Source organism: Panulirus ornatus, chromosome 72, assembly GCF_036320965.1.
Source record: "Panulirus ornatus isolate Po-2019 chromosome 72, ASM3632096v1, whole genome shotgun sequence".
Classification (NCBI taxonomy): Eukaryota; Metazoa; Arthropoda; class Malacostraca; order Decapoda; family Palinuridae; genus Panulirus; species Panulirus ornatus.
The window spans coordinates 6,779,319-6,851,407 of NC_092295.1; the positions used below are offsets into that span (position 1 = coordinate 6,779,319).

At 41.4% G+C, this 72,089-nt stretch overlaps 2 protein-coding genes and 1 long non-coding RNA gene across 7 annotated transcripts in view; 1 reads left to right on the plus strand and 2 right to left on the minus strand.

The window, feature by feature from the left end:
- The window catches only part of LOC139748049 (sodium- and chloride-dependent betaine transporter-like), a 12,877-nt gene extending 10,095 nt beyond the window's left edge, over nucleotides 1-2,782 (minus strand). The window contains exons 1-2 of the mRNA XM_071660623.1: nucleotides 2,674-2,782; nucleotides 1,965-2,142 (exon numbers count right to left, since the gene is read on the minus strand). Of these exons, the coding sequence (XP_071516724.1) occupies nucleotides 1,965-2,130 (166 nt within the window). The 5' untranslated portion in view covers nucleotides 2,131-2,142; nucleotides 2,674-2,782. The remainder of the gene's footprint in view (nucleotides 1-1,964; nucleotides 2,143-2,673) is intronic.
- Nucleotides 2,783-4,863: 2,081 nt separating this feature from the next.
- Nucleotides 4,864-8,243, plus strand: LOC139748070 (uncharacterized). The gene is made up of 2 exons (XR_011712530.1): nucleotides 4,864-5,002; nucleotides 6,901-8,243. It is a non-coding gene; the product is annotated as an uncharacterized lncRNA (long non-coding RNA).
- A 5,391-nt stretch (nucleotides 8,244-13,634) lies between these two features.
- On the minus strand, nucleotides 13,635-59,489 carry LOC139748115 (sodium- and chloride-dependent glycine transporter 2-like). Of its 5 annotated transcripts, XM_071660780.1 has the most exons (14): nucleotides 59,377-59,453; nucleotides 40,776-41,021; nucleotides 34,361-34,431; nucleotides 21,435-21,618; nucleotides 21,086-21,220; nucleotides 20,602-20,745; nucleotides 19,932-20,139; nucleotides 18,623-18,816; nucleotides 17,418-17,601; nucleotides 16,705-16,942; nucleotides 16,122-16,350; nucleotides 15,855-15,967; nucleotides 15,258-15,566; nucleotides 13,635-14,989 (listed from the first exon to the last, which is right to left on the minus strand). In XM_071660780.1, exons 4-14 carry the CDS (start codon nucleotides 21,601-21,603, stop codon nucleotides 14,933-14,935), a joined length of 1,980 nt encoding a protein of 659 aa, XP_071516881.1. In that variant the 5' UTR covers nucleotides 21,604-21,618; nucleotides 34,361-34,431; nucleotides 40,776-41,021; nucleotides 59,377-59,453; the 3' UTR covers nucleotides 13,635-14,932. The 5 variants fall into 5 exon arrangements, with proteins under 5 accessions (XP_071516881.1, XP_071516878.1, XP_071516879.1 ...); XM_071660777.1 differs by lacking the exon at nucleotides 40,776-41,021 and having other exon boundaries at nucleotides 59,377-59,489; XM_071660778.1 differs by lacking the exons at nucleotides 40,776-41,021; nucleotides 59,377-59,453 and adding an exon at nucleotides 56,302-56,402.
- Nucleotides 59,490-72,089: the final 12,600 nt, after the last annotated feature.

The window sequence follows — 72,089 nt, forward strand, 5'->3', positions numbered from 1 at the left end:
GATATTGTGTCAAATTCATAAAATGTAATAGACTGTTTTCTGGAAATAAGTATAGAATTTCCAATATATATATATATATATATATATATATATATATATATATATATATATATATATATATATATATATATATATTGGAAATTCTTTACTTGTTTCCAGAAAACAGTCTATTACATTTTATGAATTTGACACAATATCTTACACTAAGAAAAGCGCATATATATATTCCTATGAGTCCACGGGGAAAATGAAACACGAAAAGTTCCCAAGTGCACTTTCGTGTAATAATCACATCATCCCCTGATGATGTGATTATTACACGAAAGTGCACTTGGGAGCTTTTCGTGTTTCATTTTCCCCGTGGACTCACAGGAATATCTTGATCACGCGCAAAATTGTGATCCTTTCCAATATATATATATATATATATATATATATATATATATATATATATATATATATATATATATATATATATATATATATATATCTTTCTTTTCTTTTAAACTATTCGCCATTTCCCGCGTTAGCGAGGTAGCGTTAAGAACAGAGGACTGGGCCTTTTTTGGAATATCCTCACTTGGCCCCCTCTGTTCCTTCTTTTGGAAAATTAAAAAAAAAAAGACGAGAGGGGAGGATTTCCAGCCCCCCGCTCCCTCCCCTTTTAGTCGCCTTCTACGACACGCAGGGAATACGTGGGAAGTATTCTTAATCCCCTATCCCCAGGGATAATATATATATATATATATATATATATATATATATATATATATATATATATATATATATATATATATATATATATATATATACATATATATATATATATATATATATATATATATATATATATATATATATATATATATATATATATATATATATATATATATATATATATATATATATTCAAGAAGGAGGGCGGGGAATGGAGTGAATTGGAGCGATGTGGTGTACCGGGGTTGACGTGCTGTCAGTGGATTGAATCAAGGCATGTGAAGCGTCTGGGGTAAACCATGGAAAGCTGTGTAGGTGTGTATATTTGCGTGTGTGGACGTATGTATATACATGTGTATGGGGGGGGGTTGGGCCATTTCTTTCGTCTGTTTCCTTGCGCTACCTCGCAAACGCGGGAGACAGCGACAAAGTATAATAATAATAATAATAATAATATATATATATATATATATATATATATATATATATATATATTATATATATATATATATATATATATATATATATATATATATATATATATATATATGCCAGCTGCAGTAAAAGGATTAGAAAACGTTGCCATTAGGAGAGATGATAATGCGAAAGGCTTTTGATTCCGCTCTGATTAATTCCATGATGCAACCAGGTTTATTTTTCTGTACACTGCAGTTAGCCCAGACACCGGCCAATGATCGGAAATTATAGTAAATTCTTGAGATTAGATAATGAAGAAGAGACAGCTACACACTTCGTTTACAAAGATAAGAGATTCAGGCGTGGGTGTGATCAGATGCTTTTCAACAGAAGGTTGCACCACAGATCGAGAACTTTTTAATATCATAACTTTTATTGCAAGATCACTGATTGCAACACACTTTTCATATACGTTTACCAGGAGGAAACCACCTGCACATCTCAATTATATCATCTTATTTCGTTCATATTTAGAAAAGAAGGCATAAAGAGAAGCAATACCTTCATGTTGGACTGTAAGTCTTCACATCCGTGTTCTTTCATTAACTTAGACTTCCTTTTGGCATCAGAGAACCACTCTCTCTCTCTCTCTCTCTCTCTCTCTCTCTCTCTCTCTCTCTCTCTCTCTCTCTCTCTCTCTCTCTCTCTCCCTCTCTCTCTCTCTCTCTCTCTTTTGTAGCAGTAATCAGGAAACATTTACATACAAAATATCACTAACCTCCATCGTTCTTCTAGGGAAAAATTCCTCTAAACAAACATGCACTCCTCACCTCCACCATTCTTGTAGCAGAGGTATGGGAACCTCCACAGGTTGCCGTAGCCAACAGCGTAACCGAGACAATATAACATGAATTGGAACTGATTTCCCCACGTCTCCCTGCTAGGACCATCAGCTTGCTCAGGCTCAGGATTCGACACAGTCTCTTTTCTTGCCATGATTTTCCTTACTGTTGGAAAGAGAATGAATACACTGATCAAACACTTAGTACGAACATTGGTCAAAGGCCATCTTGCAGCCAATAATGAAGCTCTCAACACCATTCGTAACAGAAGCTCGCGCATTTAGCACCGTTCATTGGAGTTTTCAATGTTAAGAGGATGTCACGGTATCTGATTATGACGGAAACGGAACAATAAAGCCAAAAAACTATTTGCTCTTATTATCATCATGAAACGACGATTAGAATCTCTTCCGTACCTCTCCTTTACATATATTCATTCTCCTTATCTCTTCCATTTTCTCACATAACTGTGGTATAGGCACAGTATATGCCTATACTCTACACTCAGAAAACACCTAAGCTTTTTGGATACAGATTTCTGGCCTCCCACGTTTGCCTTACGATCATTTCACATTACTTTATTTCTTACATCTACAACACCCAAGTCCTCTTTCGATACCGTGATACAACCAACGTTGATATTTCTCTTTACAAAGCTTCCACGTTTACAAAATCCAAAAGATCTTCACACTTACCTGTTCTCAGATGCTGTGACGCTGTTGAAGATATATCAGCTTGGTCTGTACACAGCACGATAAGGCTATTACTTCAGACGCAATGATTCTGCGGAGTCACCTGTGGGGCTATGTTGCCGGGAGCAGTAGCCTAGGTTATCGAACCTGGTTCAAATGATCATTTCCGTGATCAGATATACTTGACAGGTATTTCTTGTACATCTTCACACACACCTTGTGATCCACTGTGAGTTAGTAGTTAGAATGGGCCAAGTTCTCACTCTTTTCCAAAGCTGAAAAGCAGGATATCATACGTTTGTGATCAGTTATCGTGCCTCAGGAATGAAGTTTATATTCAAGATCACGAACTGTTATTCTGTTCTCGCTACTACTTGCCTTCCAGTTTGTATGTTCTGTTGTTTACGTTCCCATAACATATTGCCATCGACTTTATCTTATACATCCTACTTCACTGACTGTGATGAAAATAAGCTCAGCGTTAAAGCCAATTATCTTCCTCCAGTTCCTCTCACTATTTTCCTCGCTGTCCTCATTGCACTTCAAATACCCTCCAAGAAACTTCTCCAAATTCTTGAACTCCTAGAAACTCATCGTTTCAGTCAGCAATTAAAATATTCATAGCTTTGTGTCTAGCCACCTGGACTTCTACATCAAAAAAGTATCAAAAAATTCCACAGAAAAAGTTCTTATTATCTCCATAATCCAGGAAGGTGGATGTGCTGGAAATGAGATGTTTGAGGACAATATGTGGTGTGAGGTGGTTTGATCGAGTAAGTAATAATAGGGTAAGAGAGATGTGTGGAAATAAAAAGAGTGTGGTTGAGAGAGCAGATGAGGGTGTTTTGAAATGGTTTGGTCACATGGAGAGAATGAGTGAGGAAAAATTGACCAAGAGGATAATGTGTCAGGGGTGGAGGGAACGAGAAGAAGTGGGAGACCAAATTGGAGGTGGAAAGATGGAGTGAAAAAGATTTTGAGTGATCTGGGCCTGAACATGCAGGAGGGTGAAAGGCGTGCAAGGCATAGAGTGAATTGGATCGATGTTATATACCGGGGTCGACGTACTGTCAATGGATTGAACCAGGGCATGTGAAGCGTCTGGGGTAAACCATGGAAAGTTCTGTGGGGCCTGGATGTGGAAATGGAGCTGTGGTTTCGGTGCATTATTACATGACAGCTAGAGACTGAGTGTGAATGAATGTGGCCTTTGTTGTCTTTTCCTAACGCTACCTCGCACACATGAGGGGGGAGGTGGTTATTATTCCATGTGTGGCGAGGTGGCGTTGGGAATGAATAAAGGCAGACAGTATGAATTATGTACATGTGTATATATGTATATGTCTGTGTGTGTGTATATATGTATACATTGAGATGTATAGGTATGTATACTTGCGTGTGTGGACGTGTATGTATATACATGTGTATGTGGGTGGGTTGGGCCACTCTTTCGTCTGTTTCCTTGCGCTACCTCGCTAACGCGGGAGACAGCGACAAAGCAAAATGAATAAATATATATATATATATATATATATATATATATATATATATATATATATATATATATATATATGAAAAGTGAAAACCTGATGATTTCTTTCCTCACATTATCGTTTGTTCAGTGCACGGTGGATGCAGCAACGGTTCGCTCTGCCACCTACGTAGAAGCATACGGAATAATCAATTTTTCATCGGATTTCTGAGAATTAAATGATGATGCATTTATCCAGTTAAGAAAACGTGAATATTATATTGATATACGGTTCACGTAATGTGAGGCAGACAACTGAGGAGCCAATGTATAACTATCGTAACCCTCGTATGTGGTGAGGTTTGCTCTCATATTTCATCGGTTATCTTAGTTCACCGTAATTAGATAACTAGGTTATGATAATGTAGTAACAATGACGAACATTATGAACAAAAAAGTTTTCTGTGTTTCTTGATCCTGTGGTTCCAGTATGATGGAACGAGGCAGTTTGAAGTACGCTATGCTATTTAATGACCCTCTCTTACTCTCTGGGTTCCTGAACAAGTGATATAAGTTCATATTTTACATTAGATAGTCATATTTCTCCTTTTTTTAAAGTTAATTTTGTACGTTCGAGAAAGTTTTGATTCACTTGGCTCATTAGTTTTGAACATATGGTACGTAAAGTGTGCATTCTGATGAAAGTTTGGCAACATTGTCGGGTTTTCCTCCAGCTCGACCGGGATTTTCTCGGGTCAGTTCGACGCAGCATTTGCACAGGTCGCACCTCTGTCGTGCTGGCTGTCTGGGGTACCTGTTGCTCTCTGAGTTTCGCGTGTTCGTGGCAGCCAATGGATATCTTGGTTAAGTATATTTGTATTAGGTAGTCAATAATTATTAGTGGTTTATTGTTCTAGGATGATAGACGGTGACATTTTTCTTCCGTAATCTATCTTTTACATATTGTTTCATGATAGTTTGTGTGTATACCATGTCGCGCTCTGTAGTAGAAAACTTACCCCGACCAACCTCACGTCATCGATTTCGCTGTAACAAAGGAATTTCCGATGTCTGCGATTAAATCTATCATAGATGTGTGAAGCAACATCTGTATGCTATTGCATGACAATGTTGCGATAGATATGGTGAAAATTCTGCGATGCTGAAAATGTATACTGATTTGAGGAAACTGTAATTTAGTGGAATTTAAAAGCAACGGAATAGATATATTGGAACATACGTATTCGAGATGAGGTATGACTACTAGTTTATTTTTTCATTAGATATCATCAGTGTCTGATCAGTTAACCACTTGCAATCTTAATTCAGGTTCGGTATTTTGGCCGTTTCAACGGTTCTTCCCCAACATTCCGAGTGACAGTCGCGTAAATACAACCGAATTTTTCACAAGTGACATTAGTTAATAACTTCTTTTAATCAGGTGAAGTTGATTGGTATGTGGTTAGCACACATGCCACGTTCATGTTCACTAACAACACCTACCGTACATCTTTGAGACGGAATAACCCAGTCAATCGATAAAAACGGGATATCTTCGTTTCCTGACACTGTTGTATTTAGCGGAGCGTTGGGTGACCACTGAGTAAAACGGCCGCGCTGATGTGAATCTTGTTACGTATATTGATAGTTCTGAAGGACCTGAGGCTGTGGTGCAGGTTTCTACAACGATTATGGTTGCAAATAAAGTACAGACCATCTAACATGATTGATTAATGTTGCATCAGTCGTTCATGCACCTTATAGGTATATAGTCGTTAATCACGTGAATGTCTTGGACTTTTATATAAATAAAACAAAAGCGTAGATTTTGATTTTTTTTATTTTTGCCTAAAACAAGGCAAGATACTGTAGTCGGACATTGTCACTAGTGTTAGCTAGCGATGAATCCTAAGTGTAAGCCCTCCTCACCCCAGCTCCACTTAAGCGCTGTACCTTTTATGAACACATCTTCATATCGTCCACTACGCCGGCCCGATAAAAAAATAAAACGGATTTGGCTTTTGTCAGTTGTGCTGCCACCCGTTACCCAAGAGTTGTTACATTGAGAAGTATGACTGCTGGTCACTGTCAAAGCTCTGGCAAAGTTGTCAGGTTTGCTGTTGCCATACCAAAGTGATTAGGTTGTCCCCATAACGATGTGTGGTCAGGGTTTGAAATTAAATTCGGGTATGTTTCGGTAACTTAGTTCTCCAAAACCGTATTTTGCCACCGCGTACCACCCTAAATCACAAGGGACTCTGAAATACTTCATTAGTCACTGTTGAAAAATTTTGCATGGTGACTGGTAAGGATTAGGACGATGTTTCTTAAGTTCTTTAACAAAGGTAAACAGGTGTCTTAAGATTTGTCTTCACTTTTAGATTTGAATGATTATGAAGCGAGAGAACTGAGGTTTGATGTCAGCTAATTGAATCTGAAGTATGCTCCAAAATGTGGGTTTCGGTTGAAATTTGATTTCCATCAAAATTTATCGTGATGAAAGAACTGTTGATTTGGCGTCTCCATAAAAATGGTTTACAGTCGGTTTCAATAAGAGTAACATTTAATGTAAACTAGTTAATAGAAACTCCTGACCCTATAGGAGGAGAACTTGTTCGCATCAGCTTGTTTAAAGAATATTGAGTAAATGAGGCAGGACCAGATAAAGTCTGCTGATGACCCCCACATCTGAAGACTACATACCACAATCCAGTCAGGGTATGTAATAAACATTTTGGCTAATCTTGGACCCAAATTACAGAATCTGGCATCACAGCAGTTAGATGGACCCGGAGCGATAACTGGACGTTTTCGGTATCTGCCAGGGTGTCGCTCAGATGGACGATAATGCCCCCATCAAGCAAATCCACTACAGCAAAAGCCCCACAGATGAACTACTGGAAGTCTGCAAGCTTCTCTGGTACATCGTAACCCAGTAACAGCATCTGTCTCCTTGCCTGCGTCATCATGCCTGACAGTCTTTGCAGTCTACATTCGAGTCGACTCCATCATTCGTCCAGATTTCTTTCCCACCGCCTCGTCTGGACGACGTCGTTGGTGCTGAAAGTGTAGTCTATCACCAAACTCTTACCTTATCAAGGGTTACCATCAGGTGGAGTCTATAGAAAGGACGAGGAACTCGGCCCTTTATAACGCCTGATGACCAGGATTGTCAGGCCATTCGGTAGATGAAACGTACTAGCAACGTTCCATCGCTTTGTCTATGGTGACATAGCAGGTACGCATCGTGCTCTGGCCTATCTGAGTTGGTCGTAGTATCTTCTATGTGGAACATCTAGTATGATTGATGGACCCCTCTAGACTTCTGGCAGAAGTGGAACTGGCCATCAATCTGGTAAGAGTTAGGGTACACCACCGTGGCCTTCCTTGTCCCCTGGTGAGCTGGAATGAAGTCGTGCCATGTAGCACCGCTCTAATCTTTAGTTCTGATCGCAAGTCTCCTCTGCGATTTAAGGGCATGACGGGCTGTTAGATTTTTGCCCTAATATTTTCAGTTGCTGCTCCGTTAGCGGACTTGGCCAGCCTAAAAATGTCCGTGGACATGAATCCCGTTGTCAGTTGAGCTAATCAAATCCTCCATTGCCTCAGCACTACCGACACCAGGCTCATTTTGCTTCCACATGGACACCAGCGATATTGAGACTGTAACCCTACAAGTTGGATCAGCTGATACTCGTGTTGTTGTCTAAGAGCTTGAGAAGCATCAAAAAATTATTCCACCATTAGACAGGAATATTTAACGTAATTAGTAGCATCAAAATGTTTGAGTAGCTCTATATATTCTATGATTAGTGATTGACTCCAACAAGTTTAAGATAAACTACAGATTGAGGTGGTCATTACTAACACTAAAGATCAATTAACAAATTACAGCATAAAAAAGGACTATTTTGTCTGATCTATGAAGTGATAATGTTCTCATAAAATGAACGAGTAGATGTTGGAGGTGGCTGGTGTGAACGGACGAGGCAGTCTGAACTACTCTGCCGCTAGTCACTGACCCTCTTTGCTCGTTTGGTCTGAGTGAATTTACTATTGTCACATTAAATGTTCCTGTTTATTTCAAATAAAAACTTTGAGTTATTTCGTGTTTTTGAGACCCTGGTATATAAACTGAATATGAGTGACATCTGGCAACTATGATACCGAACTCGCCTCCCGTCTGCCAAGCTTGACCCGCTCATTCTCCACTGACACTTGCACGAGATGTGTCCGTTCCTACTCACCGTCTGTGTGGTAACTACGTCACTTGAGTTGGTGTGGCAACCAGATGTCATCTGTCGGTAAGCACTGGTAGTAGTTAGCTCATCACTGTGTATTGTATTTTATGATTCTTGCATGAGACTGCGTGAAATTATTCCACGCTTTCCCTGATAATTGCTCATGTTACTTAACCAAATGTGAGAAGAATAAGAGACCAATGTTTTCGTGGTTTTTTTTTTGGTGTCCAATCATACTTGTGGGCATGTCATCAGTTAACACCCATACACTAATGTCCCTTTGCATTTATTTGAATGGAGCGTCTCGTTGAATCTCGTTTTTCATGTTTTAACAGGAATGGGTTAAAATCAAACTGGTTTTGAAATAGATTGAATTTTATCTATACTAAAAATCGTTCAAAATGCTGACTTGGGTATCTTACGTTTTGCCACCTTGGTAACTGGCGCCTACAATCATAACGGTAATCGGTCATATCAGATATTAAAGACGGCAGAATATTAGTAATGCTATTATGAAAGTACCAGGTAATGTCAGGAAGTCGTTGGCACAATAGATTTTATCGACTGCGAAATTGTTTGCATTTACCTTCATTTGTATAGGTCAAATGAAGAGCATAGGTTCTTTGGTTAGGTTAGATACATAACTCAGTTTTATGACCAATGATTGTAAGCGGTTAATCACATCTTGGTCATCGGTTAGTTAAATGTTCGTTGTAAATTTTAGATGTATTAAGAGTCGCTCTGATCACTGGTCGTTCTCTCTCGACTAAACTTCTCTGTGCTAAACCAGCCATTGTTAACATGTAATGGGAATCGGCCGACCTTCCGTCTGGTGTTAGATGGAACAAAAAGTTCGAGCTTCACGTTAAATGACATGCATAGACTTAACTGATTACTTCCTCGTTTAATTATGACTGGCATAAGATGTCGTATATGAATAATCGTCAGTATTTTGTAAGCCGCCATTAAATATTTTTCTCTATTTTATTGGTAAGGTATATCTATTAGTGGGTAGCTGCTATAAACGTTCTTGAAACGAGTAAAATGGAACAGTTGTTGCCCATCTTGCGGCATTGTATTTAATCGTTCTGCAAGGGACAATAGACTGATATGAAAACGATTGATTCTTCATTGTATAACAGAACATAGTTTGCAGAATCGATAGATTTTACAGTATATCCGATTGAGAGGCAATAGCGCGTGAAGCAATTTGCCCACATGTTTGGCTGGACTCTTGATGGCTGAAAGATATTTGAGTGAAGTTTAAGCCTTATCAAATTTATCCTACGTAATCCAAATTCATGAGAACGTAATACTTGCAGGCAGCCAGATCTGTTCATAACGAAAAGTTGGATAAGTAGTGGGTTCAAGCTAACTATACAAGGCAAGGAAACTGTAGTAAGTTGGCCGTATTTCCTGTCGATAGAATTCGTGTGCACACGATTGAACGAAACTCTGCTCGTCTTGCCATGTTTCGGGGGTTTGTCGAAGAGAAATGTTTAAGTGGTTATGTAACATTACCAATATTTTGTATTTTGAATGATCCGTATTCGATAGTTTATTCCGAGTATGAAAATGCAGAGAACCACAGCAAAGAAACTTTGGTAGCCAACTGAAGACCCAATAAACGAAAAATCATACCGCTGCAGTTCAATTTATATTTTCCTTCAATTTATATATTCCCTCTATAAATGTGTTAATTTAAGCATCGGCAAAAGTATTCCGATATTGAGATGTTTCGCGTTATTAGTAACAATGGAAACTTTATATTTGCGAATTGTTATGCATCCTATGGTGATCGCAAACCACTAAAGTTTCCAGATATGAACCAAAGCCAAGGTCTAATGGTCATTACTGATTTAACTTATCGTTCATGAGACCCTGGTATGAAAGCTGTATATTTCAGCGACGCTTGGCAGCTATGTTATCCAGATTACCTCTTGTCTGCCCATTCATCCTCGACCTTACATGTTAAGGCTCCAATCACGGACAAACGTCCACATCAAGGCCTGACTCTAAATGGAAAGGAGAATTATGAAACAAACGAGCTATGTCCGTTCGTTCGTACCATGTGTGTGGTGACTGTTTTGCATTTGCGTGTGGCGGGCGGCCAGTGGTCATCTTCAGGCGAAGTTTCTTTGCATTAAGTTCTTAATCATTGTGTACTGTAGTGTAGGATGATAACACTGACTTAACGGAGCACTTTTTCATGAATCATGAGTTCATTCACTTTTCATGACTGATTTATCAATTGCGTCATCAAATACAAGGCTAAATATTTCGTGGTTTTGATATATCCAATCGTAGTTTTAGCATTTCATGGGTTGTTACCACACGTAGACTGACAACCCTTTACATTTTAGTGGAACATAATGTAAAATCCTAAATTTTCTGATTTCAATCGAACTAGTGTGATGAATGAGGTGATAACCGATACAATTCAATTTTGCTTTACATTAGTTACTATGATGGTGTACATCCAGATTCTTATCCTTCGGAAACAATTTCATTTATTCCAAGCTGAAGGTGTTTCACGTTTTCATTCGAAACTCGTCATATATAAAAGAACTGACTTTCCTTCATAATCGACACACTTCTGTGTACCAATGTTAGAAACTTGTCATATTTGATAGGGTAGATTTCATCGATAAACCTTTTGATATTGTCCGTAATACTTCATCTATCCATTAATATAGTCTGGATCGAGATCATGGAACCTCTATGTTCGGTCAAATAATTTCTCTTGTTTTGGAAACTATTAATCATGTATGTCATCGGCGAGTAAGACAACGCTCGTTATAGACTAGCTAGACATATTGAAAAGCTTTCTGTACACTGGTCCTCCTAATTCACTCTAGCCATCAACTTTACCTCGTCCAGTAATGCGAGAAGAAGCCATTGTGCCATTACCGTCCCTATCATTGTGGTGCGGATCCGAGAGATTAGTGTGCTGAATGACACTGAAGCTTCCATACACTAAAACGTATCCATGACCTTATCAACCTCGTCATACTTATTGAAACTACATAAGCGTTTATATTCTAAAAGTATTATAGTCCGTTCGTTGCTGTAAGAAAGGTGACACCGAAATATCAATAATTAACAATAGTTTCCCGGGAGTAGTTTCGTTTTCTTTCATACATCAAGATTTTCTTATGCCCTAACTACTGTAAATTTATGATTACTTATGAATAGAGACTACAATAGTCTTGTAATTAGCCTCATATATATTTGATCTAAAATCAATATATCAGCAAATTAAACCTTTTCCCGATGTATAGATATATAGCACAACGTTTGTAAAGCAGACATCTAACTAACCCCTTTAATTGTAGTATCGTACACCCTCCTTGTAAACTCCCAGTCCTGCATTCTTCCAACATGCCCAAATTACCTCAAAGTATAACTTTTCACCAACTCTATTACCCTACAATGCGTTCCCTTTGCATTCCTGCTATACTACATCTCTCATACTCCCTTTCATTTCTTTCTTCATCTAGTCACACCAAATGCTCTTCTCAAATAGCTCTTTTCCACAGTCTGGATTCTCGACTCTGCGACTCATCCCATGTTTCTGCTGCATTGTTCAGGGTTGGGAGGAGTATGCTGTTCCTTAATCCTCTCCTCACTGCCATACTTCCACGACTACCCTTCATTATTCTGTTAAGGGCCCCAGTGACTCCTCTACCCTGTACTGGTCTCTCCCTTACCTCTCCTTCCATATCACCACACTTACCCAAGATGGCTCCTAAAAACTTAGATTCTCTCTTTCTCCAGTCTTTCTACTCCATATCCAAAGCACAGTTTAGTACATATTTTTTCACTATATGGTTTTATAACATACTTTTACCATTTTCTTTCAAGCACAATTACTTTTACTTGTATTTACTTTTAATCAATTACTCCAACACACAACCCTCTGAAACTCCACTCTCGGCAAACACAGTATCATCCGCAGACTGGCTTGCCACTAGACATTATATCTCACAGCCACACTCCATATCTTCTCACTCCACCTGTATACATACATCAAAAAGCCATGGTGACACACAGCCCTGCCCCACACTTGTATGTATACCGAAACTTTTACTCAACTTACCATCCACTCTTACACAAGCATTTGCTCATCTACAGAAGGCTTTCACACCATCCAACAGTTGTCCCCCTACCCCATATATATCTTTAACATCCAATAAAACATTCCACTAGACTCTTGTCATACGCATTCTCCAGATCCACAAAACTGTGATCCCCACATTCCGTACCTTTCCTAATACCCTCTTGATCCTGTTATTGTGATTTGTCACTTCCATCACTATTAATATTCTTGCATACACTTTTCCTGGTACATGCAACAGACGTGTTCCCCTAAAATTGCTATAAACACTTCGCATCTTTTGAATAATGGAACAATAATACCTTCCACCCAATTCTCAGGCACAACCTTTGTTTCCATGCTAAATTCCGTATCATACATCTACTCCCATCACAATTTTTCCTCCATACTTCAGTATTTCAGCCAAAATCCCATCCACTCCAGGTGTCTTACCTAGCTTCAGCTTCATTATTGCCCTTCTTACCTCCCTTTATGCTATAGGCCCTTGCACATGTATCCTCTTCCTTCCGTACTCCATACCCATGCATGTAACAACTACTGCCTCCCATTCTCCCACATTCACCATTTCTTCAAGACATTCATTCCATCTTCCATTCATTTCTTTCTTTGATTCAGCAACTCCACTTCCTTACTTCTCACATTAACATCCATCTATTTCTTTTTTCACCTTCACAATGTTTCTTCCAAAATTTTCATCTGCCCTTCCGTTATTTTCCTGTATCGGCTTAACATCCCGCTTACATATTTCATATTCTTCCCTCCTCCTTTCCTGAATTTTCATGTATAACTGTGGATTGTTTCGTTCTGAAAAAAAGTGTTTTGCAAGGAATATACTCCTATCAGCACAGACGTCCACGAGATCCATTCCGTTCTCATATACTCCAGCCATTCCCCATTTACCAACTCTCTCGCCAATTTCACATTCCACTTCACTTTCATATCGCCCAATACAACCATGTTTCTCATTCTCAAGACTTAATCAAACGATTCAGATTTCTCCAGAAACGCATCATTTTATCCTTCGCACAGTCTTCATATTGATAGGGGCATATACACATACCCACATACCCATGCATACTTCACGATTCCAATCTTTCCCTTCACACACACAATGTTCTGGATAAAAAGGCAACAGAATACATAAGATAAAAACTCTATATTTCATTGCTTACATCTTGACAAAGGTAACAACTTTCAATACATTATTGCAACCTCACGGACAGGTTAAAGCCAAAGGGTAATTGTGAAAATTATCAAATCATCATATACGACATTCGATGGCTGTAGAGCATATATATCTCGAGTAAAAAATATAAAATACGTCCTTCACTTCAGACACACATTGTTCTGGATAAAAAGGAAATGGAATACATAAGATAACTATATTTATTTGCTTACATCTTGACAAAGGTAATAACTTTCAAACCTCACGGACAGGTTAAAGCCAAAGGGTAATTAAGAAAATTATAAAATTATCATATACGACATTCGATGGCTGTAGAGCATATACATCGAGTAAAAAATATAAAATACGTCCTTCCAGTAGAAATAGAAATCCCCCCCCCCCCCATTCCTTTTCATCAACATTTTCTTTAAAAGAAATATTAAAATTCTAAAGTTTTCGACTGAAAATTCTGAGTGCACGAGTATCAAGAAAAAAAAAAAAACGCGTAAATTCCTAAGTAGCTTTACAGATATGACGTTCCGATAAGATGGTGGAAAACAGATCAGAGATCCCGTTATAACTATAGATTGTGTGACCTATGGAAGCTGCCTAGATAGTTTCTCAAAACATGTATGAAATCCAGCAACTTCATTAATCAGTCAAGAAATCTTACCAAAACAACTTGAAGGATAAGACTCAATGTTGTGAAATACAACAAAGCGTTTAAATCTTCTGTAGTCTTTGTGTCCAGCAAGAAGTAATAAAATAGATTAATAACCTTACCTAATTAAATATGTAATAAATCTATTGTAAAATGCAATCACATGTCCTCGAGACATGAGAATACATATATATCTATAGCTATATATATATTTATATATATATATATATATATATATATATATATATATATATATATATATATACTTCCATCAACATTCGCTTTATATATATATATATATATATATATATATATATATATATATATATATATTACACACACACACACCACTATCAACATTCGCTTAAAACCATACAACTAGATTGGACGATCTAGTTTTTCAGCGTTACCCTCATAGTTACAGACTAGAGGAGAGCGTGGACATACTGGCATTATATATACGACTCACCCGGTGATATTGATATTGCATGAAAATTATATACAACAGTTAGGTCTATATCGATAGCACCAGATGTATTTCTTCGCGTCAGTTTGGTGCTTACATTTTGTCGTCTCTATCACACAGTGCTGCTTCCTGAGTAGCTTTCCCTAAATGTGATTGGCGTAGGGAGGCGGGTTCTCACCTTCTGGTAGCTTTGGATAAACCTGAAAAGCAAAAGATCCACTTTGAATTGTATGACCCAGTATAAATTGTATGACCTTTCAACACGGTCTATACACACGATATGAAACAGGTGGTCTTCGTGTACACATTGATAGCTACTTCCTTCGTTTCTATCAAATTACACATCACAAAAATCAATTGTAGCCTCAGTTTTGAATGATTTACGAGTAATAAAAAAGTGGGATATACAACCATGCAACATAACGTGAGACCGAGAAGGAAAAAAATCAAATGTAATCAAATGTTAACCTTTGCAGTGGGTTCCTGAAAACCTTCATTGTCGTAGGTATATCTGAAGACGCCAACACTCTGGCCCTTAGAGGCAGCACCCCTCGTTTCCCTTAACTTCCTAACGTGCAGCGGACAGAAGTCTGGGGTCACTAAGATCAGCTCCTTGCCCTTGTGTTCCCCTTTCACAAGCACGAAGATGGCGCCAAGTGGGATGAGAATGATCGAGCAGACGCAGATAAACCAGCCTAGGGTCTGGATGTTGTCCGGGTATGTGTAGTCGCCAAACGAGGCAGGTGTGAAGTAATAGATTGACATGACTAAGATTACCTGCGGAGGAGAAGAATGATGCCATTAATAGTGAACAATCGGAATCATTACTTAAAATGGCAATAGATTCCTAGTCTCATAGATGATATCAAATATGTTTTGAATTGCATATAGAATTAGGAATATAATGGTTCAAGAGAAATCGTTTTCGGTATATGATTAGGATATGATGTGCACAATAAGGCAAAATGATGAAAGAATTACAAGTGATTAAATCAATCAGCTACGACACTTAATGCATCTGCTACTATGTATACGGACAATGAAGTGGGGTTTTTGTATACTTACAGCCAGTGAAACAGGAGTGATTACAAGCCAGGTTGCAGCCCAATAGCCAAAGAGTGGCATTGGTATGTAGATGCCAATCTCCTTTCGAATGTTTCTCATGAAGTTCTTGAAACCTATGGAAAGCAAAGGCATATAAGACGCAAGTAGAATTTTTTTCACTCAGATACATTATTCTTCAAGCTAAAAAGAAATGGGCAAATAAAATCAGCAGACACAAAGGACATTAACAGATTTGTGAATCAAACACCAAAAACTTTTCCAACTTACCATAAATATATTGGATCAGTATGATTTCCGTAATGGCCAAGATTATGACTGAGATGCCGGCAGAGTAGAAGTTAAAGAGTTCAAACATGTATATGCCTCCCTCCAGGCACATGCTAATGCCACACAGGAACAATACAAAACACAAAGCGGTCACCACTATAGGTTTCTTCGCTCTCAAGTACTCGAATTGATCAAACAAGGCTGTGGTGAGTGTCTCGACCATCGTGAACTGTAACAGGAAAGAATGAGAATTTTTAGAAACTATTATTCTATAATAATCAGTTAATCTGCTGATAGACTATTCATTTATTACTTCCACATATATTTCTATGAGAGAGTCCTGGTGTTATCCAGGCCATTTATAAGGGCTCCTTAAGCCTAAGGCTGCACTACTTCTACCAGCAGGGAAATGTTGATTCCTTCGGAGTGAAAAGTTTAGAGACGACACTGTACTTCCAGCGAGACAGCCTCGCCAAAGTGACTTTTTAATCACGACGTAACCTCGAGCAAGAGGAGTCTGGCAATACCTCACTAATGATAATCATAAGTGAATATGTAGCAAAACATTAATTCCACCACCAACCTGTGAATCTAGCCCAAGAGTGATCAACATGAGGAAGAAGAGAATGGACCATAGGGGAGGGACGGGCATGCGTGTCACAGCGGCTGGGTACACCACGAATGCCAGACCAGAACCTGAGGAGACCACATCCTGAACCTCCACCCCAAGTTCAGAGGCCAGGAAGCCCAGGATACTGAAGATCACGAACCCAGCGAACACCGAAGTCGAGCAGTTCGAGAAGGCGATGATGATGGCGTCTCTGTTAAAAGAAAGCAAATGTAATCTCTGGCCAGATGAATCATTTAAAAACAGATTCAAACAGTATCTTTAATACTCTCAAGACATTTTAACAGGGTTGAAGCTTTAGTTTTTCGAACGTATAAATATCAGAAAACCCCTCTCAAGATAGATCACCATTTCATAACTTTATGACAATTATTCGTGAACTGCATGTTCAGTGTACATAAATTAGACCGTCACAACACAATGTCCTGCGCTATCTGTGTGGTTCACCGAAACTCCAGTTTCAAGAATAAGAGGTTCGTCGAACCACACAATGAGAACAGTACAGCCTCCATTACAGCATCTATCTTACAGTGCACTTTCCCCTAAATGCTCTCAGTTTTCCTTACCTTTACCGTTTTCTTATAAACATACTTATTTGGTAGACAACTAGGCAAAGACGATATAAAATCCCCAAGTCTATTGTACTAAAACAGTTGTATCAGTCTTACCTCATACAGTTGTTGTTAAACTTGTTGTACGACGCTAGTGTGATCAGACCACCAAACGACGAGCCCAGAGAGTAGAATATCTGTGTGGCAGCGTCGTTCCAGACTTCAGTCTCCGTAAGACGTGTAATGTTTGGCTCCAGGAAATAAAATCTGATGCCTTTATAAGACCCTTCCAGAGTAACGCCTACGGGAAACAAGAAGATATTTAAAGGCTTTGGCTTACTAGTCATGGAAACTTTTTTCTTTTTCAAAAAAGCCTGTTTTCCAGGAGAGTTACGTAGATAACTCTTGTGAACGCCGAAAATTAATATCACCTTGTGAGGTTCTCAGATAGATCACAAAACCGAGCTCCGGTGGATTACGAGATAATGTATGAAATATCTTTATTCACCCCCCCCCCCCAAACTGAGGTTCAATTACTTCAAATACTCGATACAATTACACAGTATGTAATTATGAATTCATATGGAAGTTCAGCGATAACAAATTTGGAGATAAGCATCTATATGAACCTATCAGAAACATTGAGTTAATGCAAGATATATAATACCAGACTGATTAGCTATGCTTTTTACATATTCTGTCAAGTCCTGCTGTACTCAAGAGGCACAACGTATGAAGACACGACAACAAGGGTAGAGTGCAAAGTTGAGATGAAATATGATTGATGGAGAAACCATAGTCACAGGGGATACGGTGTAAACTATAGCCACACTTGGGAGCCTCACAGAAACTCAAACCTACCACATTATTGACAAATACTACACTCTCCAACCTCTTTACCGTTGCTTCTTCAAACATTTGTCTCTTTCTCCAGTGCTAATCTTATGCAGCCAGTATTCTGCCTTCATTATTTATTAAACTAAGCAAAGAGCAATTCCTTCAAATTTGTGACAGACACCGATCAACATTACTCATTCATTTACACATACTTTGAACAGTAAATACGAGTATTGGACAGAGATGTAATGGTTGATAATGCTTGGGGAACTTTGCAAAAGCCATCTGTAACTGAACACAAGCATTATAGTTTCCACTGAATCATCCATTAAAAGTATCACGAACCAGTGCTGAAAAATTATACTAAAGGGTAAGCTATAATCTTAAAGCAAACTATACACTGATATTACTCTATAATCACCCTAGAACATAGGCCATTCGAATCTTTCCCGTTGTTATAAGAAGAGAGATTAGTCTTCACTAACCTCTGACGAAAAGAATAAACAGAACCACATAGGGGAAAAGCGCAGTGAAGTACACCACTTTTCCAGAGCTCTTGACGCCCTTAATCATACACAGGCACACTATGACCCAGGCAAGGGCGAGGCAGCCCACCAACTCCCACCGTAAACCGCCCATGTCTTCCCAGGTTCTACCAGTCACCCCCAACATACGGTTCCTGTGGAGAACATACAGGTTAAAACCTTGTGGTGGTAACTTAACATTACTACCTCACGTTACTGCAGTGCTGACAACTATTGATACTTACCTAATTACACTTATGTCTTTTACAATTGGTCATAAAATAATTTGAAACCGGTAATATATTTGCTATACACGGAGCAAATACACTTGAATATAGCTTTCCTGTGGTACTTGGGTATAATGTATATGGTTCTATAAATACTAACAGTCGACACAAATGTTGAATGATCCCATAGAGACAGTGGCAAGCGTTCATACCAAATATAAATGGGTTTAGATACTTTTTTTCGATATGAATAATAAAATTTATTGATTAAAGGAAATATAAGAAGCTTCAGTGCGTGTAGAAACCATCCATAGTCAGAGATGAACGAAACGCTGCGACTCTCCATGTGTTGCGATCTGTTCTCTCGTCAGTGTTAGAAAATCCTGTACCTGCCTGGAGTAGCCGTTGCAAGCATTCATTTTCAGCTTCTTATAGTAAACTAGTCCGTTCCTCGCCACTGGTCAGTTCTGGAACAGACCTAACATGCAAAAGTGTAATATACCTAAGCATGCATAATATTTGGCTCTGAATGTGTATGTTGGTTATATTATAGTTTCGAGATAATCCTTTAAACCCACTCCAGAAATAAAATACAAGATATAAAGTAGTGGTTATAAGATGGACAGCATAATTCAGTGACAAGTTAGATCCAGATTCATATGATGGCTTCTTGGTTTATGTTTTAAGGAGGGAGACGCCTTGATACAGCGAGGCAGAGTTTAAAATTCAAATTGTGGCTAGACCATTGTGCATTCTAGTGGAAGTGTAAAAGTAAATTTGCAAGCGTAATAATAACCCATTAGTCTGCCAAGGATGGTAGGTCTAGGCTAAATGGGCTGTAGTACACGTCTTGTTCAGCATATTCAGATGACGTTGGCGATTAATCTGATATAATCCAAATCCAAAGGAGACCTTTGGTCAGTTTGACGGTAGAAAGCACTTGTGTATGACTCAGAGTGTAGAATTAACCAGGAATGATTTTCATCCACTGCTTTATATAGAGTCTCCTCTTCACAACTGGTACTTCAGATACTTGTACTTACTTAAAGTAGTCCTCGCTGGCTGAGATTTTTGGAACGATGCCATCAGCTTCCACTACTATACTGGAGTTTGATGGGTCTTGGCAATAAGTTTCATTGTAGTCAAGGTGGTTCACTATCCCACAGTACTGCTGGATGTCGACGCACGTCTTGTTGTAGTAGAAGAGGGACTGGTTTCTGCAGTTGGCTGAAAGGTCTTCTGTGAAACACTCTGCAAATAATGTTGTTAGGGTTTGTTAATAGGTAGAGAAGAATACTGAAAGCAAGAACAAAGAATTCATTCTTAAATAATTTCTTGTACATCTCCCGTCACTCGCACTCCTTCCTTGCAGATATTCCCCTACTCTTCTCTTTTCACTAGCAACTTCATCCTTCCACTTATTACCCTTTGATATACTCTGCCTCAGTGCGGTCACACCGTGATGAAGAAACCACCTTCGGCGAGATCATCATAATGAACGAAAAGTAGTACAATCTCAAGGACCTTCTCACCCAAGAATCGTCCATTTTCTGCTCCTGCGTGGAGTGTAGCCCTAAAGCTGAAGGAGCCACATTAAATGGGTCCTAGGGTTACATCCTATAACCAAGAACAACAGATACTTCTTGGAATGCACCAAATCTTGAATGATCCAACAATAGAGGAACATTACTAAGTTTGAATGGGATATCTTACCTACAGAGTTGAAGACATTATCACAGTGTCCCCAAGGCAGTACGCTGGTGAAGGAGGCGAAGGTGTAGAAGAGCGTCCAGGCCAGGATCATGTTGTAGTAAACTGCTACCAACACTGACACAATAATCATACCCCAACCGAGTCCTGAAAACCACACACGACCGTAAATGATTTTCCTTAACAGATCTTTCCGAAATGTACAACGAAATTATTGGTCAATGTTTACAAACAGATGTAAAAGATTCATTCTTACAGTGTCAAACGGCAAAAGATCAGCTACCTACATCTGAAATTAATTATTCCCTAGCAGTAAGAGCGACTCTGAAAGCAATTACTCTTTCGTAGTGATAGAGTATTTGAAAACAATTAATCTTTTATTGTGAGGGCGACTCTGAAAGCAAATAATCTTTAGTATTGAAAGAAATTTTGAAAGCAATTAATCCTTAGCAATGAAAAATGATAAACCCGATGATGCACAACTCACCAGAGAACAGAGGAGCCAGCTTGGGAAAGAGGATATTTGGACCAAGGCTCACGTACTGACCCAAGGCAAGCTCCATGAAGAACAGGGGTAGGCCCGCGCACAGAAGCATGATGACGTACGGGATCAGGAACGCCGCTGTAGAGACCACAAAACAAAGACCGTCAGTCTTTTCATAATCAAGATGGGTATATCAGCATTTGGCTGTACACAAGTCCGAAATCAACGAACGTATCGGCTACCTTGTTTGGCATATGGTATATTAAAAGAAATCAAGTTAAATACTGTTTAAAGGAGTGTTTTCTTCGCCTGATCATTTATCCAAATGAAATGGCATTTCACTTTCCCTCACCTCCACCATTCTTGTAGCAGAGGTATGGGAACCTCCACACGTTGCCGAAGCCAACAGCGTAACCAAGACAAGAAAGGAAGAATTCGCACTGATTCCCCCACGTTCCTCTCTCATCCTCATCCTCCTGCAGCGCCTCCGCCGACGTCACCTTCTTCGCTTCCTCGCCCATCGTCTGAACCACAAGCTGAAAATAAAAAGATTTATTAGCCCGATTTAAGTCAACCTTGAAAGAGTCATTGCCATAGATACAACAGTGCAAAGACCGTCAATGCAAAACAGGCTATGAACAGCATCTTTGGTAGAAGACTCTCGCCATTGTTTGCCAGTGTCACTTCCTTTTAGTTAATACGCTTTGTTCTCTCATCATCCCAGGAATACAATTACCTATTACAGGCTCGTCCAAACTACTATCGCTAATATATCGTAGGGCTCAGCACAATGATCATCTTAATCATCATCTCCGAGAAATCAGATCAATTTTCTTTAATAAAGAGAACTTATCTTTTTACAAAATGATCTTCGTAATACTTTAAGCACACTGTACCCTCTTTACAGAGATAGTACGAAAGTATATATCGTATAGTGTTGGACATTACCACAAGTATATACTCAACCTAATCATAATTCACATGTTAGGAAATCAAAAAATCTGACAGTTTTGAACATGAAATATAATTTGGATACTTCCCTTAAGGCAATTCACGCACAAATACTCGGACTGGCGGCTTGGCAAGAAGGTGGATAATGGAAGAATATTTGCTTATGCACTCATGACAAGGTATATTTTCTTAACGAATCCCTATTTTTTTCTTTTTTTGTGTGCGTTTACACGTGTGTGTGTGTGTGTGTGTGAAAATACCCCCCTTCCAGTCGCACCCATCGTGAAGTAGGCTGTAAAGCGAGAGAAAAAAAGATTGCAAGTCAATTAAAATCACAGTAAGTAACGGGTCATGGACGTCTGGTGTATTACCACTCTTAATGATTGTCAACAGCTCGATAGCCGTGTGGCTGGAATCCCTTGCGTGTCCAAAAACAGGTAGTATCACCACAACGATACCTCAGCCAGCAGGGATCATGGCCACCACGTAGACCCACAGTTGCCATACATAACACCACTCGAGGTTTTACAGATTAAGTGTAACCCATCCTCGCGCACGATATAGAAATCATGCCATAGTGCCTTGAAACTCTTGCTCGGGAAACTTTTGGCCACAGTTTCACGAATCAGCCTCGAAAATAGTAACAGAAATAAAGGAAGCAAGATATGGCTGCTGGCAGATCGAACCTGAATACCGTTTGGCAACTTACCACACCACATTGTATATATTTGTTATTCCCGCCTATACTAGTTTTAGTTAAACATACACTGTAGTATCCAGGGAGCATTACTGTATCGATAATAGCCGGTATATCAGCCCAGGAACCATCACTGTATCTATAACAACCTCATTAGCAGCCTAGGAAGCATTGCTGTACCTACGTCAGCCTCTTTGCTTTAAGTCATGCCCAGTCTGTCTCCCAGGTATGAAATCTTGATGTATCTTATAGCATGATGGAGTAAGCATCCCTTAATACAGATGTTACTTCTCTATAACTATCGTTCTATACTATGAATATCTACCTATCTAAGCACTGTCGCTAACATGCCAATTAATGTATGGATGACTATGTGTAGGCGTCCGTTCTCTCCCATTACAACCTGAAAATTATAAATGCACGCAAAACACCAGAAAGACTTAGGATATCAAATTGAACATTATTCGTCAACCAAAAACATATTTCTCAAGGCAATTTTAAATTACAGAATACGACGAGCACAGACGTGGCTCCAAAGGGACATTTCAGCTAAGCGTGTCAGCTCTAACCTTGGCCCACAAGTGCAGGTCTTCAACATGGGCTTTTCTCTTACCTCTCCCACCCTTCTTCTCGCACAGAGACCAACATGTATTAGATCCACTCTATTTATCGCGACCAATTTTCTTTACCACATTCCTGGCCGCCACCGCCAAACATCAACCGACACCACAGACCTTGTGATGTGATTATCTTTATTCTTTACGAATGTTTTAGCACTACAGTTACCACCTTCACAATTCAGTGCAGCCCTCCCAACCGTTTTGGATGCAATATAGAAACATTCTAATATCAATCCTAAAACAGTCTGCCATCATCATCTCTCCTGAACCTCCACACTGACATCTGTTACGTCTCCAGCTAGAAAAGATGGACAGCATTAGGCTTACGTGTGTGTGCGCCCGTGCGTGCGATGGAGAGTAATGATCATCAACACACTATTGTTTACCCAGTATTCGTGTGTCGGTGAATTATGGCTCATCTCTACGACTCCGCGTTAAGAATACAAGGAAATCGCTTACGCCCGAAGGAGAACGATTTGCGCAAAAGCAACGATTACTTGTGCAAGAGCCCTTGCCTTCATTGGGGTTTTCATCCGTCGACTATGGACTTGTGATAATCACAGGTCGTGTAGTCAACAGTCAAGATAACGCTTAAGAATTCGTAATGCAACGTAATGATGCCCAGAGCATCATAGTCATTATGATCCTTACTCTACTTAACCAGGAAGGTCAGTAATTTCACCGTGATCTTTCATACAATTAGGACTGTGAAAATGGCAGACCACTTAATAAACAATCTGCTGGGGTAAACTCAAGTAATCCCTACCATTACTGAACAAACCAACTCTTAAGAAATATCATGGATTTCATCCACCAAGTTTCGTGCGAATGCCAATATTTCTACGGTTTTCTTATGTGATAAACCTTTTAGTGGTGAGAGAAAGTGGACGGATGTCAACCCCTGGGTTGCGACAGGTCAGCTTCATGAGGGTGGACGATAAGAATCTGACACCATTACTGCCACGAATTCCAAGAGGCAGGAAATAAACAATGAATATCCTCCTCAAGTGCTGAGTGGAGAGGAAGGATCTGGAGGAAGAATATAAGAGGGATTTGTTGGATAGGGTTTTTTTTTTTTTTTTTTTTTCTAATCTGGGGAGCGAGGGTGGGTTACAGCGAAAAAGATGCTCATACAAAAAAAAAAAAAAAAAAAGTTGGCATTGGGCTTGTATTGTACAAAGTGACCCTGTGTCAAGCAAGCGAGCAGATACCCGTGGTTTTTCGGTGGTTCTTTAGAAATATTCGTTTACAGACAATCATTCATTGTACACCGAGTAATAATTTTCTTTTTTTCCGAAAATACATTGGCTTTCTTAGTTCTTGGAGAACCTAAATGATGCATGGAATCCTGCACCCAGTTCCTGATAAATCGGTTTGCACACTAGATGAGCATTGATATTCAAGCAATTCCCGTTATGGACGACGCCGGAGTGGTCGATCGAATGGGAAATCAACATGTCAGATCTAGCTCAAGGTTGTTTTTCTGTGGTGAAATCAATCTTGCTTGAGACTCCTAATCGATGGCCCCAGAGTAGCGCGCGAAGTTAAGTTACTTATTAAAGTGAAGTGGACAAAAGTTTCCGAGGACGCATCATATTAACTGGATCAAGGAAATGTTAAGATTTCTCATATGCCTAAACTTGTAGTAACTTGGTTTGGTTTGGTGTTAAGTCTGTTTTCAAAGAACGTAACCCAGACCTCAACAACAGAGGTTTAGGGTCTACCAGAGACGCCACAATCACGAACGAATTATATCAGTTCTAGAACTGGTATGAATTTGCTAACCTCTAACCACGACAGCATTACCCTTGATAAGTGTATGGATGTCGTCATACCCCAGGATCGTGCCTTCGTGCTTAAGGATTCTACGGATCAATGTTACACTAGTTCTAGAAAAGACCATTAGGGCAGTAGCCTGGGATGTTATGCAAGGTACGTTCTCAAGTCTGCGGTATTCAAGCTGACCATGTATCGTTCGCACTACTAAACTAGATCCTTATTTCGTTGAGTAACAAATTCCACCAATCACTGGAAGTGATTTGTATAAACCTAGCTTCAATTAAGTGCCTTGGAATTCCCAGACATTTCACTTTATCATGATTTGTCTCATTGTTCGAACGACCAGTGAATCGAATGGCTATTGTGACTAAGTTACAAAAGAAAATGTATGGCAGGTTCCAAGGTTCATTGCTTTTGAGAATTCAAGGTTCAAGAGTTGCCGAAGTCAGTCGGTCTTCTATTAATCTAAGACTCCTTCAAGTTTTCTTTTTCTTTTACTAGCTTGTGAGTAGTCACTGCAAAGCCTTATTTCACTGAGGTTAACATTTAGATAATACTGAAAATGATGAAGTGATGAACAAAGGCAATATATGAAAGTTCAGTTAAAACAAGGGAGAATTATAGTCTGTCTGCCTCAGTTGTTGAAGGGATTGCGATCAAAGTCATCCGAATTTCTAGAACTGCCAACCTTGACATCTCTCTCTCTCAATAGACAATCAAACAAAAGGGATTACTGATACGTTGTGCAATTCCAGGAGGGGTCTCATGAAGCTCCTGGAGCCTCCAGGATATATTCTCACGCAAAGATCATGGAAAATGGGTTTTTTATCGTAAGAAGGTCCTCGACCAGACTGTACTGCTGGAAGCTTATTGATGATGGTACAGGATCCCAAAGAAATTCACTTTTGGCGTAAACACAAGCAGATAGGATTCCAGTTACACCTGATAAATGAAGGTAAATGTTTCTGATATTGCCCGCAGTGGTAACAGTGTTGCTTTGTGTATTGCTTAGCGAGACTAATCGCTCCAACCATTAAGAGTTCTCTCCGACCATATGTGCTGTCTCGCCCATAACGAGGGCTGATACTCTCACGTTTTCCAATATTTCGACTTGACGAATGCTAACATGGTTGGTTAGTTATCAGTGTTCAATGCTTTTCGACTACAGAGAACACGTAGGTCCTCAACATGAAATTATAACAATCGAAAAATCGTTCAGACCTTCGGTTATTCAAAGATGATCCTAAGACCATAAACACTACGCATGTGACCCATCTCCAGAGATAATGGCTGCTTCTTTGGGCTGTGTGGGATTCGACAACTGAAGAAAGTAATCTATAAGACAGTGTAATTCATCTTCTCGCATTATGCTATGCTAATTACTCAGTAATACAGCAGACTCTTAAATTACTTTACTACTTATTTTCATGCTTGTGAATTTTTGTCTTCAAACTGTAAGGCATGTCGCTTATTTCCGTTACCGAAAACGGAGACTTCAACGCCGGAGTTACACTTATCATATTCCAAGGTTTTTGCGTCGACATGGCCGACTCTTATTTGTCAGCGTTCACAGCAGCCGACCACAAATAATATGTAGCACCACAGGTCTGACCTTGGCTGTAACCCACCCCCTCACGTCTCATGGTCCACATCACTGGTCCCTTGACACCACACGAGAGCACCTCTATGTAACATACTCTGATAAGAAATCCAAGTATGAGGCTATGCCTCTAGTCTAACAGCGATCCTGTGACTGTGAGTTAGCTTTCAATCGTAGTTCCGAGATAGAAGCGTGACGAGGAGCTGCTAGACAACCTTACCAACACTCACTGGGTTGTAAGAACAGTAGAGGACCTAATTCTGTGCCCTGACGCGGATCTACACAAATATAATAAATTTCCACGGCGTAACTTCAAGAAAATGGACTTAGCTTACTACCCACACACACACACACACACACACACACACCAAAAGAAAGTGAAGAAAAAATACTCTAGTGTGCGTGTGTGTGTGTCAACCAGAGCGGATATGCCACACAATAAGGGTACGAGTTAGGGGGAACTTAATGAAGGAAGGGCGAGTGTGACGTCTTGTGTGTTATCGCTTACATAACCCTTTTGTGACAGTAGGAACATTTAGGCTAACCTTGGAATGATCCTTCGCGTTACTATTCCACGTTTCTACTTCCCATAGTACAAGCACAAACATTCGAGACACTAATATGCCGATCACACCCTGGTGATAAATCGCCCAGCTAACTTCTGCCTGTGCTGACTGTCAGAGATACAAATACCTCACCGTCTTAGTATCCATAGACATGTACTAACCATCACCAGCAAGACGAAAATGCAGACACTGAGTGTTGTGTAGAATGATCCACGATACAAAGGAAGACTATCTTACTGTACGATGCTACACAATACGAGGATGCAATAATACTCACTCCACTGGTCATGACTACGCTCGCCGCTGTAATAAACATTTCAGAAAGAAAGAATAACTCTCTACCTACACAGGGAAGGGCGAGCGCGTTATGATCACCGCAGGAAAACCTGCAGCTAAGAAAACGAGTCATGTGGGTTACGTGTTGTCAGTGTGTGTGTGTGTGTGCGTGTGTGTGTACAATGTCAGCAACTCGCATGTAGTCTAAATAGAAAGAGAAGACAGCAATCTGGGACAAGACATGGGATATGGCAGCCACATAGAAAAAGAGGGTATCTTAGAGTAACTTTTATAACAAGTCTCACACACACACACACACACACACACACACACACACACACACACACGAGTCGGGCGCATCAGATGAACAAGACTCTCACAATTCTGGCTCCTGTTTGATATTCTCGTAACGGTTTTGACTGTGAACTTCAACCCCATTCATGCCAACTGACGGTGGACGATCACGCTCCATGTCTTCCAAATATGTCGTTATTCAGTAGTGTAAAGGGAAAATATTTTAAACCACGTCACGAAATAAGGTATAAGCTTTTGGTCTAACCTACGATATATTTTCTGCAGCAGATAAGGTATACTTTTTTGGTCAAACTTGCGGTATATCTTCTGCACCATAATGGTACATAATGGTACATGCAAATGCATATATCAAGAGTTTGCAAATGTTTTGTAACAGTTGGCCAAGTTTGTCCCCTGGTGAATGAGCCTGTGGTGGCGAAGATCATGTCTCCCAGCCGTGCAGTTTTCTTGTTCTGGCCACTAAAACAGTCACGATCTCTCGGAGAAACGAGCATCTCAGAGCGCTACCAAACTCGTCTTTCAGACGAAATTCTTTCGTGAATTATTCTCAGCTTTCTTGCCATGTCAGCTTAGCTTTAGCCTTCAGTGGATCTTAAAGACAAACCCATTAAGATAGCAAATCAAACTAGTCCCCTACATTAAATAAGCTTATAAATTCCCGTAAGCCTGAAATCTTGTAATCTACTGTATCTTACAATATTGTCTATATACATGTAAACCACATCATGACATATTTCTACAGTTTGGTTCATGGTTTTGCAAAACAAACGAGAGAACACACGCGACGTACCTCTAACAAAATTTATGTGAGCGAACATTTTCATGAAACCGCACGGATCATTTATAAGTTCTTCAAGGTTGACTACCAGTGCTGTAAAAGTGGTGGGGAACCATGAACCAGCTTCATAAATTTATCAAAGAATCATTATCAAAACTTAAAGTCTATCAGTTCCTGTAGTCAAAAAGAAGAAATGATTGTCTCAAAAACAGTAGCACTTTCCTACATTGGGCGTTTAATAATGTTATTGTTAATCAACGAAGATCATCCGTGTTGAATCAAGGTCAAAATGTAATCTTCACCGAGGTATTACTGCAACAGTATTTACTCCAACCATAGCTGATGTTTGGCATGGTTAGCTCTTTATACAATGTAAAGATGTTCTACAAAAAACTCCACGTATTAACGCAAGCTTCAGTAGGTGTTTAGTATGCCTCAGCGGGCCACGAGGAACTTGGAGAGAGCAGATAATACAAGGATGCTTAATATTCAGCCAAACGCGTCCAGCTCAGTTCCTACCAGTTGGGACTGACGCTGACTTGGTGACGCGCACCGCATATAAAAGCCAATGTTACCAACATAAGGCTTTCTTCTCAAATAACTAGCATACTTTCGAAAATTATCTCTGCATTCTATGACAATGCAATGGCTTGATGCAACTCACGAGCGATAGTCTAAGTTCTAATTCAAACATGACTTTCAGCAAAAGAATCAGCTCTGAAAGCAGGCTGTGGATATTGATGGGTTATAATGAACCAGCTTTCATTTGATAGCATATGCGTAACCAATAAGCCAAGCTTATGATACAGCTGTGAAGTCTGTCATAGACTCCCCCTTAAGACAAAGCTTGGGAGGACCGTCTATAATGCGAGTTAAAGGTTTATCGGAAACTATCACTTATTTGATGTCAAGTGGCGAAGCGACCTTTACACCCTCCCCCAAAAAAGACTGTCTTATATTACACAAGGAGTAGCTCTCTTTTCACCATTATAGAGGGTTCTTTTCACAAATATTCTGGTCTTTGGTTACTTATGGAAAGATAGAAAAACGTATATGCTGCCATAAATTGGTTAGCATAGCCTGCGGCGCTCGAGCTAAAAGTTGCCGACTCTTCACATGTTAACACTATCCGTCAGTCTCTTTCTAGTACTTTACTTTCTCGGGATCAAAGTCACACTAGCCACTGGACAAGTTCTCCCTCTCGTGGGATTTTCCTATGGAACTTTGGTGAGGCAACCTTCGGGTCTGGCTAAATGATTTTCTAGACAACGGGTGGAAGCTCAGCCACACATTCACACAAATCTCAAGTATCGACCTTGAGATGCCAAGTGTTCTATTTAGCAGAGGCTGTGCAGCCGTTTGGTTACTGCTATGAATTCTTTTAATAACAATCGACTTTAAAGAAAATTCTATATACATCGCTGCCAACATCTACCACAGCCCTGACCGCCAGCTGCAAGAGCGGCCTCGTTCTGCCTTGAGGGTGTACCAACCGGCTACTCTTCTCTGCACCGTAGCTCGTCTTGCGTTCGTTCTTCACGTCTCTTTATAGTACTTACGGATCTTCGTACGCCATATATCATCAATGGGGTGTTTACTTCTGACACTCAACTTTCTACACTTCACCTCTACATGAATGGATCACAAGACAACTTCTATGCCACCAAGTCATGCCTGGAATAGTGATAGTACACACACACTGCACACCTTCCACCGGCATCACAACTTGTGAACGCTTGTACCCGCCACTTTAGACAACTTCCTTTCTTAACTCCACAATCGGAACTCTTTGAAATCTTATGACACTTGGAACAAATGATGCTGCTTTTTCTTTTAAATGCTTAATTACAGGTAAACGTGAAGCACCTTTTTCGTATAGTGTAGAGCTGGTGCCATAGCGTCCGCCTCTGCCGACTGTCGTAGTGTGACTGATTGTTTAAGAGGATGCACACGTGCTCCAAGTCCTACGAGTGTCCTTGTCAAAACTGGGAAGTTTCGCCACGCCTCTCTCTTTGCACGGATAAAGATAATGATACTTCCTGAACTTCTGGATAAAATGCGCAATCAAATAGAAAATGAGACGAGAATTTGTAGCCTCGGGTTCCAGGCGGGCGGAAGAAGGTTTCTGAACCACAAGATGTACTAGTACATAGATTTCTTCCTTCCTGTGTGGCAGCTGCTCCTCTTCCTCTTCCAATTCTCACAAATTCTTTCTCAAACCACTGCTGTCAGGGTTATTTTCCTGTCACGCCTCAATCCGTTATGCTAACCATATATATATATATATATATATATATATATATATATATATATATTGCTATGAGTCCACGGGGAAAATGAAACACGTGGACTCATAGGAATATGTTGATCGCGCGCAAAAATTGTGATCCTTTCCTATATATATATATATATATATATATATATATATATATATATATATATATTAAATATGTACAACCAGGACGTTCTCGGTCTCACAGAAAAAAGTAAAACCAGACTGCCTTTCGGTTCCTCCTCCTCCAGATATCCAAGCAATTCGTTAACAGACATTGTTCAACGGAAAAAAGAAATTTCAAAACTTCAGCAATTTGATCCCCGACAAAAATAAAGAATATATCGGAATTTATGAGTTGGCGACACGACACAAGGTAACACGCGGTTTTCGGGAATACAAGGAGTGTCTTAACTACGGCCTTTAAGTATGTGAATCAATCATCCATTGCAGTGTTAACAGTTCTCGACAAATAGCAAGATAGCACAACCAGATGTCATATATTTAGCGAGAAACTTGCTAGAAAAGATGCGAATTATTAGTTTTATAGTATCAGAATTGCGGATGAATGGAACAAGCCAAGGGATAAGGACCGAATTTAGGTACGAGAATTTGAAAAGGTTGATAGAAAAGGCTCAAGAGATTTGAACCTTAAAAGCGTAGAACTCGAGTTTATCCAAGTCATATATAGTGACAATGTCACTCAGGTTGTCGGGCTTCAAGATATAACCACCAGTCAAAAAATCTTGAGCGCTTTCCTCCAGTGCTCAAGACGATTATAAAACTACACACACAACAGGGAAGTCTCAACAGGGGAATCCAGATGCCACAGGGAGGAGGTCAGCGACATCATCAACTCATAAACACAAGAGCTTGGCCGATGATGTCATATAAGGGCTGTTCCAATCCTTGTGGACTTTTTATTTCATGAAATGATCGAATGATGAATCAACTACTAGCATTAATCGTTAACGTATGGAGTTTATTCATATCAAATGACCGACCCTGAGTTCAATGCAACACAGTATTTCCAAAAAGGTTTTGCAGTGACCTGTGGGTAAAATGAAACTCAAGAATGAACCAGATATCTACATCTACCAATCGCTTGACTATACAACTATATGAACGAAGATTTATACTTCTCTTACTTCGTCAGGAAGCCACCGCTGGTACAGGTCAAGTTCAATTTAAGAAAGTCTTCCATATACAGACACACTTTCACCCCGTTCTCTGTCCCGAGTCCTGCTCAACTTGTAGTGTCAGGGAGAACTGGTTTTGAGCCCTTCCGCAGTATAGCTTGCTATCCACTGGCTCCGAGAAAGTCTTGGTTCGCGTATATGTAGAAATGAATTATTATAATCATGTCAAATCTACATTAAAATGTTTTGACTTGTGTAGCAGATAATAGCCCACTTTATAGGAAGAGAGCAATATGCTAATTCTACAAGGCTTTACATTGCTTTCGAAGAACAAATTTGCTGGACCTCCATGGTGTAGCGGTTGGCGTTTTTGACAGTTAGCATTCAAGGGCCCCTCAGGGTTCGAATCCTGGATGCGACAGTCGGTTCAGTTAGCCAAGCTGTTCCCTAAGGGTTGATCAATAACACTGATACGTGGTTCGGTCTAAAGTGTGTGTGTGTGTGTGTGTGTGTGTGTGTGTGTGTGTGTGTGTGTGTGTGTGTGTGCGTGCTCAATGAGATGGCCTCGATTGCCTCGTCCCGTCTCAGCTAACTAATCAAAATAAATCCCATCCAGCAAGACACGCTGGTAACACGAATTTATCCTGGTTTAAAAACAAGTTCAACCTGAACCTTGGATGCCCTGGTGTCTCTCCCAGCCTGACTCCAGTCTTGCATCCTGTTGCTCAGCATCTTTTGACCTTACCGAGTGTTGTCACCACACTGACTTTTAACGACACGCTTTCAAAAAGTTAAAAATAAGTCGATATCCATGAAGGCCAGAGTCGAGACAGACAGAGGCGTTCTCTAATAGTGTTCTAACCACAAGGAACATAAGGACATATAACATGACTAAAATGTGTACACACACACACACACACACACACACACAACTCGTGTGTGTGTATACGGGAGTGAAGACATGGTACATATTTACAACGTTAAGAGACGGAATAACACCAGTGTAAAATTCTTTCCCCGTGACACACAAATAGTAATAACACACCTTTGAAGTACCCTTTGCTAAGGACCTGGTTACAGATAATAGCTTTGCGTGTTTCTCACGCCCCCCCCCCCCCTTTCATGAACAGAAATAACATGAACAAAACAGTTTTACATCAAGCGATTCCAATCGTGTTTTTTTCTCTTATCTCTACCAAGACACTGAACAAAAAGGGTTGTAACTTATCGTATGTACAGCTTTAATGATAAATCTATGTTTATTTAGTACCAATCATATCTATCCAGTTGCAGTTGAACCAACCTCTTTAATGTCAACCAGACACTCTCCTTCCTGGGTTGAACCCAGTTTACCTTCGTCACCCAGTGGGTACAACTCTTGCCACGTGCTACCTAGATAAACTCCTGTTCTTTAATCATGAACACGTAGGGTATTGACCATTAGTATAATGCCTTCCAAGAGCATCATGACCTACAGAGGACCCAAACCTACCTTCAAAAGCTTATAACACCCTGAACACTGGATAAGTGTCTGGTATTATCAAAATAAGACATTTATATTTGTATATATCGACACTACTTCAACACATGTTACTCCACACAGCAAGTGCCTCTAACTATACACTCTTGGAGACCAACAAAAAAGTTCCGGTCGTGGCCTTAGCTCTGTAGCAGTCAGAGACCATGACCCTATTTATGCTGACCTTCATAGAAGACCCCAGCCTTCTCTCGAGCACCTCGCGCGCTATTCTGACACTATGGGCAATCCTTACAGTGAAGATAAAGTGAAATTTTACACTATCCTAAATTTTGTGAAATAACCTAGTCAATCCAAACACAGTTGACATTTATTGTAGCTCAGAAATTTGAATCTTTCTACGTAATTCCAAGGCTCTTTCGTGAAGTTAATGATAAGGGTTTCGTGTCAAAGTTCGTTTAAGCGTGTGTTGCTACGGAGTAGGTGGTGTGTTCTGTCAAGTGTTGGGCAGGACCAGGCTTCCTGCTAGGGGATGAACTCCTTGTGGGTCAGGTATCAAGCCTTGGACCTGTGGCTGCCTCACCTCCCCCCATTGTCCAAGACACACTAGCTACACCTCTCTCTCTCTCTCTCTCTCTCTCTCTCTCTCTCTCTCTCTCTCTCTCTCTCTCTCTCTCTCTCTCTCTCCATCTGGAGTCACCCTCCCACAGGACGATCAGACGTACCAGCTGTCCTCGCGCCCCCAGATGCATGTAAATCTCTAGACCTTCTGAACATGGTGGATACATCCGAATAAAAAAAGACTTACTCTTTGACCAAAGTGATGAACAGGTGGGCACTAGTTTCCTGAGGTTCCTGATCCAGATAACCAACACTTATCTGGAAATAAAGAAAATCACTGTAAAGAAAAAAATATATAGAAAATTCAAATAAGCTAAAAAAAAAAAATGCGAGATGCTTGATAGTCTGAATAGTGATGAATGTATATATCGTCTAAGTTTGACCAGTATACTACCTAATTTGTATGGCAATGAATACAGAGGCCAGGTATAACAAACTAGTTTGGATGGGTATGAATGTACATAGTCCAGATCTGACCAGTTCAGTCCCTAATCTGGATGGTGAATGTATATAGTCCAGTTCTAACCGGTTCACCATTAGGTATGAATGGTAATGAATGTATATAGTCCAGATTTATCCAGCTTTGCCCCTAGTCTGGATAGTGATGAATATATATAGTCCACATCTAGCCGGTTCACTACCAGGTTGGAACTGGTTGTTCCACGCGTCTGTATGACGTGTTATGGGTAAATGTCACCCCCAAGCATTCCACCCGTGCCGCGAAGCATCAGTATGTAGCCCTTGTTAACCACCATACTAATTCTGGCAGTGTAGGTGGTGGCGCTGAGAGAGGTAGTATTGGGAAAGGCAGGGAACAGAGGTTCGTTGGCCTAGGTGCAAGTTGTTCGTTTTAAACAAATTTGTTAAATCTAAAAACAAGATCAGCTTTATAGAAATAGAAGAAAAGAGGTGGATGAATAGGGGAAAGGAGAGACGGAGGGGGAGGAGAAATAAGATGAACAGAAGAGAGGAGAAATAAACAAGAGATAGGAGACAAAGATAACAGAGTTTAGAAATCCATTAAGCAGTGGGAAGTGGGCTTGGCTGGGGATCAGTGGGAGGAGGCGAGCCGTAAGACTGGAAAACCCTGCGTCCTACACACCTGAAACCGGTAAACCAGGGGATCCCTCTGACCAGGTGTGTGGCTCTCAGTGTGCGTGGATACGCTGGCTGGGTGCGTGAGGGCTCTCATTGTGGGTGATTTTAAGCTCCACTTGTGAGAAAAATTCGTGTGGGAAGCAAGGGTAAAATTCATCAACACTTGTAGTTGTTTTCATCAATCTCGTCGTATCTCGTGTATGACCTAGACTTTGTCGCACAGTAACCTATATCAGGGTTTACAGTTTGCTCTTCGTGTTCATTAATAACTGGACATAGCTATGCGTCCAAACACTGAGATAACATTTACGCCGAAGCCATGGTACATAGATTAGCTCAAAGCGATAGAAAATATCGTAAAAACTAAACCAAGGGAAATTAAACTATCAAACCTTACCGAAAAGTCTCGACACATAACACGACGGGAAAGTTGAAACTTAAACCAACTTACAAGAGATACTTTAAAGCGAAATATTTCCTCCGCGAAGTAGGTAAAGAAACGGTTCAATTCAGTTTAAAACGCAAACCAATTCATACGGAACGTATAAATCCGCTCCAAAGAGGCAGGTTAAACAGTACGTAAGCCCTATTCATAATAAAGAGGTTAAACCGTACAATGATCTACCTAATAAAGTGAAAGTTTACAAACCCATTCGTAAGAAGCAAGTTAAACCAATTCATGACGGGAGTTTAAACCATATTTAAACCAAAGTTAACAGGTCGTAAGGGAATCAAACCCCATTTAAAAGGGGCGGAGGTGCAGCAGCTGGTTGCGCAAAGGCCAAATGGAGAGTCTTTCGTATCACGTGTGTAGAGCCCTGAGGGAAGCCGGTCTTGGCTGTGGGCCAGCAATACTCCGCTACAGGAGAAGAGAGAGAGGCAAAACCTGTCGAGACAGAGGTTACACGGTAGAGGAGGGAATCCAAGTTTGGGAGGCTAGAAAGGAGAGGAAATCCAAGTTTTGGCAAGTTGATATAGAAGAGCATGTGAACAGAAGCGGTGAAAGGAAAACAGAACAAGACCAGCTTAGTTTGATAGCCAGACAGAAGCAGAACAAGATAAAGACTCCCAGAACGACATTAAGAAATTCAAGAGGTCCGGATGAAAGCATGTAGAGCGGTACTAAAACCACAGCTCATCGTATCTTTTTTCCTGGGAATGGAGGCATGCTGTGAATAGTGGTAGTCGAGTGAACGGTAACCTTGGTCTCGTTAGAACCCACGCCACGTGCCTAAAGCTAAAAAGTAACAAGCGCTTATGTTTCACTAATAGACTGGGTTTGGGTTGACTAACTCCAGAAGCTATTTGTACCTTATCTACAGTACGAGCATTGGAAACTGGGTAAACCGTCCCCGTACGACCTTCAAAGTACTTCAGGAACACATTGTTAGTGGGGGTGGTCCATCCTGCGTGACGCTGTGTGGGAATCCCAACATCCGGGTGACGACATGAGTACAAAGGATTGGTATGGGTTTGTTTATTCTTGAGCTTAGTATGCTGCCCTACTCTGATGTGCAAACTAAATGTACGTCACATTGGGGGAATTTGCTTTTCCTTAGGTTCAGCAGCGGGCTGTTACTTGATATTCTCGTCCCCGTTTATCGTTAAGATGTTGTTAGTTAGCCCTTGTGTACAAATAAAAAAAACGAACTTGACATTACTAGTCTCACATGCCAGTAACTTTCTTCTGTAATAAAAGCACTATATCCGCGTTTACTCAAGGGTACCTTTAAAGCATTTGGCCTCGTTCACAAACACAGGTACGAGGTTAGCGTTTACTAGAAGGCGAGACATGAGCCTGAGCTGGACATCACGTTGATCGAGCCCTCGGCCGGCTCAAGACAGGGCTCCCCCAGTCAAGTGAGGAAGATTCCTGCAAGGTACATCTTCCATTCCTACCGAGATCTGACCGCCTGCTCTACCATCTCTTCCCCCTCGCCTGCTTCCCTCAGTAGCCGATCAATCTATGGCGAGCGAGGAGAGATGAGGATATAAAGGAACTTAGCTCTATACAACAGGCATAAATCTGAGCAACAGTACTATACAACAGGCACAAATCTAACCAACAGCACTACGCAACAGGCAAAAATCTGACCAAAAGCACTATACAACAGCTAAAAGTCCGATAAAATACAACTAGCATAACTCTGGCCAACAGCACTATACAACAACAGGCATAGTAGTAGTACTCTCCAACGGAAATTTATCTTTTGTGGTTGTCCATTGGGGTATTCCAGTCCCTCACTCATGTCCAGATGAACCAAACATCCTCCCTCAAGTCTTGCCTCCGACAAATGTCATTACTACTCTCTTATGGAAAATAAAGGGTAGCCTAGTATTCCAATATCGCTTACCTCTAAATCTCCCTTAATACTCACCTACTCCCTATCCTACGAAGGTCAACTGACCGCCTCGAACTGTGCCACTAATACTTGCCTTCCCACCACAACAAAAACCACGACACAATCTGTCTAGAATAACAGAATTACTGAGGATTGGTTTCGGGAAGATTTCTACAGGTCTTTGATTCTGTTCTTCTGTTGGATGGCAGTGTCGACGCCTGAGTCGTATGACTGGCCGGGTCGACTGGCGGCGACGTGAGGGAACTACAGAGAGGCGGTGTTGTCATGTGGGAGAGCTTTAACTCATTTGTAAAGGGAAAAGTACTGCTGCGCATTTTCCATCCACGTCAACTTACAGCATATTGACGCCCACGCAGCACTAGATCAACCAACTTCCGAAGTATCTTTGACGCTTTAAAGAGCGAGAGAGAGAAAGGGAGACTTTAGACTTTCCATATCAGCTGCTAGAGGGGCGGCGGGAAGAGCCCCCCCACCTCATCCTACCTGAGCCAACAGGGGCTCTCTGGTCCTGGCGAGGCTTACACCCCAGAAAGGTCGCCTCACCCAGTAATGCCGATGTTACGAGTCATTAGTCCTATACTGGATGGTGACAGTCCAAGTGAACCTTGACCATTTACCTTTGGTAGATTAGACTATCGCTACCTAGAAACGACAGCACCAACCCTCCACCTCATCGAAACCCTGCTGCACCAACTCTCTCCCACCTCGAACCCATGTCCTCACTTCCACGTAGATTAAAAGATTGCCTTGACAGCCATCAAGACCAGATGGCTGGACTCTAGGACAACAGTCTCGGCCTCTGAAGGGAAAGTTCTTCCTATCCTAGACACCGGGAAGAAGATATCCTTCCCATCTTCGAGAGCAAGCACGAGGGAACATCCGACCCATCCTATAACCAAGCAAGAGGGGACATAATACTCATCTTAAACACCAATTTTGGATAATCTACCCACCCTACTCACCAGATAAGTTGGAAAATCCTACCAATCCTAGACACCAACCAGAAGGGGACGCACTACCCAACATAACCATATAAACATCATGTCTCACTCATGAACCAATGGCTCAAATCATCTACTGTACATGAAAAAAATGAACCTGTTAGCTTCGATTGGTTGAATGCCTCGAAGATTTGGGATTAGATTCCTTCGCTGCTGCCTAAATACATACCGACAAATCTCAAACTGAAACAAACACTCAAGATTAAAAAGACCCGATACCTTACGAAAGCAGTGTCATATATTTTGATGACAACCAGTGCAGATAAAGTCGAAACTTATTTCACTTGAATAGTCTTATGATTCATGGGTTTCGCAGTACAATCAATTCTATCTCAAAGTAACTTAGGCGAATGTCTAGAATTGCGCAGCCCCAGTTACAGGACAATACATACAAACACTTGAGCAGAAACTCTTTAAATCAAGATCTTGGTCTTTGTTTCCATGCGACTCAATGGTTGCAAATTCGCGCTAACAGGGAAGCCCCATCGTCCTCAAGTGCTGATCGTAAAAAAGAACTAGAAATATACAACAGAAGACTTTGAGCAACCTCTCAATATCACTCGGTAGAAACAAAGAAATATTACCAGAGCGAAGGATTACATACAGCGCCAACCTTCAGCAGACCAGCAATATAACTCGCCTGCATACCTGTAAGAATACCCCGGAAATCGTGACCCCTCATCTCGTCCACAGGTATTGTTCTGTTCATTCCGTTGCTGGTGGGACGACTCGCAACAATACGGTCTCGCCCAGTTTCATGTATTCACCAAATCTGGTCGAATCTCAGTGACTATACAACGAAACTTCAAAAAAGAAGTCTGTCAACAAATGGACTAAACTTAGATGGGAAAAATCTCTCAAAGTTCCAATAGATTTTGTATGTAGATGTCCCACTTTCATTTTCTTTCCTCAGTCTGTGATTATACCCTCCAACTTGGTCAAATATTACAAATATATCTCGGTAATTATGAATGTTTCCAAGCGTTCCATAAGGGGATTGTACGTCAAACACCTCTTCCCTTCTTTCTATAAATGTTATTGATTTTGTCAGAGCAGATTCGAAAATGTCACCACTTTCTTGTGTCTCGCTCCGCGTCCCATTACGCCCTGACATCCTTGGAATTTATGCACAGTGGCACCATCTGTTAACGTTGGCAGGGATCTGTACCTCCCTTAACATTCTGCTGTGTGCGTCCGGTGTGTGTGCGTGTGTGTGTGAATGGGGGGGGGGGGGCTTTCTCGCAAAGCCTTAAATTCAGGAACTGGCATCTTTTGTGGCAGACGTGTACACAGTACAATGCCTATATAATAACTTCCCTACACCTCCACATATTCCGCCTCCACCCTACTCTTTTGTAGTTCAACTGTTCATAATTGCATTTCTCTCCATTGCCAACCCTTTTGACTCGTATCGGTTCAATAAGCTATCATCATCATTACGGACATCCAACACAACCACAAATGTTAGTTTTCAGATTGTATTATCTACCATAATGCAACATACTACTGTATTTTTACTTAAAAACACTTCCCTTCTATGCATGGGGCAGACTCGTGTACATTATATTCGAGTGTGTATTAAACCCCTCTTATCTAAATCACATGCAAATACATCATAGTATACAAGGAAAACTAAGAATTATCCTTTTACAATGCTTCCCGTATATCTGTCCAAGGCCAGCTTCGGAAATTTCACACTGGTAGAAAATGACTTCTATGACTGGAAACGAAGCTAATACACGTCATTATAGGAGAACCAATCACAGCGCAGTGTTAGGTAGTACTCCATGACATCACAGAACGCAAAGTAAAAACATTGAAGGTCAACCAGTCACAGCCAAAGAGCAGCAGCAGGTATGCTATGACGTCAGTGTCAGACAGCCAATCAAGGCTCGGGCAACAGGTATGAAGAATTCGACAACCAATCACGTTTTGGCCATGTAAAACACCATGACGTCACTGCTGGACAAGAGAGCTTGATCGAACGCATTGCCTCGTCTTACCAGGCAAGTTTTCTACTTACTCTAGTTACAAGGTCTGGTTACGCCCTCAAGCTATGTCAGAGCGGAGACCATGCAATGCGGGTAGCGACGGTCCAGAGAGAAAAAGACATAAGCGAGGCCTTCTGCTGGCGGCTCACCTGGGAAAGAGTCTGTCAGCGTCCTGCGTGTTGCTGGGTGTTCCCCCACAGCCTTGGTAGATTGGCTATGGCTGCGCTGCACATGCAAAACGCGAAGGCGAGAAAGAGAAGACAGGGGTGGAGGAGTGGGTTGACAAGATTGCCGCGACCAGGATACGAACCCATGCGGGCTCGACCCCCCGGCGGCCCGTGAATACGTCACGGTCAACAGCGCTAACTTTCACTCCAAGGTCGACCAGCCAGCAACTGTAAGGTGCAAGAGAGCAAGGAACAAGTACAGCAAGATGAAAAATGGAGGGACAATGAACTCGTGAAAACGATATGGATAAGACGGGAAAAAAATGTGTTTTTCTTTATTCGTCACAAGTAAACTGCCAGTTTTAAGGAGAAGCTTATCAGGGTGAGGGATTCAGAGAGTAGAGTTGTAGAGGGAGATATAGAAGTGGCCGAGGAACCGAATAACAAATTCAACAGTTTTTATAGTGAAAAAGACTAGAACCCAAACACCAGCAGGATAGCATGGAAAGGTCATAAAGCGCTGTTATATCTGGAAATGACAGACGGAGTACTGAAGGATCTTGACCCATAAACGTCCTTATGACATTTCACCAAATATGCTGGAAATGTGAGAAAGTACATTTATTATGCAGAGTTAGAGGCGAGAGCTGGAAGCTTTATATCATCGCATCGCAGAACACAGAAGAGTGACAGGTGACCTGATCACCACTTTTAAGTTTCTAAATCATGTTTAGGATACAGATAGCACAGAGCTCCCCGAAATACTAAGGGATAAAACAAGTAGAAGCCCATAACATGAAATTAAAGAAGAAACTTATTAAAAGGAATGCATAATAGTAGTGTTATAGTAAGAGTAATGGAGGTATCATTGATGATGACAATACATATGTTTAAAAAAGATTTAGGATCAAGATCATGAAAGAGATATGGGCTCCACGATTGTACAACATTGCATGCAATACAGGTAGACAATTATATGCTACTGAATAAAGATTCTTCCATAAGGAGAAAGGAAAACCGTATACCATTAATTGTACATTACGGGGAAGGAGTTGTACGCTCGTGGTGCCCCACGTGTGTATGTTTACGTGTTGCATAATCAAGGCGTTGTCCTTCATGGTCCTGGACGTCGGTAAAGCGGGTTGTCAGTTTCCCGGTAATTTCATACGTACCCAGTGGGCGAACAAAGCTCCACCCACAATCACACCCCTGTAGAGCAGGTTCACCCATGCAATTTTGTGTGCGTGTGTGAAGACTCGACACCCTATGATGCACGACGATCCGACCTTGAGTTCGACGATATAACCCTAATGAACTAGAGTTCCGACCCTTCTGAACAGTACGACCCTTGAACACTATGTTCCCGTCCTTAAACACGACGGTACAAACCTTAATAAACATGTATGACTACAACCCTTGACTACACGACAATACGTCCATCGGATGCGATGACTTGGTCTTAGGGGGTCAGATCGAAGGCCACGTTATTATTCCCACGTGTCGAACCATTATACTCAAGGCTGTATCCTAACTTTCTTTTCTCTCCCTAAATGCCAGGTCCTGTATCCTTGTGATGAGGATGATTAGTTATTGATACACTGATGGTCTACTGTATAACGGCTCTGTGGTATGTACCTACTCCAATATTTGTTGTATTGCAAACATGTGGTTTACCACGACCATCGTGGATGTGCTACTAATGTCTAATCGATTCAACCTAATTACACAGGGAATATTGAAAACATCTTTTTTGGTCGACCAGCAGAAGCAACAGCAGCAATATCGCAACATACACCACTTTCTCCTTCATACATCATGACTCCACTAACACTCGAATCTATGTGTAAACACTTGGATAAGGGTGGCTGAACACACACTTATGCTTCGAGTGTGTGTGTGTGTGTTGAAGTCTTCTCGGGCAGTAACCATTGAAGACTATGGACGCTATGACGACCTATTCTGAGAAGGGAAGGTCGCGTCATCCATAACTTCCACGACCTCCACTTTCACTCCTACCACCACCTTACTCCACCTTTCACCACGAATGCAAATATGACAGCCACAATCCCCTTACTTTTTACTACCACTGCCACTGTCGTTACCACTAACACCACTAACAAAAGCACTCCACAATTAAGAGAATATCTCTACCATTATTCACAACAGTAAGATTGCTCTAATGGCTTTCAAGTGAATCATATTTGTTGACGGGGCTGCACTGGTGTTACGATGCCTAGGTGATACTGGCAGTACGATAACTGGTTCATAAAGGATGGGAGGTACACCTTGTGGCAGAGTTGGTGAATGCCGCTGCCTGGAATCATTTCCTCGCAAACCTCACTGCTTGTGGGGCCACAGGTGTCGTGGCCCAGAGGTGTCGTTTAAAGTTCAACTTTTTGATAACTCTGCTCACGATGTTTTCGAATCGGTGTCACTAACTGGCTACAAACAGCCCTGTACACCCATCCAACAATCTAAACAGCCTTGTACGGCACGGCATCACCCATCCAACTGTCCACACTTCCCTGGACGGTTCTGATCGGTTCAAACACAGGACCAGATTTTGATTCGTCCACAAAACATTTTACAATACCTTGGATGGCTTTATTATTGGCAAGACACACACTGACAGGTTTTGCTGGCCGAGTTGGAAAGTACCTTTCCAACGAGGCTGGTGGCTTCTTACCCCGACAAAGTCGAGAGGCCTCCTACACATAACTCCAACTTTCCAATTGGTGTCTCAGATGAATGTCAATCTCCGCCTCCTCCTCCTCCTCCTCCTGGTTACCTAGAGAAGCTTCGTGACCACAACCATCACCCTAACTTCCACAAGTCGAGGAGAGTAGTGGGTATTCTCTCTACTGACCTACACTACATGCAGTCGAACGTAAAGATCATAAGAGGCGCTCGCCATGAAATCGCCAGATAAACTCGTTTTTCCGTGATCGAGCAAATTCCATCAAATAATGGCATTATCTATTTTTTTTCCCCCTCAGACTTTTTCGAAGACCAAGATAAACAAAGTACAAATATCCCTAAATTATTAAACCATAAAATATAATGTCGTTTGTCCCTGGCCTGATATATATCTCTAATAACCTTACCAAAATTTTCCTACGTCTGTTTTGACCTTAAGATCTTTCCACGCTACTTACAGAAAAGGAGCGCATAGGATCGAATCCTGGTGGCGGCAGTTGATCCACAGTCAAAAGCTGTTCATCCACCCCTTATGGTTGGTTGAATAATTGGTACCTGGTTCAGGGTAGGATATGTGTATATATATATATATATATATATATATATATATATATATATATATATATATATATATATATATATATATATATGATGGCGACCTCAATAGCCCGTGCCTTCTCAGAAAACAAAGACTTGTCACTGGCAATTAAATTTAACTGCAAAGGGTATGACTAATTACCATGGCATGACCAACGTTTTCTCCAACCACGAACAGCGCCGTTGATTTGATCCCAAGCTTTGGTAACGAACACTTATGAACCTTCACAGAGGAAATTCTTCTTGAGGTGTGTCCATCATGAGTACTCCCGTCATGTGCACAACACCTCCAGCTGCCTCTCCCATCGTCACCCGTCTGGTCAACTTTCAACTCCCGAGGTTACTACAAAACTTGGGGAACCCCCATCGCCCACTCGCCTCTCGTAAAACAGCCTTCTGAATTTAATGGCAAATTAGATTTGTCGGTTGTCGTCTTGTTAGTCCCTGAGATGCTCCTGCAGCTTTGGAGTTTTTCTCGACACAGGAGTAGGGCAAAGTGGGATCCCTATTGGAAGGGGAAAGGACGTCGACAAAACCGTACTGCTTTTTATCCAATAGCGATGATACAGCCTCGTGGAGGCCGACCTCTCCCTATTGATCAACATGTAATCAGTCAGTCATGACAAAGCTCTTCTCGACGCTGACCTCTTCTTCAAAGCAGCGTTCCATCGTAATCATGTCCCACGAGGAGTCTCGACCAGAATGAATTAAGCTAAAATTGCGAAACAAACGATGTACGAAGCTGGTTACCTTCTGCACCTGGCCTAAGAGACCTGACCAGCTGACCTCGGTCTCTCCGATACGACCACCACACAACCTGACATCATCCATCCATTCCTGCCACCGCCACCTGACCACCACCCGTCCCCAGACCACCGCCACTTGTCCACTATCATCCTTGGTCACTTGACCACCTACCGTCCCTAAACCACCGCCAACGACACTTGATCACCTCCGTTCTAGACCACCATTGTCCCCACCTGTCCTCGGAGCCTGGCTCCCTCAGTCACCATATGCAGGTCAGCGAGGTAAGGCGCACGAGTCTCTTCCAGTGTCGGCCGCCTCAGCAACAAACAAGGAATAATCGTTTTACGCAACACTTGTGGCCGCCAGAAGAATCTCTCTCTCTCTCTCTCTCTCTCTCTCTCTCTCTCTCTCTCTCTCTCTCTCTCTAGGCATTACCAGGGCTGATCAACCTGGTTCCAATTCCCCAGTTTTCCAAGTACTAGTACACAGACGAGCATCGTAGCCAAGGTATCTCGAGACTCATTTCACCAGCACCACCACAGCCACCTCCCCCCCCCCAGTCCCCCACACTTGCCTAAGGCATTGCACCGTCCCACGCGCGAGCTTGCCACACACTACTGTCAACCTGGTTAAAGCTCTCAATTCGCTGCATTCTCTCAAACACAATCTGCCATCTATCTTTTTTTTTTTTACAATACCTCGGTTGTCCGCACCAAGCACATTATCCTCAGAACAGTATCAGTCTTGCAACTCGCAAGTGTCGTAACCATATTTATGAATCGTGAATGGCAATGATGTTTTAAAGGTAACGTTTCTAACCCACATCCACGCTAGGCTGTGGCAAATGTTACCATCCACTACGTTTGATATGGGTATCGTGAATTATGCGTTACACGACCCAACGAAGGCAGACGTGTATTTTCATACTGCCCGAAGCATTGCCTAGGGCAAGAGAAAGTAGCACGGGATTCTCGTACTGGGCGCACCCGCCTCATACCCTGCATGGCAGATACCTGTGGTCCAGGCCATGGATCACCACCATTACGGGGAACTGGGCCACAATTACCTGCATGAGTCATAGGGACAAGCGATCCTCAAATCTGTTTGCAAATACGGTGTGGATGGAAGGGTGTTATTAACAGGTGGTCAGTTACTGCGGGAGAGAGAGAGGGGCCAGTGATCGATGCGGATGGCTTGTGATTAAAAATACCTAAGAGGCTGTTGCAGAGTGTGTGTGTGAAAGTGAGTGGCTAACCATGATCGCTACCAGAGAGACTATATCAAGGTTCATTCGAAGCTTCCGAAATGCAGCCGGGGGGTTTTAAGGTAAGGTTGAGGATTCATAGACTACAGTCGAGGGTTCAGAATTTAGTCGAAGCTTCAAATGTGTAACTGGAGGAGACTGTTCGCAGTTCAGTCTAGGTTTAAGATGTGCCGTACAGGGAAAGCTTCAGAAATAGCATCATCCAGGACGATCACTACAGAATATTCAGGCTACTAACCTGGACGGACAGCTTTCAAACTTATGATGATAAAACAACAACAAAAAGTGTCATCTTTCCCTGGTTTCCATGTCATCAGATTTCATTCAGAGGTCAGTCTCAAACCTTATTTATCAACAAGTAACATTACATTTGATATCCTTGAACTGAGGATATAATGTTTAATAATCAGTTCTCTGACACGATTCTTTTGATACTTACTAATGAGTAGTGGCATTTAAGGAGCTGCCTTGAAAGACCCCAGACGGAACGATGCACATTTGTCTCATTCTTACCTCACCATGAATCACAGGAAAAAAAATGTTTTATACCATAAAATGCACATCACATGTGTAGGTTCGATTAGATAAAATGCTTACTGTTCCAGTCTCTTTTTTCCCCAATTCGACACTACTACGGTATATTTCTTACACAGGGGCCATTTCAAGTAAGTTAGCAGTGGCTGTTGTAATCCCAGTTTAACCACCTGAGCGTGACGGTTCGAACCCTTGAACACAACGTTAGGAACCTTGAAGACAACGGTTCAAACCCTTGAACACAACGGTCCTAAGTGAAACACAACAGTATTAAAAACCTTAAACGGCAGAAAGACTTTGAACTCATGACGGCAAGACTGAAACGGCGACCAAGCCACCTCACCTGGATAAACACATCATTGTTCCACGATCTTGCCATAGTGCTCAAGGAGTTGATCCACACCGGTTGAAACAATTTAAGTGTTGAAAACTCGAGTGAGGGACTGGGTTGGCGGAGTCAGCTTCAAAAGAAAACAAAGTCATAACCAGATCAATAAATTTCTTAACAGACTTTCATCTACTTTGCAGCCCGTCCTTCTTCTACCTCAAAGAAGTATGATTAGAAGTCTTTAAGGTACTTAAAATTCTTGAGGTTTATTGTTTTCCTGCCTTTGAAGGCTACATCATCAGTTAGGCATTTCCTCTCAGCATCACAGAACGCCATCCTTGAACACCGCGTCATTCAGCGTTCTGCCAAAGACGCCTTCCTGTAATGCATCCTTTACGCAGAGGTCTAACAACAACACAAGGTCCTGCGTCCCAGGAACTGTTTCTGTTGTCTCAGGAGTTCTTTGGTCATGCCCCCAGTCCTCCACCTGGTAATGGCGATGCACCTAGATCAAACCTAATTCTCTTAGTCCTATTCCGGTTCATCTTAATCTGCTTCTAGTTTAGAAATAAACTACCCCAGTGACGTCCCTAGTGTTCACTCGCGATCACAACAAAGACCACAGAATAATAACTTTACGAAAATGATAAACATTGAAGAGCCACATCAAGAAAAAACATTACAAAGATAACATGCTACACATCTCAGTCATGCTGCCTCTCCCGTACCACATCATTGCTTCACAAAAAGACTCGTCGTCTCTCTCGAGCACTCAAGGCTGGCCAGGAACGCCGAGGGGGCCTAGGTCCTGCCAAAAGGATCAGGCATGATATCGCTCTCCTCGCACATCTGCTAGTGTCTGCAGCCACCACACATGCCGTGCAGAGAGCCGCCTTTGTACCTGATGTGTGAAATCAACGATACGAGACTCTGAAGTTTGGTTCGAATCTGTTCAGACACCTATCTAGCCTAACATAGTTTCCAGGGGAATATATTCTGAAGCCCCTGCCTGTCTATTCATAACTCATGGTTGGATTTAGCGTGTTAATGCAAGATTTACAGCTCTGAATATTAATCTGCCGCTGGACGATAGATAATTCCAAAGTCTCTCCGACAGAAGACGATAAATGATTATATATATATATATAATATATATATATATATATATATATATATATATATATATATATATATATAATCCCTGGGGATAGGGGAGAAAGAATACTTCTCACGTATTCCCTGCGCGTCGTAGAAGGCGACTGGGAGGGAGGCGAGCGGGGGCCTGGAAATCCTCCCCTCTCGTTTTTAATTTTCCAAGGGAGGGAACGGGGGGGAGGGGGGAAGTGAGGATATTCCCTCAAAGGCTCAGTCCTCTGTTCTTAATGCTACCTCGCTAACGCGGGAAATGGCAAATAGTACGAAAAAAAAAAAAAAATATATATATATATATATATATATATATATATATATATATATATATATATATATATATATATGTGTGTGTGTGTGTGTGTGTGTGTGTGTGTGTGTATATATATATAAAGAAAGTGTGACATGTATACTTCCTCACTGTAAAATGTTTGTTAAGGCTGTTCGAAAAATGAATTTAGTATCCCTCGTCCGTCCGATACGCCTACACATATCCTTGGTGTCGCCAGACAAACCTGTAGTGCCACTACACATGTCCTACACATCTCGTGTCGCAAGACAAACCTGTAGTGCCACTACACATGTCCTACACATCTCTTGTGTCGCAAGACAAACCTGTAGTGCCACTACACATGTCCTACACACCTCTTGTGTCGCCAGACAAACCTGTAGTGCCACTGCACATGTCCTACACACCTCTTGTGTCGCCAGACAAACCTGTAGTGCCACTACACATGTCCTACACACCTCTTGTGTCGCCAGACAAACCTGTAGTGCCACTACACATGTCCTACACACCTCTTGTGTCGCCAGACAAACTTATAGCTCCGCCACACCATCCCCACATATACTACATTGCCACTGAGCACTGTGCTCATGGTCATGGAACAGATGCCTCACTCTACTACCCTCGAATTCACATATTCGAAACCCGTGAAGCAAAGGATTCACAGAGAGTGGAGAGGATACCTGCCGTAAGGGCGTACAAAACGTAAGGGAAGGAGGGATTTGAAGGGCTTACGGGTAGGGGAACGCTGGTGAAGCAGGAGACGGAGGTGCTTTGACAGGCAGGAGGGCGTAACACAGTCTCTACAAAGGACAACAACAAGTCTCGCACGAGTAAGGTAGGCATCAGCCCTAACACAAGTATTGTGATGATGGATTCGCTTGGCGGAGTGGGTTAATGACGTGTTCCCCAACACGTCCTAGAAACTTTCAGGACCGTCCCACTGATATCCTTTAGGGCAATCTCAAGGTCTTTATCACCAGGGGGTCATCCTCCCCTATCCATGTGTTCAGAGTGGTTCTATTCCTCACCGAGAATAGAAGGAAGTCCTCTCCTCACTCCATTGTTTCTAGAGATATTAACCTAAATTAATCGTCCAGGGGAGTCTCCCCTGGACATACAATAGTCACACAGGATCATCCCGTATCATCAATCGTCCCAGGATGTCTTCCCCTACTAAAGGTCGAATCAAGAATCCTCCCTCACCCCGCCTGTACTCAGTCGTCGCAGGAGGATCTTTTCCCATCCAAATTCAGACGTTCATCAAACACCCAGAATCACTTAAGGGATCGCTTCATCACCTAGATCATCGAGGGAATGCCTCCTTCGCCTAGAATCACCATGAGGCCTTCCGACACAAATCATCGTCACTTCCACTAGTACATCAGAATCAGTCTTAGTGCGACCATGTATCCACCGCCACCGTAGATGTGGAAGAACTTAACCAAACAGGTACCGTTGGTGTTAGAGAGATTAACCGTCATCTGGTAAATGCGACAGGAAAAATGAGGACAATCATGTCAAGGTCTATCACCTATACTTTATCAAGTGACAAAACACTCGAAGATCGGACAGATTTTCTAATAAAGGTAAAAGTTGATATAGCCTTCTTATCACCTGTTTTATGACGTATTCTTTATCAACAGAAAGCAGATATAAAATGACAAGAACGATGGTGGTATAAGAGGATCTCTTGGCTTTTAACCTGACTCTCTACTGTCATGTTAAAGGCCAAGGCTATCATACCCTAGGGTAGTGCCTCAATGTTCAAGGTTAACATCTAACTTTACCTGTTGGGGAAGAGTGAAAACTTTGCTTGCTCAACACCTGTCCGGCCTCGCGAGAAGTTCCACACGACAAGTCATTAAGAGCTGAGAGCCACTGTGGGACTGACTTATGAAGGCTGCCTCAGGTCGTATATATAACAGGGAACGTGTCAGTCGCTACCAACCTTGAAGCACAGGCGTCTAGCAACAGGAAATCCTGGAGGACGCGTTGGTAGGCGAGGCCGTAACGACACACTATCAATGTCCTTTTAAAGACGAAAGCCTAAGGAAACTAGCATTTCTTCTATTAACTACTTCAAAATGCCACTAATGAAACCGATGTATCAGACAAGTTCTAGTTTCTATGCCGTTAACACAGAGCTTTTAAGAAGTATTTTTTATCGGTTACAACATGACCGGAAGCGCAACACTACCAGAAATGGGCAACCTCCCTTTTAACGTAACTGGGAAATATTAGAACACTGAATAACTAGTAATTAGCCTCATACAGAGTAAGACAGGTTATCAGTAAAGGGAAAGTCAAGTAGTCATCATTTCAGGAAGTACAATTGAAGTAATTCTGATTATGTCATGTGGAACAAAATTTAAAAGTGATCATTAATGTTGGGAAGATTCATATTTTGATAAAATAAAGGTCTTAAAGGAATTATTTGTATCAGGTAATTTACAGTGAAATTAGTCATGATAAAAGACCTGTATATATAGGGGATGATTATTTGACTAACCAATGCAGGAAAACCTCCATGGCACCCGCCCACACACTTAGCTTGAGGACGAAGAGTAATTTACGTCCACTTCGAGTCTAGGATTACACCTGCCCCTACATATCTAACTTACCAAATCTTCCCGTCTTCAACTTTTCAAGTGGCTACACTTCAGAGGGCAACGCCCAGAATACGTCCGTCTGGTAATTATGTTGCGAATAATCGGTTAATCCCTCTGGGTGTTACTATGAGACAAACGTTCCGTTGAACGAGGCCCTAGTCCTGTTACCTGGGAAAAAACATGCTGGCATGATCGTTGGGTATGACAGCGCGACCTATGACCTAATCCTTCAATGATTTACACCAGGTTAAAAGCCAGGCAATCATACATACGTGCCGCACCCTCTGCCAAAGTGTCGTAACGAAATGCACACGAGGACATGTCCGTTTCCTGTGTATCGCCAGTTCGTTACGCAGTTTCATCCCCAACCCCCTCAGTAAGACCATGAGTACGTATTCCTAGATAGTGTCATCGCGCCCAAGGATCGTACCGTCGTACACACATGGTTCGCTTATCACCGAGGCCAAGGGTCGTACCGTCGTATCCATGGGCCGACCCGTGGCACCCAAGGTTGTACCATCATAGTTAGGATCCGTACCATAGTGTTCACCCGCTGTACCATCTTAACCATGGTACGTTACCACTGATCCCCAAGGGACTTGCCGTCAGACTCATGGTTTTACATCAACGGGAAACTACACCACAGTAGCCATCAAGGTAAACTCTTAAAACAACTTCATAAAATTCCTGAATGACTTCATCAAGTAACCCAGCCATAATGAGGGGGTGGGGGATGGAACTACGTAACGAACTGACGATTCACGGGAAACGGACATGTCCTCGTAACACTAACTCAAGAACACAAGTTCCAACTATCCAAACAGTTTTTCTTTACAATCAATTTTTCCACTGTCACACACACACACACACACACACACACACACACACAGATCTAGAAGTCATTCTTTCACCAACACCTAAGGGCGGATGAACAGCTGGGTTGACTGTAAACCTGCCACAAACCAGAGTTGGAACCCATGCACTCGACCCTGGGCGACGTAGTGAATGCGTCACGGTCACGTTAACCGCTTCACCACGGAGGACCATAACAGACCATAATGTGTATCTTACAACCTTTCCGAACACCTACGCCGAACGTCATGGGGGTTTCCTTTCCGTGATTGGCTGCCACATGTACATAGTTATCTGGGTCAGGAGTTCCACTATTCCTTCAATTAGTAACAACAGACAAGACGAGACACATAGATTAATCATAGATTACGATGCACACAACACCTTAATGACGACGACTCAACCTCTACAGTTCCACGATCAGATGGTAAAGTACGGCTGAGGTCGAACCATCCACACGGTTGTCGCACTCGAGTGATCACTAAACACAATGAAGGAGATAAGTTTATAGATATACATTTTCAATTCTGTTTACGATGGAGCTTGTTAGAATCGGCTCCGTATGCGGCTATCGAGCCAAGAGCGTATACGCGAACACAGGTATTTAATGGTCAGGCATTTAATAGCCATCCCCTGACTGACATTGAATAGGCGTCAAACTATTCCCACCAGAGAAGAGTATCAAGACCAAGAACAATCTGTCCTTGGGAATGAGACATTATCTTTCCCAAGCTAAAGTAACAATAGAATCAGAAATAATTGTGTGTGTTTGTGAGTGTGCATGACCTTGGCATGAGGCTGTCCTGTCGTCTGCTGATGAGGCTCTCGTCAGGAGACACAACAGTGACCTCTGCCAGTGTCGTTCCAACACTGAGCGATTGCTATGGTGGGATGACGTCAACACTATCTGACGGTGTATACGAGGCGTGGTGCACCGGCTGTCTACCCCTGGATGGATCGCATTATAGAGTCTAGGCTTACAAGCCTTGTAAGATTATTCAGCGCTCTTAATATATTAAGATATTTTAATTTGTCTTAATTTCAATAAAAAGAAATTATATATATGAACAAATACTATTATACTTTGCCGCTGTCTCCCGCGTTAGCGAGGTAGCGCAAAGGAAACAGACGAAAGAATAAATGAACATTAACGGGTCAGGTCACAGGATGATCCGCAAAACCCAGATGATGTACCACTTTGTTCGATCGATACACCGTTGTAATATGCAGGTCAACAAGCCACATTTAACAAAATATCACATCGAGCCACACGATTTACGATCTAAATGCATAATGAAGCTGGGTAAAACTCATGTCCTGGCAGCGTACGCACAGCGAGAGGTAGCTGTAGAGAAGGAAGAATCGTCTTGACCCTAAGAACGTGTTTTGTACTTTACGTCCTCAGGAAGAAGGCAACAGACTCCCCAGCTCCAGTCGCCAAGATCACAAGGTCATTTTTCTTCCCCATCTCGAGACCAAACACCTAACCACCACCAGGGCCGTCATGACCAACGAGTGGCACTAAATTGACTACGACCACGACATCCACAGAACGACAACTCAGGCCCTCAGGTAGAACGATGTAGTCTCCCAGAAATACCACAATCCCTCGCCCCCAACCAGGTGCAACAGCTCAGTCTCCCGTGAGCACGACAACTCGGCCTTACATGACTACGACGACGCAAATGATCGTACTGAAGGAATTAAGATTCGTCTAATTTTTTCTTTAGTCGTCCTGTGCACCAAGTCGTCGACCCCGAGTGATTCAAACCTTTTGCGTGGTTTACAAATGAGCAACATTGACGGTTTTAACATCAGCTCGGAAGCTAAAACATAACAGGAGTACATAAGCAAAGAGGTTGATACTGCGTCACATACAAATATTAAACTAACTCTTAACAACCTTACCTAAACGGGTCATTTCCGTACTATACTTCCTGTCAGCACTACCAATGACGACATGTCGTGACTACCAACTTAACAGTGAACTAAACTTTTCCCAACATGAAAGAAAATCTTAAAATGACAGGCAGTAATTGTAAGTAAAAATGCTCGTTAAGCAACGACGTTAATTAACTTAGAAATTACTTGGATTAACTTTACGAAGTTTTTGACAGAATAGGAAACTTGGAATGAAAGGCTTAAGCGAAACAGGCCAGGCATCGAACCAGGATCATGGCTGGCAAAAGTAAATTACCGTACATCTGGTATAAAGTCATTGCGGGGTAACGATGAGTTTCATTAAACATCGGCGTCAGAAAAGGCGTTGCGATACACTAAACTGATATGCAGGATCACACCCACAAACCTAAACGTGTACACACATCTGCTTAGGGAGAGCACAGATGTTTGTGTGTGGCCGGCGATATACATACACACACCTGTGTACATCATGAAAAGGGACAGGCTCATGATGAAACCCAGTGCTAAACGTACACAGACGCGCACAACCAAGTACATGGTTTACGGGATCCAACCCGAACAAAGGAAAAGGACTGAGAATGGAACACGGGGGAAGGAGGACTGACAGCACAGTAAAGCTCCAGGATTATAAAGGTCTTCGAAAGGCATTGTCACCACAGACCATAAGAATCATGTCAGAAATGATGCAAAGTATTGTCATGGTTTCAAAGTGAAGATATTGTGGAATTTGACAGTAACCAAAAGTTTGAAAAGCTGCATTATAAAGTTCATGATTGGAGTAGGGGGAAAGATACCCACACAAGCATAGAACTCACCATGCTACAAAGATCGTATCCCTTACACAAAGTCCAAATTACTCTCTATCTCCACAACACATACTATAAAACAAACCTTTGGATACAATCCCACACCCCTTTCTGCTAAACATGTTCAGGCAAAAAAAATGGAGCTTCATAAGCAACTGAACTTGAAGGCTGGGAATAATAACTGTATACTCGATCTATTACAGGATTACACGTTCGTAGAAAACCAACAAACCAGTTCCTGAACTAGACTTTGGACTGAGTCACACAGAACAGAGTGCTTTAATATTGGACTGTTGAACCTGTAACCCACAAACTGCTTGAAATAAGACATCAGAAATATTTGTACACACACACACACACACACACACATACACACTGCGTCATGATCAACGTAGTATAAGGAGTATAACGTATTGTTTCACTGAATCGTGAAAAATGAGTTAATCAGTATCACAGATGAAATGATATAATGATATACATACAAAACAATAACAATTATAATGATAATATATTAGTTTTGTTTTTGCTTCAGTACTATATGATTCACGGATCATCAAGCAGCCGCAGCTTGTGGCTGGACCATATATATTCAACCCCTCAAGTGTGGCGTTTGAAGTCGCCATACTTTACTTCAGAAAACGCAGGCAGGAGTTTCAAGGGTAAACGCAGTAGTTTAGAAATGGCCCACCATTCAGGACATTTTATTTGCCAACATCTTTCACTAGGGATGAAGACCATCAGGCGATGCTGTCATTGAAGAGACCAACAACAGGGTGGTAGTTATGACCTTCATCCCTGTGTAGTCGAGCAGTAAACCTACAAACGAATTTCTAACCCATAAACGCTCAGCTGATCAGCAGTATTGCTTGGTCTTAACTTCCACATCTCAGACTACAAATATAAAATATACGATTATGAAAAGGTAATAAAAGCGTGTTAGACATTTTTAAGCATGAAAAATGAAGCATACGAGGAAATTGCCATCAACAAATGAGTCAAAAACAACAGTACTGCACAATGAAAATATGATGAAGTGTCTGTGCCGTTGCTATGAACCTTGATGGTTGTAGGAAAAGAATGTCAGTGGCGAGTCACTTCCTGTCCGATATCGAGGATCAACACCAGTATAGACAGTCGAGGAAGGTCATCACAACAACAGTAACCTCTTTTTACCGACTGGTTCAATTCTTTGTGATGAATAGACTTGCTTCGGATTTCCTTTTGCTGGATCTGAGGGTTTCCCCAACAATGATTCGAAAGAACTAAAGCGATTTTGAGGGTGACACGAACGTGATCGTGTAACGTGAACAAGGTTCAAGCCCTTGAACTGTACGATACGACCCTCTTGTATGATGACCTGATCTTTGACATGACGCTTGAAGGTCATGTCGAAGACCAGGATCGTATCGTCGTGCTTAAGGGAATTCCAAACGAGTAATGGAGGGTTTCACATGAAATTTGAGGCCCTGACATATCATTCGTTAAGAAATGTTTAATTTCTATCTCAGTTTGCTGTCATTCTGATCAACATCCACATTATCTACTCTATATAAAAATAAAATTACGGTACCCAGCGCACTCCCCTCCACACATTTTCCTGCAGTATCAAACAACAAGCGCGAGATCGACCTTGGCGTCATTTCAACTTCAGCGATTCTAACAGGTCGCTCTTTGGGTGCTATACTAGTACATGCTCCTACGTGTAACACTTACTAAGCTCATGCAATGGCGAGTGTGTGTCTGAAGTGTTGTGCACCACAGCAGGATGTGAACTCTGGCAGGTGAATGGCTTGCTCGGGCAAATGCTGCCGCCCTACTCAACAAACGACTCCAGGACACCAGCAGAGCAAATCAACGAACCATGTGTTCGACACGGTCTTGGTTCCTTCCAGCTCGAACTGTGCACTTCACGGTGTTTCACGACCTCATTAAGTCTGACTGGCCTAAAGATAAGGAAACTAAAGGCTAGCGCAACTGAAACCTATTACTACAATAGCAAAATCTTACGAATTATGAAAACCAATGCTAAAACCTTCAAACCGTCTAGTCTTGTGAGCTATCTGGGTATTAAGGACGAGTGGAGAGCAATTTCCCAGTTAGAGTTTATTCGAACATCGGTTTCGGTTCACCGAACCTCGAAGAGAATCCTGTTCCGATCAGAAACGATTTGAAGCTGGATAATGTGTTTCCAACATTACGCTTTGGGTTCGGAGAGGATACCTTTCCAACAAACTTGAGAACAGGCAAACCATCAGCTAAATGGCTCAATATATGGTAGTTTGCACCATAATAAATATCTTTGTATTTCCTCTGCAATATTTGGGAAAGAGCCCAGAGAGTTGTAGAGTCCTGTCTGCAAGGCAAGAGAGATATTACAAATCAGAACACGTAGACAAGTGTTTCACGGAAATAACGCGTCTTTGAATCACGTATTTACTCCTTTACACTCGTATATCTTGCTGTAAGGGCTGATGTATATTTTCTATCGATAACAGTAACAAAACTTGTAATCAAACCTCTGATTTGCGACTGAAAGTATTTGTACACAAGTCTGGCAGTGCAGGCACCTCAAAAGACTCTCTGCCACCCATCTTGACAACTGGTGTGCGCTGGCCTTACAACAAGACATACAAACGTCTCGTTGTAAACTTCAATTTTACTTAAGGAATGAAGTTGTCAAGTGACCACCCGTCCATAAACAATGCAAAATAAAAACTAAGCCCCATACACCGCAACCCTCTAATACGTAAACACTTTTTCCATTTTATGGATTCATGTATTCTGCGCTACACTGTAAGGTTTATCTCGTTGAACACGTGAATATGTAGAATTCGATTTGCGTTACAGGTGGAGTTCGTTTATCTCGTTTATCTTTGTCAGGATTTAACATATTTCATGGCCTCACGCCACAAACATCACTTCCCGTACATCATGGACGCTTTGCAGCTGTGTCAGAGAAGGAAGGATTCACAATGAAAGTACAAACTACCATTATCTAGTTAATTACATACTACTGATGTGAGGAGTGGCAGATGGTGTTCCCTTGTAACTTGTAGGCTGGATTTATCTTATAGTGTGTGTGTGTGTGTGTGTGTGTGTGTGTGTGTGTGTGTCGGACAGACATAAGGGGTCAGTCTACGTATGGGTGTAGGACATTCTGATCCCAACCAGTTTTACTACGCAGCGCAAGCACTCTTGGTCTTCCGTCTTCGTTTCTATGTGCGCTTTTTTTCCCTCGAGGCGCAGTTTGAACTCAAAGGCAGACGAATATGGCAATATGTATTCAATCAAATGGTCGACATGTTCCAGATACCTGACGACCAGGTGTAAGTAACGTTAGGGTCACGCCCACATCCCCTAAAGGCATTCACGGACGCATGAGGTCAAGATCAAAATGGACATCAGTAACCTAGATCAAAACCCTTGATAATACACCAAGATTACTGGACTATCTTGGAAATCCAAGTCGGCAAAGATATCTCGCACCTCATAGGATATTTGGATTAATGTTACTGGATCCCAGTTTAGGTCAAACTAAGACATCATTTGTACATTTAACAGTTATTATTGGTCTCATTACTTTATATGAATGATATAAATAAAAACCAGTGTCCATTACTGACAAAAACCAACATATATACCACAGCATTATAGCGACGCTTAATTAAAAGCATAAAGAACGGATCCTGAGGTTTGAAATAATGTTGAATTCAAAAACTACGAGCGCGAATGGATCAAGATGAATATGGCCGTCACAAAAAGGTCAAAGACGAAACCTCGAAGGAGAGTGAAAGGTCAGAACTACCAAACAATTTCAGAGAAGGGGACTGCGGACGGCTATCACCACCAGCAGCAGCTCAACACATTCTCTGTTCCGCAAGAGAATGAAATCCTTAATTCCCACAGATGTTTGTGGAAGCTACGTACACGCCTCCCAAACCCGAACGGAAGCCAGGACTGGTGTTGGTATCACATGAACGTTATCGAGTTACCGAACAAAGACACTTCGCCACCCACCAGACCTGCCAGACGTGCTTGATCATAGCTTTATGACCCCTTCGATAGTCATGGCCCGGCATTGGACTTCATCCTTGGGAATCAGTTGAAATGTTACCTAGGGTCACAGGGTCGTGCTCAGAAAGTGGATATGTGTTGATAATGATACTGAGTGCAAGCAATCATTCGGCTGACAATACACAGTTAAGGTATGAACTTCTCTAAGTGGGTGAATTTGCATAATCTTTTCACAGTCAACCCAATAGATATTTCCATATTCCTTTAAAAAAAAAAAAGACATTCCCTTACTTTTCACAGACTTTTCATATCTCATATTCATTTCATATTCTTAGAAAAAAATATCACAGATAAGTTTGGATGGAACAGGGCGATTTAGATTTGAAACATAACCGTCAGTATTCACAGCAAAATATAGACTACCAACATGGTACATCCTACAACAGTTTTTCCGATTCATTATTCGTCATTCGCTTCACCGGTCGGCTCGAACTCCACGGCTATGAACAGTTATGATATTTGATTTTCCATCCTTTAAAAAAGAACTGCAAGAATTATCGCTGAAAGATGAACAGCTTGAAGTTTTCACAGAATTTATATAATGAAAGAAAAAGTTCCACTAGTCACCAAGTTCACGAAAGAGACACAAAGGGTCGATTTCTCCACACACTCTTGGATTTTGCAAAACCATCAACTCCACATTTGGCCTACTGTCTATAGCACTCCCAAAATGAATTGGAAATCATTACGAAGGTTTTCTACAGTAACCCTTACCGTATATCAAATAAATAATGGTTGGCTACCTCCCAGAGAGAGTACTTTCACATACACTTCCGTGTAAAACACCACACACTGCGACCCCTTGCGTTACCTACCGCTTATTTGAGGCCACAGGTGAGGCGCGGAGTTTCCAGGAAGCGTTGTCGTACCGCGTGTTGACTGTGTCGTCGAACTAATCAGTATTTGCTTAAGTACTTTATGAAAATGAATTTGTTCAGTACACTTAACTGATATCCTTTCTACAGTCAGGGATTCAACTTGATAGATAGTTCATTCAGTTCGAAAGAGTTTGTTGTGTATATCGATGGTGACGACTTATTTGCAAGAATCTAGGAAGGTTTTGGTTATGCGAAGTCAACTGTTTTTCTGTTTTCCCTCAATAAGTACCGTATCAACATTCTCGTGTGAAGTGTTCTAATAAGTGACACATATTTCTTGCAAAATAACATGTCTCCAATTGTCTTGTCTATGATTAAAGAGTTATAATGTCTGGCAATAAGTACAACAAAGAGAGAAAATTTTACAATTCTGTTTTTGAGGAAGACGACGTACCTAACCTATCCTGATGATAAAGTTTATTCACTTCCTGCCGCATGGTGTATGTTATAGACTATTATGAACCACTTGCGGTGTATTAAAGTAACGATCCTGCTACGCCGGTAATGAACTGGTCCCACGATTCAGAATTACCATATGCTACAAGCCCACTTCTACGATGCGAAGCTGTCGTAAGGCATCGTACGCCAGGCAGAGGGGAAAGTAAACACTCGTCGTTATGGACTGAGTTCCTCTGTGTTCATGAACCATCGCAGACTTGTTGGGCGCCAAGTACTTAGGGCCTCCAGCTCCTGCGGCTACCATAATCTTGTCACATACCCAATAACGTCTCGAACATCAACATTTATTACTTCACCTTGTTTAAACGTCGCTTAAATCAAGTGATCGAAGAAAGACAGGTCTTCTACACGACCTTCCCGACACGCACCGACGCTCGATGCAAATTTAGCTAAGTTTCTATTCTTGGCTAGATTGCTGTTGTATCAGTGCAAGTTTGAGAAAATCAGGGAATCTAGAATCACCGACCAGATATGAGCGAGTGAAGCCTTATCTCGTCCATTCCTCGCTAACGAGGAGTATGGCGAATAAGTATAAAAGAAAGAAAAGAGGTTACGGGGAAATTTTCTCTGTTAGTAATATATAACCACAACCAATAACATAACTCTACACGTCAAAGACAAATTTTCCTTCAGTGAAATGATATGGTGTGTAGACAGATGGGGAACGGAGAAGTGAGCTATTAATCGTGGATGAATTCCGACATAGTTCATCTTGACAAAAGTTTGAACGAAAGGAAATGTTTATTATGCTAGGTGGACAAGGCCGTACATCTTCCATTGTTCATATATCACTGAGATACACAAAGATATTAGGACACTTCTCTTTAACATACTCGAAGCCTTTCGTTGGGGTTGGTCGATAACATATATATATATATATATATATATATATATATATATATATATATATATATATATATATATATATATATATATATATATTCGTACTACGATAGGTTAAATCAGGGGATATGAAGCGGCTGGGGGAGCCACACAAAGGTGTGCGGAGCATGGCTCTGGATAGGGAGCTGCGGCCTCAGTGCAATACACAAAACAACCGGAGAATCAATGTGAGCGGATGAGGCGTTTCTTCGTCTAACCCTGGTGCTACCTCTGTAAGATTGGAAACGGCGATCAGGTAGGAAGACATACCGTTTAAGAGATGGCTTTGAAGTGGGCGCTCACTTGCCCATACCGATGCAGCTGGCATAAACAAAAATAGTGGGACGAATGAGACACTCAAACAGGACTTCATGTGAGGAAAATACATGACCAATACGAAGCACAGGGATTATTAACCAAAATCTTAATAAGAGACACGAACTTCAAAATTTTCTCACATGGACCTTGTAGAGTGTAAGGGCCAAGCCTCCACAAAAACTGGAGACAGTACCTGACAAGCTAGAGACACCTCCTGCCAAGCTGAGAGAAAGTATCTGCCAACCTGGAGACGATATCTGCCAAACCTGGTTTATTTCTCGGTATTTCATAACTTCACATTTTCTGAGAACAGGCATGGAGGTGGCACTGCGGAAAATTAGTAACTGAAAAGTATGTTAGACTCGAAAACGACGGCACAACCCTTGGCCACGGAGGTACGATCCTTGGGCACGACAGCATGACCTTTGAGCGCAATCGTACGACTCGTGTATGCTGGTTTAGCATATAACATGATACATGACAACATGATCCTTGAGAGTTAAAGTCAAAAGCAACACTATCATACCTGGGGATCCTACCGGCGTGCTGAAGGACCTTATGATCATGCTTAAGGTTCGTATTGTCTTAATCAGGGGCCACAGAACTACAAACATAAAGAGGAGACGGGGATTATGACAGGGGTACATAAAGGGACAAAGTAAAGAACACGGGGTGCAAATGCGACGGTAAAAGAAACGATTGTTGACAAAGTAGGAAAAAAGTGAACATCTTTCAACTTCTTTAAGACAGTCGGTTCAAACTCGACGTATGCCTCATTGCCCTTGAGAAACTGGATGCGAAGAATATTGAATTAATCATTAGAGAAATCAGAAGTGAAGGCTGCTGGACCTAGAATGAGACAACTACCATGAGAACGAGAAAGCAAATAACTAATGATTTTCTTGTCAGCATGAAGTTTTCTACGATGCCTTCTGTCAATGTGGCAACTTCATGGTAGTATGAGGTAAGTATAGCTTCCAGTTGTGTTGATGTCATGACGATCCCCACATGATACTAACATCGGCACCTGATTCTAGGGTAATACACATGGAAAGCCATATACTCGACCCAGAACATTTTCCTGGGGTGGAGAAGGTTTTCTCCATATGTATTGGTAAAGTTCTTGAATCCATATTGTATGAATGTTATTCCCCACTGCTGTCCTTCCGCACTGACTACCAAGACACCATATGCAAGCCCAGACGGCCATCTTCTATATGGATGGAGAACGGGATGCTGACAGCCTCCTGTTCATACAGCTCCTCAAGTCAAAGTAATTGACTTGAAGCTCATGCCTGAGATTAGCAATAATGACGACATACTTTCCAAGCCCCTGCTACCTTCCTCCACCCCACCGTCTAGACCAGAAACGCTTCCAAACCTTTACCATCTTCCAACATCTCAGCATCTTGACTATAATCATCTCCAAGTCCTTACCAAAGTCCAACATTCCAGCGTCTTGACCTTTTATGTCTCCAAGCCTTTGACATCTTCCAACACCCTTACTGCGATGAGCAACGACTTCAGGATAGGAGAGAAAGTACATTTTGCCCCACAAAAGATAAACGATTGTGTGTTGAAAGTCGTTGGTCCCTACAAGACCCCTTTAAACATCCATTAAATTCTTCTGGATGAATTTCATCGTTTTCTTATCATCCATGGCGTGTCTCGACCACCTATTTCCTTGGGCTCTCGTGTATTATTTACCTTCATCCATCTACTTAGTTTCCAGATCTACACCAGAATGTAGACTCTGTAAAGTGATCAAAGGGAAAAATATACGCACAACTAGAGCGCAGTTCCACCCTACGCGCTAGAGCGCCGACCTCCATCTTCACTATTGAGTCAGGAAGCGTAGATGCGCTGGGACTGCGGCGGAAGATCTTCCAGTATCGCTAAGACCGTGATCTCTCGGGGCGTGTTGAGCGACGCCGCGGTCACGAATGCGTCGCCGAACTCTCTCAGTGGGTCATCTTTGATCCCGATCTAAATTGTGCAGAACGCGGCACGATTACGAACAGTGAGTGCTTCCATACTCCCTGCTGGCTATATTGTTGATGCTGGTGTTACTGGCCTCGTAGTTACTGTTACTGATGCCACTTTGTCGATGGCCTGGCCTTTGATCTGGCCTTTAACAGTCAAGGTAAAAGCTAAGTGTCTTACCGTAGAGCTTAAGGGGTTAAAAGAGAAACAGAAACTAGAACGTTGAATATAGAAGCGATGAAATGAGGAGCATAAGAGGAGATCGAATGAGAAATAGAAGAAATAATACAAAGATATATATATATATATATATATATATATATATATATATATATATATATATATAAAGAGAGAGAGAGAGAGAGAGAGAGAGAGAGAGAGAGAGAGAGAGAGAGAGAGAGAGAGAGACAGACAGACAGACAGACAGACAGACAGACAGACTGACAGACAGAGACCACGTCAAAGGGGCAGCTTCGTTCAGAACATCTACTCGCCCGTACTGTCTCAGCAACAGAAAAAATATACACACGCACCTACATGAATCCATCTTCCTCAGCACCTACACACTCACCTGAAGGCCACTCATCCGGTATCATCCAATGGCTTGGCTGAGGTGGGTTGCAGACTACCTTCTCCCCTCCCTTCCTCCCGTCCTATCGTCCTTGAAGAAAATTCCCTAGGCCCTATGGCCTCATTCGCTGACTCATATCCGTCGATGACAGCATCTGTAGCCACGCAAGCTGCTCCCCTGTTCCTCCTGCTGCTCCTCCTCCTCCTGCTGTGTTGTTCACAAAAGTAAAGTCGAGGAAACTACGAGCTGATAGGACACGTAAGGTAAACAGAGAAACTCTTTACCATAAAACGTCCAGATGAGTATTCTAAGCAAACATCCTCAACACTCTTAGATGACGGTTCGACGCTGATCATACGGCCATGGTAACCTGTTATACTCTCAAAACACATCTAAGTTTCTACTGACATAACAGTGGCATCCACGTGGGTCATGCCAGTCAGCTGACCAACTCGCCCTGCTGATGTATGTCAATACGACCAAAGTTTTCCTACTTATCAAATATGGCCATGTTCAGTGTCTGCAGTGCAAAGTGATGCGCGCTTCATAGGTATACACTCTCTTGATAATGACGGTTAAAACGAGTGTCATATCATTTCGATTACTTAGATGTTTGCTGCATCATATGTATCTTTTACTGGCAACGAAGAGGAGCTCACGTGAAACGCATCATTCTAGATACCTCTTAAAAGTGATGATATTAAGGATGAAAATTCCTTTTGGATCACCGATTGAAATACTATCGATGTATAGAATTGTGTATGATTGTATCCACGGGTGTACAGAGCAACCACTACATCAGTGTAGGTATACAGGCAATGATCTGTTTCATACATCAAGGGCAACATACATAACGTGCGTGCGTGGCCTCAGAGGTACTTCAAACGCATGATGGAGTCAAAATCTATTTTCGACTGACGGTCGGAGCCCAACACTGACAGCATAGATGGTGGTTGCATGTTGCACATCTAACACCAAGTGACTAACATTATTTCTCTGAACGATCTTTTTTCATTTCTCTATCTCTATAACAACTACCATGTTTTCTATCATCTATCTATCTCTTTCAGCTGTTATTCCTTCATTAGGTACGTTCTTATTACCTTCTTTCATTATACCTTTTTTTTCTGATTTGTTAATCTTTATTGATAAGACGATGTAGGAAGGCGCGGTCAGACAGGCTCAGCAGTCGAGCCAAGACTTACTTAAAGTCAGTGCGAATTGACGACAGCTGTTTATCATCTCTTTATGGTCTATTACCTCCCCACCTCTTACCTGCGTCCTTCAACGAAGGAATGCTCTCTCTCTCTCTCTCTCTCTCTCTCTCTCTCTCTCTCTCTCTCTCTCTCTCTCTCTCTCTCTCTCTCTCTCTCTCTCTCTCGAGTTATGGGCTAGTTTTTAAGCGTCAGTTTATGCACTAAGAACATATTCATTTCCATGAACGACAGAAATAATAAAACCACCAACAAGCCTGAATGGTTCTCCCCAGACATTGCAAGAGCCAGACGTTGCAGAACCAAACTCTACAAGTTGAACAAATCAGACAGTGATCCAAATATTGCAACGCAATATAACATAGGAGACACTAGAAAAGTTATCAGAAAAGCCAGAAGAGAAACGAAGTGAGCATTGCAAAAGATAGTAATAGAGATCCTAAAATGCTCTGTAGATATATCAGTAATAAGAAGCATATAATGAGTGGGATAAGACCCTTAGTAACGAGGATGGGGAACCCAATGTGAACGATAAAATGATAGCAACAACCTTGAATTTTGAGACAGTGATGAATAGCACACACAATGCCAGAATATACCGTCACAGTCAGAGAAGTGAGAACTTAAATAGACAAGTTGAAGATTAGCAAAAGTCCAGGTCCTGATCGTTTTCTATCAACGGGTCAGTAAAAATGTCAAATATGAAATTGCCAAAACGTTAACCTATATTTTGGGTAAGTCTCTCAAGGAGGGAACAGTCCTGTAGCACTGGAGACTAACAGCCGTCACTCCTTTATACAGAAAGGGATGCTGCGAATAGCCTGGTAATTACCGTGTCTTTAGCCTTATATCAATTATATGTAAGCTTCTGAGGTCGATTAATAGAGACAAAATCAATAATGACAGCATGGTTTCAGAAGGTGCATATCATGCCTTGAAAGCCTAATTGAATCTTTGCATACGTTATTCAATACCCATGACGAGACAAAAGCAATAGATATTATATCTCTGGACGTCCGGAAAGCTTTCAACAAAGTTCCCCCACGTTAGATTGATCCATAAAGTCCATGTCCTGGGATTACTGGTTCTGTAGGAAATGGAATGGAAGCCTAGTTACGAGATTTGAAGCAGAGTCGTAATGATGATGAATCATCACCGTGGTCACCCGTTACAAGTGGGGTCTCCCAGGGATCCGTACTTAGGTCTATACTCTTCACTATCTACATTAACGATACTAACACAGAGTTGAATAACTTATTACAGTTAAAATTTGCTGATGACACAAAGAGCGATTTTGGATTATTAATAGAATATAGGCTGAGATTACAGGAGGATCTAGATGAAATTTCTGAATGCTCTAAGAAATGGCACAGGCCTTTTAACATCAATAGATGTCAGCTGTTACACGTAGAAAACCTCAAAAAAAATTCAATTATGCTCTGATAAGCCACAAATTAAAAGACACCCATAGTCTGAGGGATCTAGGAGTCACTGTCTCCAACAATTTCTCCCAGAATTGTAATAAAGCTGCCAAGAAAGCAAGTAGAATGGGAGGACTTATCAAGAGTACCTTTACATACATAGAAAATGATTTGATATTACCACTATACCTAATTACAGTTAGACCACACTCTCTTCTTTCATTAAGCAATCTTGTAAAAGCTATAAAACATTGAATCAAATTGTGGATTGAATCACTCAAAACATATAAAGACATATAACGAAGTTTGAACTTTAAGAAACTGTGTGGTAATAAGATGCTTTCGAAAAAAGGATGGAATTCTCGAGCGAAGATGAAAAACATAACCTGTTAAGTCTGATGTCTCTTTGTTCTGCTCCGCCACGCCTGACATACAAGCCTTCAGAAACCACTTCAGTATGTCCTTTTTGTGGATGTGCACGTGTTCGTAAACATTCTGACCGTGGCTATCAAGTCCATGGTGGATGAAGGGCCTTGTACGTACCCATGAGGACCTTGGTGTAGCTACCATGTCCTTGGTGGATGACGTGATACGCGTACGTGCCGACTGATCGTGGTTATCTGGTCCTTGGGTGACGACTGAGTGTGCTTGCGTGTCCTTGATGACCCTGGTCTATGCCTACCATTTTGCGCAAAATCATGTGGAAGTTACCCCTTGTGGCACCCACAGGTACCGACTCCATTTAAGACAAACATTAAACTTTCTCCGAAAATTTCGGAAATATTACATGACAAAATCCTAGCCAATGTGACCTGCGGCTCTTCTGTATTATCTCGAGTCTGACGCAATTTAGGAAATGAACTCTGCTTGAGTCGTTGTTTGGGTCTACCAGCCAGCCAGCCAGCCACCTGTCACTGTGTCGCCAGCTGGCTCTGAAGACGCCATCTGTTGTTCATCACTGTTACAGGTGTTGCTGCAGACGGTAGATCGTCTTCGGTGATGATGATGTTGACAAAATGGACGAAGTTGGTCCCCTTAACCCATTTTCAATAGGGAATATTAATTTCCATTTTCCTTAAATATTTTCCTCTGCCATCCGATCCTCTGTATTTCCTAGATTTTCTCGCGCTTAAATCTGCTTCCCTCTGATTAAATACTTCCTCCTTTTGAACTATGGCACCCAGCACCACGTCCATCTTTCTGAGAATGGGTCGACTGTTTCTCCTATTGCCTCTATCCCGTTGGTTACTGGCCCCCCTACACCCCATCCTCCTCCTCCTATGAGCAAACCATCTTTCTTTTTGCATCAAACTTACAATCATTTCTCAAAACGAAAGCACCATAATGTATCACGAGTACAGAGTTGATTACCACATAATTCGGGGGGAAAAGAGTTATCAGAGTTTTGATTCCGCTGTTATTTTCATAATATTTCAGAAATATATTACAGTTTAGGCAGCCGTAATTTTTGAAAGATTAATGAGGGAAAGTTCGGGGAAGTTTGAGAAACCAGTTGTGTCCAGCGAACATTTTTCTTTTTCTTATGATTGAGAGCTTCGTCGGCTTAATTCATGAACACGACATTATGACCCCTTCAGCAAGACGTTACGACCATTGAGCACGAAAGTACGGCCCTCAAACGCGACTGTACGACAACTTTCAGCTCGAAGGTATGAGAAATGAGCATGACCAAAGACACTTGAGAACGATGGTGCCACTCTTAAGCACGACCCTGGAGCATGACGGTCGACCTCTGGGAGTGATGAACTGGCCTTCGACCTGATCTGACACGAAAGTGAAAAAAAGATCAGAACAAACTGTGTATATTGACATATGAATGATAATTCATCTGGCTCAACAGTTGGAAAGGTCTGTAAACAGTGATATCAATTATAATCGTCCATCACGTTTTAATCATTAGAATAATCATATGAATATTTGAGAGAATCACATAGATTCAGTTTACACTTGAAATGACTAAATAATTCTATGTAAGTTTATTTTGCTCCTATATATGGAGAGGACTTATTTTTTTAGTTTTCAAATGTGTCAATTTGCTTCAGCAAATATCGACAAGTTCTTCATAAATATCGATACAGACTTGAAAGTAAATAAATGATATTTAAGCTACCTTGAACACTGTTTACATAATTTCAAAATATTCTGCATTACGATAAATACATAAACGTTGCAGTAAGTTTCATATAGTTTAGCTACTCCTGAACGAATTCATAACTATACATCATACGCCTGGCAGCGGTGGGAAGTTTACTGAAAGTCAATGTCCTTGACAAGTCTGCCATTGGGACTGAGCAACTGTGGTGAGAGTCTACAGAATCATTCACCTCCCTGTGCTGGAAGGCTGAACCATCGGTGAATCATCTAAGCTTGAGTAAAAGCCGGGGAAAATCCCTCCGTCAAATTAAAAGAAAAAAAATCCTAAGTCGAGTGAGGATGTGATTTCAGTGAGTCACCCAGTCGTTCAGGTCAAAGTAGCAAGTCAAGAGTGACCAATGAGTCTCAGCCTGGATGAAGCAAGACATCGGAAACATTATACGATTTGATTTCGTTGAATTTGTAGAGTATTAGAGCGTAATGGTTATAAAGCGCTTTTTATCAAGAAAAATATATACAAATTTTATCCAATAACTTTAAACTAATTATACAGAATTATATATATTTCGAAAGATAAACTGTCCTTAGATTGTCAGTCAGAACACGACCACCTGTACATCAACAATCAAAAGATGCAGTTTATACATTCCTCACAGATGAGTTTGAGAGGAGAATGAAAGACCATATTTGCAATCACGATATCCACAGAGGAACAAGTCATCACCACAGTACTAGTAATAAACTGTAAACAAAAAGACAATAGCAAAGCTTTTTGACAACTGGTAATAAACTGTAAACAAAGAGACAATAGCAGAGTTTTTTGACAAAGTGTTGACGAATGACCCTCAGTGTAAAAAACTATGACAGCTACGGAAGCCAGAAATTACCGAGTAACGTCATCAATATTACATTATCAAGTGGGTGTCCCCCTGGGTAGCATCCTGTCACCACCGTTATTTATAACGCATTTGGACATTCCCCTTCCCAAATTAACGTGACGATAGACATCTTTGTGTACATGTCACTCGCATAGTAGGTCTCATTAATACATTTTCCAAACCTACTCACCTTGGACTGTCTTGAAGCATCAAAACTCAACACCTATGAAAGAGGCTGTAGAATGATAACAAGCGAGTTCACAATCCTGGAGCTGGGGAGAGTGTTATCTAGCTACATCGTAATGGCAGGAAGTTAAGTACAGCGCCAATGGAGCTTTAAGATAACAGGGCATCCCTAACATGACTAGAGTTAATAGCAGTCCACATGAAGCAGAGTCGTCTAAGATAAAGTAGGTCTGACAAGCTTTTGGAGATTCCGACACCTCTGCATGTGAGGCAAATGCTACATCTGATAATGGCTATGGTCCTTCTGGTACTATGGTATTCCCTAGAACTACACTCGTATTGTCTCAAAATCAATTATGATGATGCTGTAGAGGGAACAAAAGACAGCACCACTATGCGCCAAAGAATTTAAAAAACACATACCTTGAAAATACTGAAAGACCAACAACAACGACTTTATGTAAAACCAACTTATAAAGTATCTGATGATCGCAGTACAGAAAATACGGCAGAAACTGAAAGTATATAAAGACTACAAACGTATTCTAGATCTCGACAAAATCACAAACATGGGATATACTTTGTTCTCAAGGAACCTCAAGCATCGATATACGCAACGAACAGCTTTTAACCTGATGTACAAAAGTTCCTTTCTAAGCCAAGGCACAGAATCAACACGAACATGTACACAGTGTGCTGAGGTATGATTAACCAACACCCACGCTACACTCAGCCACGTGTTCCTCCTCCCGACGGGGCTGGTCGATAAATGGGATACCTGGCTTACGGTGTGGTGTTATTTGTGTATACGCACAGAGAAATAAAGAAATTGTACATATACTCGTATACATAGATAAGAGATGGGGCAACACGAGAGTAAAACTATCTTACCGTAATATAGAAACAGTAAATACAAACACACACACACACACACACACACGCGTCCCCTGAAACAGTGTGGAGCAGTTTTCAGGTGTGTTGTCTTCCTCATGTGGGTGGAATCAGTAGGTGCAGTAGGAATCCGACCGCATCAAGATATGGAAACATTTTGGAATGCTTTTCGATACGAGGCTTTCCGAATTAGGATGCAGTCATGGCTTGCTCTGTGGAGAATTGTTTCACTAAGGCTGGAAATCGGGTAATTGCTTCAAGCCAAGATTTTCCTAAACTGTCGTACTGGATGCTAAACGCTCATGTGACCGAGACTGTAGTGAAAGTATGTGTGTTGGTTTTCCGTTGAATTGGCTGTTTCTAGAAAGCATCGTGTTACCATCGTGTCAACACATACTTATGAAGAGAGGAAAGTACAGCAACGAAGATGGTAATGGAATTAAGAAAGTTGATTCAAGGAAAGGCTAGAGGCCTTAGATTTACCCATCACAGAAGAAAGATAAGTAAGAGTGACCTGATCACGAAGTTTTAGTTTTTAAACTAGTTTTGTGACGTCAACTATCAGTAGCTATTCAAAATTTGCAGGAGTACAACAACCAGAGACCAAAATAAAGAATCAAGCAGAGCGCTTGCTACAATGATGTATAGAAGCGCGTTTATAGTTTAAGATTAGTGAGTAATTAGAAAACTGAACTATAGTGAATGTGGAAAGCATACAGAAGTTTAAAGAGATGTATGAAAGTAAAGTTCAAATAAATTACATCAAAAATACATCATCGACAAAACCATATCCATGATTGTATGACCGTACATGATATATCTAAACAAATGTCTTCTACATCTGCTATCAACTTTTCCTTGACCTGACCTTTCTTATCTCCACTTCTAACCACCCAATTACAAATTGAACAAATCGAATAAAAAGAAGGGGCCTTACTGGGCGGTCGTTCAACTAGTCGACCTAAAGCTTTTATTTCCCAACTTGTTTGTGGAAATCACTTGTTTCTGTGGCTTTATTCAGCCAGCTATTGTTGCACTGTGTTCCTATATACAAGTTTGTTCGACGGATACAAAAATGATTTATTGTATTAAGTCTGCCATTGTCTCTGTGTTGGCTGGTTATTTGATCACTAGGCTATCGACTGCCTGGGTCATTAAAGACGTCAGCGTTGAGTTACATCTATCAATCGAAAAATCTTGACCACCGTCTTCAGATATTCAAGATCAATCTAAGACAATGAATGCTCTCACTCGATATACGGGCCTTGTCTAGTCTTACTGTAGTTTGATAATTGGATTATGGAAAGCTATTAGAGCTGATCTGACCTCAAGAAAATATAATATTTAATGTAATATTTGTATTTAAGATCTTGTTTTCACCTTCGAATAGACACATTAAAATGCTAACGAGGAAGGCACACATGAAACATTCTCCAGTCATGAGCAATCGTAAATGAAAGTAAGACAGGGTTAGAGAAAATTTTTGATATTAATCATTTTTGTAAACGTGAGAAAGATAGAAAGGAGATGATGAAAGAAGGAAGAGAATCCCTCAGCTTCGCTGCTCATAGGGAAGAGGAAGGTATCATAAGGGTCAATCCTCGTGTGATTGATCTCCACACATAAGTATG

Bases quoted from the DNA above. Each gene is read 5' to 3' on its own strand.
- LOC139748115 (XM_071660776.1), bottom strand. From the start codon at position 30,560: ATGGCACCAGCTCTACACTATACGAAAAAG. The intron at 20,746-21,085 runs GTGAGTTGTGCA...TGTGGTTTTCAG, and splicing joins GCTGGCTCCTCTGTTCTCTG to GACTCGGTTGGGGTATGATT. The intron at 17,602-18,622 runs GTTAGTGAAGAC...TGTTTCCCGTAG, and splicing joins GTTTATTCTTTTCGTCAGAG to GCGTTACTCTGGAAGGGTCT.